Source organism: Petromyzon marinus, chromosome 5, assembly GCF_048934315.1.
Source record: "Petromyzon marinus isolate PM22_M1 ecotype Great Lakes invasive population chromosome 5, UKy_Petmar_22M1.pri1.0, whole genome shotgun sequence".
Lineage (NCBI taxonomy): Eukaryota > Metazoa > Chordata > Hyperoartia > Petromyzontiformes > Petromyzontidae > Petromyzon > Petromyzon marinus.
In genome coordinates this window covers 8,396,862-8,467,574 of record NC_133671.1, presented here as the reverse complement: position 1 = coordinate 8,467,574, position 70,713 = coordinate 8,396,862, and the positions used below count along the sequence as shown (strand labels likewise).

The following is a 70,713-nucleotide window of genomic DNA, read 5'->3' as shown; positions in this document are numbered from 1 at the left end:
TCAGAGTGTGGTGTGAATGGAGTTTACTCAGAGTGTGGTGTGAATGGAGTTTACTCAGAGTGTGGTGTGAGTGGGGTTTACTCAGAGTGTGGTGTGAATGGAGTTTACTCAGTGTGTGGTGTGAGTGGAGTCTACTCAGAGTGTGGTGTGTGTGGAGTTTACTCAGTGTGTGGTGTGAGTGGAGTTTACTCAGCGTGTGGTGTGAATGGAGTTTACTCCGAGGGTGGTGTGAGTGGAGTTTACTCAGAGTGTGGTGTGAATGGAGTTTACTCAGAGTGTGGTGTGAGTGGAGTTTACTCAGAGTGTGGTGTGAATAGAGTTTACTCAGAGTGTGGTGTGTGTGGAGTTTACTCAGTGTGTGGTGTGAGTGGAGTTTACTCAGAGTGTGGTGTGAATGGAGTTTACTCCGAGGGTGGTGTGAGTGGAGTTTACTCAGAGTGTGGTGTGAATGGAGTTTACTCAGAGTGTGGTGTGAGTGGAGTTTACTCAGAGTGTGGTGTGAATGGAGTTTACTCAGAGTGTGGTGTGAGTGAAGTTTACTCAGAGTGTGGTGTGAATGGAGTTTACTCAGTGTGTGGTGTGAATGGAGTTTACTCAGAGTGCGGTGTGAGTGGAGTTTACTCAGTGTGTGGTGTGAGTGGAGTTTACTCAGTGTGTGGTGTGAGTGGAGTTTACTCAGAGTGTGGTGTGAGTGGAGTTTACTCAGTGTGTGGTGTGAGTGGAGTTTACTCAGTGTGTGGTCTGAGTGGAGTTTACTCAGAGTGTTGTGTGAATGGAGTTTACTCAGAGTGTGGTGTGAGTGAAGTTTACTCAGAGTGTGGTGTGAATGGAGTTTACTCAGTGTGTGGTGTGAATGGAGTTTACTCAGAGTGTGGTGTGAGTGGAGTTTACTCAGTGTGTGGTGTGAATGGAGTTTACTCAGTGTGTGGTGTGAGTGGAGTTTACTCAGTGTGTGGTGTGAGTGGAGTTTACTCAGTGTGTGGTGTGAGTGGAGTTTACTCAGTGTGTGTTGTGAGTGGAGTTTACTCAGAGTGTGGTGAATGGAGTTTACTCAGTGTGTGTTGTGATTGGAGTTTACTCAGAGTGTGGTGTGAATGGAGTTTACTCAGAGTGTGGTGTGAGTGGAGTTTACTCAGAGTGTGGTGTGAGTGGAGTTTACTCAGTGTGTGTTGTGATTGGAGTTTACTCAGAGTGTGGTGTGAATGGAGTTTACTCAGAGTGTGGTGTGAGTGGAGTTTACTCAGTGTGTGTTGTGAGTGGAGTTTACTCAGAGTGTGGTGTGAGTAGAGTTTACTCAGAGTGTGGTGTGAATGGAGTTTACTCAGAGTGTGGTGTGAGTGGAGTTTACTCAGAGTGTGGTGTGAGTCGAGTTTACTCAGTGTACTCAGTGTGTGGTGTGTGTAGAGTTTACTCAGAGTGTGATGTGAATGGAGTTTACTCAGTGTGTGGTGTGTGTAGAGTTTACTCAGAGTGTGGTGTGAGTGGAGTTTACTCAGTGTACTCAGTGTGTGGTGTGTGTAGAGTTTACTCAGAGTGTGATGTGAATGGAGTTTACTCAGAGTGTGGTGTGAGTGGAGTTTACTCAGAGTGTGGTGTGAATGGAGTTTACTCAGTGTGTGGTGTGAATGGAGTTTACTCAGTGTGTGGTGTGAATGGAGTTTACTCAGTGCGTGGTGTGAATGGAGTTTACTCAGAGTGTGGTGTGAGTAGAGTTTACTCAGAGTGTGGTGTGAATGGAGTTTACTCAGAGTGTGGTGTGAATGGAGTTTACTCAGAGTGTGGTGTGAATGGAGTTTACTCAGAGTGTGGTGTGAGTGGGGTTTACTCAGAGTGTGGTGTGAATGGAGTTTACTCAGTGTGTGGTGTGAGTGGAGTCTACTCAGAGTGTGGTGTGTGTGGAGTTTACTCAGTGTGTGGTGTGAGTGGAGTTTACTCAGAGTGTGGTGTGAATGGAGTTTACTCCGAGGGTGGTGTGAGTGGAGTTTACTCAGAGTGTGGTGTGAATGGAGTTTACTCAGAGTGTGGTGTGAGTGGAGTTTACTCAAAGTGTGGTGTGAATGGAGTTTACTCAGAGTGTGGTGTGAGTGAAGTTTACTCAGAGTGTGGTGTGAATGGAGTTTACTCAGTGTGTGGTGTGAATGGAGTTTACTCAGAGTGCGGTGTGAGTGGAGTTTACTCAATGTGTGGTGTGAGTGGAGTTTACTCAGTGTGTGGTGTGAGTGGAGTTTACTCAGAGTGTGGTGTGAGTGGAGTTTACTCAGTGTGTGGTGTGAGTGGAGTTTACTCAGTGTGTGGTGTGAGTGGAGTTTACTCAGAGTGTGGTGTGAATGGAGTTTACTCAGAGTGTGGTGTGAGTGAAGTTTACTCAGAGTGTGGTGTGAATGGAGTTTACTCAGTGTGTGGTGTGAATGGAGTTTACTCAGAGTGTGGTGTGAGTGGAGTTTACTCATTGTGTGGTGTGAATGGAGTTTACTCAGTGTGTGGTGTGAGTGGAGTTTACTCAGTGTGTGGTGTGAGTGGAGTTTACTCAGTGTGTGGTGTGAGTGGAGTTTACTCAGTGTGTGTTGTGAGTGGAGTTTACTCAGAGTGTGGTGAATGGAGTTTGCTCAGTGTGTGTTGTGATTGGAGTTTACTCAGAGTGTGGTGTGAATGGAGTTTACTCAGAGTGTGGTGTGAGTGGAGTTTACTCAGAGTGTGGTGTGAGTGGAGTTTACTCAGTGTGTGTTGTGATTGGAGTTTACTCAGAGTGTGGTGTGAATGGAGTTTACTCAGAGTGTGGTGTGAGTGGAGTTTACTCAGTGTGTGTTGTGAGTGGAGTTTACTCAGAGTGTGGTGTGAGTAGAGTTTACTCAGAGTGTGGTGTGAATGGAGTTTATTCAGAGTGTGGTGTGAGTGGAGTTTACTCAGAGTGTGGTGTGAGTCGAGTTTACTCAGTGTGTGGTGTGTGTAGAGTTTACTCAGAGTGTGGTGTGAATGTAGTTTACTCAGTGTGTGGTGTGAATGGAGTTTACTCAGTGTGTGGTGTGAGTGGAGTTTACTCAGTGTGTGGTGTTAGTGGAGTTTACTCAGTGTGTGGTGTGAATGGAGTTTACTCAGAGTGTGGTGTGAGTGGAGTTTACTCAGTGTGTGGTGTGAGTGGAGTTTACTCAGTGTGTGGTGTTAGTGGAGTTTACTCAGTGTGTGGTGTGAATGGAGTTTACTCAGAGTGTGGTGTGAGTGGAGTTTACTCAGTGTGTGGTGTGAGTGGAGTTTACTCAGAGTGTCGTGTGAGTGGAGTTTACTCAGTGTGTGGTGTGAGTGGAGTTTACTTAGTGTGTGGTGTGAGTGGAGTTTACTAAGAGTGTGGTGTGAGTGGAGTTTACTCAGTGTGTGGTGTGAGTGGAGTTTACTCAGAGTGTGGTGTGTGTGGAGTTTACTCAGTGTGTGGTGTGAGTGGAATTTACTCAGTGTGTGGTGTTAGTGGAGTCTACTCAGTGTGTGGTGTGAGTGGAGTTTACTCAGAGTGTGGTGTGAGTGGAGTTTACTCAGTGTGTGGTGTGAATGGAGTTTACTCAGTGTGTGGTGTGAATGGAGTTTACTCAGTGTGTGGTGTGAGTGGCGTTTACTCAGAGTGTGGTGTGAGTGGAGTTTACTCAGTGTGTGGTGTTAGTGGAGTTTACTCAGTGTGTGGTGTGAATGGAGTTTACTCAGAGTGTGGTGTGAGTGGAGTTTACTCAGTGTGTGGTGTGAGTGGAGTTTACTCAGTGTGTGGTGTTAGTGGAGTTTACTCAGTGTGTGGTGTGAATGGAGTTTACTCAGAGTGTGGTGTGAGTGGAGTTTACTCAGTGTGTGGTGTGAGTGGAGTTTACTCAGAGTGTCGTGTGAGTGGAGTTTACTCAGTGTGTGGTGTGAGTGGAGTTTACTTAGTGTGTGGTGTGAGTGGAGTTTACTAAGAGTGTGGTGTGAGTGGAGTTTACTCAGTGTGTGGTGTGAGTGGAGTTTACTCAGAGTGTGGTGTGTGTGGAGTTTACTCAGTGTGTGGTGTGAGTGGAATTTACTCAGTGTGTGGTGTTAGTGGAGTCTACTCAGTGTGTGGTGTGAGTGGAGTTTACTCAGAGTGTGGTGTGAGTGGAGTTTACTCAGTGTGTGGTGTGAATGGAGTTTACTCAGTGTGTGGTGTGAATGGAGTTTACTCAGTGTGTGGTGTGAGTGGCGTTTACTCAGAGTGTGGTGTGAATGGAGTTTACTCAGAGTGTTGTTTGTATAGAGTTTACTCAGTGTGTGGTGTGTGTAGAGTTTACTCAGTGTGTGGTGTGAGTGGAGTTTACTCAGTTTGTGGTGTGAGTGGAGTTTACTCAGAGTGTGGTGTGAGTGGAGTTTACTCAGTGTGTGGTGTGAATGGAGTTTACTCAGAGTGTGGTGAGAGTGGAGTTTACTCAGTGTACTCAGTGTGTGGTGTGTGTAGAGTTTACTCAGAGTGTGATGTGAATGGAGTTTACTCAGAGTGTGGTGTGAGTGAAGTTTACTCAGAGTGTGGTGTGAATGGAGTTTACTCAGTGTGTGGTGTGAATGGAGTTTACTCAGAGTGTGGTGTGAGTGGAGTTTACTCAGTGTGTGGTGTGAGTGGAGTTTACTCAGTGTGTGGTGTGAGTGGAGTTTACTCAGAGTGTGGTGTGAATGGAGTTTACTCAGTGTGTGGTGTGAATGGAGTTTACTCAGTGTGTGGTGTGAGTGGAGTTTACTCAGTGTGTGGTGTGAATGGAGTTTACTCAGAGTGTGGTGTGAGTGGAGTTTACTCAGTATACTCAGTGTGTGGTGTGTGTAGAGTTTACTCAGAGTGTGATGTGAATGGAGTTTACTCAGTGTGTGGTGTGTGTAGAGTTTACTCAGAGTGTGGTGTGAGTGGAGTTTACTCAGAGTGTGATGTGAATGGAGTTTACTCAGAGTGTGGTGTGAGTGAAGTTTACTCAGAGTGTGGTGTGAATGGAGTTTACTCAGAGTGTGGTGAATGGAGTTTACTCAGTGTGTGTTGTGAGTGGAGTTTACTCAGAGTGTGGTGTGAATGGAGTTTACTCACAGTGTGGTGTGAGTGGAGTTTACTCAGTGTGTGTTGTGAGTGGAGTTTACTCAGAGTGTTGTGTGAGTGGAGTTTACTCAGTGTGTGTTGTGAGTGGAGTTTACTCAGAGTGTGGTGTGAGTAGAGTTTACTCAGAGTGTGGTGTGAATGGAGTTTACTCAGAGTGTGGTGTGAGTGGAGTTTACTCAGAGTGTGGTGTGAGTAGAGTTTACTCAGTGTGTGGTGTGTGTAGAGTTTACTCAGAGTGTGGTGTGAATGGAGTTTACTCAGTGTGTGGTGTGAGTGGAGTTTACACAGTGTGTGGTGTTAGTGGAGTTTACTCAGTGTGTGGTGTGAGTGGAGTTTACTCAGTGTGTGGTGTGAGTGGAGTTTACTCAGTGTGTGGTGTGAGTGGAGTTTACTCAGAGGGTGGCGTGAGTGGAGTTTACTCAGTGTGTGGTGTGAATGGAGTTTACTCAGAGTGTGGTGTGAATGGAGTTTACTCAGAGTGTGGTGTGAGTGGAGTTTACTCAGTGTGTGGTGTGAGTGGAGTTTACTCAGAGTGTCGTGTGAGTGGAGTTTACTCAGTGTGTGGTGTGAGTGGAGTTTACTTAGTGTGTGGTGTGAGTGGAGTTTACTCAGAGTGTGGTGTGAGTGGAGTTTACTCAGTGTGTGGTGTGAGTGGAGTTTACTCAGTGTGTGGTGTGAGTGGAGTTTACTCACTGTGTGGTGTGAGTGGAGTTTACTCAGCGTGTCGTGTGAGTAGAGTTTACTCAGTGTGTGGTGTGAGTGGAGTTTACTCAGTGTGTGGTGTGTATAGAGTTTACTCAGAGTGTGGTGTGAGTGGAGTTTACTCAGTGTGTGGTGTGTATAGAGTTTACTCAGAGTGTGGTGTGAGTGGAGTTTACTCAGAGTGTGGTGTGAGTGGAGTTTACTCAGAGTGTGGTGTGAATGGAGTTTACTCAGAGTGTGGTGTGAATGGAGTTTACTCAGTGTGTGGTGTGTATAGAGTTTACTCAGAGTGTGGTGTGAGTGGAGTTTACTCAGTGTGTGGTCTGAGTGGAGTTTACTCAGAGTGTGGTGTGAATGGAGTTTACTCAGTGTGTGGTGTGAATGGAGTTTACTCAGAGTGTGGTGTGAGTGGAGTTTACTCAGTGTGTGGTGTGAATGGAGTTTACTCAGTGTGTGGTGTGAGTGGAGTTTACTCAGTGTGTGGTGTGAGTGGAGTTTACTCAGAGTGTGGTGTGAGTGAAGTTTACTCAGTGTGTGGTGTGAATGGAGTTTACTCAGAGCGTGGTGTGAGTAGAGTTTACTCAGAGTGTGGTGTGAGTGGAGTTTACTCAGAGTGTGGTGTGAGTGAAGTTTACTAAGTGTGTGGTGTGAATGGAGTTTACTCAGAGTGTGGTGTGAGTAGAGTTTACTCAGAGTGTGGTGTGAGTAGAGTTTACTCAGTGTGTGGTGTGAGTGGAGTTTACTCAGTGTGTGGTGTGAGTGGAGTTTACTCAAGTGTGGTGTGTGTAGAGTTTCCTCAGTGTGTGGTGTGAGTGGAGTTTACTCAGTGTGTGGTGTGAGTGGAGTTTACTCAGAGTGTGGTGTGAGTGGAGTTTACTCAGTGTGTGTTGTGAGTGGAGTTTACTCAGAGTGTGGTGAATGGAGTTTACTCAGAGTGTGGTGTGAATGGAGTTTACTCAGAGTGTGGTGTGAGTGGAGTTTACTCAGTGTGTGTTGTGAGTGGAGTTTACTCAGAGTGTGGTGAATGGAGTTTACTCAGTGTGTGTTGTGAGTGGAGTTTACTCAGAGTGTGGTGTGAATGGAGTTTACTCAGAGTGTGGTGTGAGTGGAGTTTATTCAGTGTGTGTTGTGAGTGGAGTTTACTCAGAGTGTGGTGTGAGTGGAGTTTACTCAGTGTGTGTTGTGAGTGGAGTTTACTCAGAGTGTGGTGTGAGTAGAGTTTACTCAGAGTGTGGTGTGAATGGAGTTTACTCAGTGTGGTGTGAGTGGAGTTTACTCAGAGTGTGGTGTGAGTAGAGTTTACTCAGTGTGTGGTGTGTGTAGAGTTTACTCAGAGTGTGGTGTGAATGGAGTTTACTCAGTGTGTGGTGTGAGTGGAGTTTACTCAGTTTGTGGTGTTAGTGGAGTTTACTCAGTGTGCGGTGTGAGTGGAGTTTACTCAGTGTGTGGTGTGAGTGGAGTTTACTCAGTGTGTGGTGTGAGTGGAGTTTACTCAGAGGGTGGTGTGAATGGAGTTTACTCAGTGTGTGGTGTGAGTGGAGTTTACTCAGTGTGTGGTGTGAGTGGAGTTTACTCAGAGTGTCGTGTGAGTGGAGTTTACTCAGTGTGTGGTGTGAGTGGAGTTTACTTAGTGTGTGGTGTGAGTGGAGTTTACTCAGAGTGTGGTGTGAATGGAGTTTACTCAGTGTGTGGTGTGAGTGGAGTTTACTCAGTGTGTGGTGTGAGTGGAGTTTACTCAGTGTGTGGTGTGAGTGGAGTTTACTCAGTGTGTGGTGTGAGTGGAGTTTACTCAGAGTGTGGTGTGAGTGGAGTTTACTCAGAGTGTGGTGTGAGTGGAGTTTACTCAGTGTGTGGTGTGAGTGGAGTTTACTCAGAGTGTGGTGTGAGTGGAGTTTACTCAGAGTGTGGTGTGTAGAGTTTACTCACTGTGTGGTGTGAGTGGAGTTTACTCAGAGTGTGGAGTGAGTGGAGTTTACTCAGTGTGTGGTGTGAGTGGAGTTTACTCAGTGTGTGGTCTGAGTGGAGTTTACTCAGAGTGTGGTGTGAGTAGAGTTTACTCAGAGTGTGGTGTGAATGGAGTTTACTCAGAGTGTGGTGTGAGTGGAGTTTACTCAGTGTGTGGTCTGAGTGGAGTTTACTCAGAGTGTGGTGTGAATGGAGTTTACTCAGTGTGTGGTGTGAATGGAGTTTACTCAGTGTGTGGTGTGAATGGAGTTTACTCAGTGTGTGGTGTGAGTGGAGTTTACTCAGTGTGTGGTGTGAGTGGAGTTTACTCAGAGTGTGGTTTGAGTGAAGTTTACTCAGTGTGTGGTGTGAATGGAGTTTACTCAGAGTGTGGTGTGAGTAGAGTTTACTCAGAGTGTGGTGTGAGTGGAGTTTACTCAGAGGGTGGTGTGAGTGAAGTTTACTCAGTGTGTGGTGTGAATGGAGTTTACTCAGAGTGTGGTGTGAGTAGAGTTTACTCAGAGTGTGGTGTGAGTAGAGTTTACTCAGTGTGTGGTGTGAGTGGAGTTTACTCAGAGTGTGGTGTGAGTTGAGTTTACTCAGTGTGTGGTGTGTGTAGAGTTTACTCAGAGTGTGGTGTGAATGTAGTTTACTCAGTGTGTGGTGTGAATGGAGTTTACTCAGTGTGTGTTGTGAGTGGAGTTTACTCAGAGTGTGGTGAATGGAGTTTACTCAGAGTGTGGTGTGAATGGAGTTTACTCAGAGTGTGGTGTGAGTGGAGTTTACTCAGTGTGTGTTGTGAGTGGAGTTTACTCAGAGTGTGGTGAATGGAGTTTACTCAGTGTGTGTTGTGAGTGGAGTTTACTCAGAGTGTGGTGTGAGTGGAGTTTATTCAGTGTGTGTTGTGAGTGGAGTTTACTCAGAGTGTGGTGTGAGTGGAGTTTACTCAGTGTGTGTTGTGAGTGGAGTTTACTCAGAGTGTGGTGTGAGTAGAGTTTACTCAGAGTGTGGTGTGAATGGAGTTACTCAGTGTGGTGTGAGTGGAGTTTACTCAGAGTGTGGTGTGAGTAGAGTTTACTCAGTGTGTGGTGTGTGTAGAGTTTACTCAGAGTGTGGTGTGAATGGAGTTTACTCAGTGTGTGGTGTGAGTGGAGTTTACTCAGTTTGTGGTGTTAGTGGAGTTTACTCAGTGTGCGGTGTGAGTGGAGTTTACTCAGTGTGTGGTGTGAGTGGAGTTTACTCAGTGTGTGGTGTGAGTGGAGTTTACTCAGAGGGTGGTGTGAATGGAGTTTACTCAGTGTGTGGTGTGAGTGGAGTTTACTCAGTGTGTGGTGTGAGTGGAGTTTACTCAGAGTGTCGTGTGAGTGGAGTTTACTCAGTGTGTGGTGTGAGTGGAGTTTACTTAGTGTGTGGTGTGAGTGGAGTTTACTCAGAGTGTGGTGTGAATGGAGTTTACTCAGTGTGTGGTGTGAGTGGAGTTTACTCAGTGTGTGGTGTGAGTGGAGTTTACTCAGTGTGTGGTGTGAGTGGAGTTTACTCAGTGTGTGGTGTGAGTGGAGTTTACTCAGAGTGTGGTGTGAGTGGAGTTTACTCAGAGTGTGGTGTGAGTGGAGTTTACTCAGTGTGTGGTGTGAGTGGAGTTTACTCAGAGTGTGGTGTGAGTGGAGTTTACTCAGAGTGTGGTGTGTAGAGTTTACTCACTGTGTGGTGTGAGTGGAGTTTACTCAGAGTGTGGAGTGAGTGGAGTTTACTCAGTGTGTGGTGTGAGTGGAGTTTACTCAGTGTGTGGTCTGAGTGGAGTTTACTCAGAGTGTGGTGTGAGTAGAGTTTACTCAGAGTGTGGTGTGAATGGAGTTTACTCAGAGTGTGGTGTGAGTGGAGTTTACTCAGTGTGTGGTCTGAGTGGAGTTTACTCAGAGTGTGGTGTGAATGGAGTTTACTCAGTGTGTGGTGTGAATGGAGTTTACTCAGTGTGTGGTGTGAATGGAGTTTACTCAGTGTGTGGTGTGAGTGGAGTTTACTCAGTGTGTGGTGTGAGTGGAGTTTACTCAGAGTGTGGTGTGAGTGAAGTTTACTCAGTGTGTGGTGTGAATGGAGTTTACTCAGAGTGTGGTGTGAGTAGAGTTTACTCAGAGTGTGGTGTGAGTGGAGTTTACTCAGAGGGTGGTGTGAGTGAAGTTTACTCAGTGTGTGGTGTGAATGGAGTTTACTCAGAGTGTGGTGTGAGTAGAGTTTACTCAGAGTGTGGTGTGAGTAGAGTTTACTCAGTGTGTGGTGTGAGTGGAGTTTACTCAGAGTGTGGTGTGAGTCGAGTTTACTCAGTGTGTGGTGTGTGTAGAGTTTACTCAGAGTGTGGTGTGAATGTAGTTTACTCAGTGTGTGGTGTGAATGGAGTTTACTCAGTGTGTGGTGTGAGTGGAGTTTACTCAGAGGGTGGTGTGAGTGAAGTTTACTCAGTGTGTGGTGTGAATGGAGTTTACTCAGAGTGTGGTGTGAGTAGAGTTTACTCAGAGTGTGGTGTGAGTAGAGTTTACTCAGTGTGTGGTGTGAGTGGAGTTTACTCAGAGTGTGGTGTGAGTCGAGTTTACTCAGAGTGTGGTGTGAGTAGAGTTTACTCAGTGTGTGGTGTGAGTGGAGTTTACTCAGAGTGTGGTGAATGGAGTTTACTCAGTGTGTGTTGTGATTGGAGTTTACTCAGAGTGTGGTGTGAATGGAGTTTACTCAGAGTGTGGTGTGAGTGGAGTTTACTCAGAGTGTGGTGTGAGTGGAGTTTACTCAGTGTGTGTTGTGATTGGAGTTTACTCAGAGTGTGGTGTGAATGGAGTTTACTCAGAGTGTGGTGTGAGTGGAGTTTACTCAGTGTGTGTTGTGAGTGGAGTTTACTCAGAGTGTGGTGTGAGTAGAGTTTACTCAGAGTGTGGTGTGAATGGAGTTTATTCAGAGTGTGGTGTGAGTGGAGTTTACTCAGAGTGTGGTGTGAGTCGAGTTTACTCAGTGTGTGGTGTGTGTAGAGTTTACTCAGAGTGTGGTGTGAATGTAGTTTACTCAGTGTGTGGTGTGAATGGAGTTTACTCAGTGTGTGGTGTGAGTGGAGTTTACTCAGTGTGTGGTGTTAGTGGAGTTTACTCAGTGTGTGGTGTGAATGGAGTTTACTCAGAGTGTGGTGTGAGTGGAGTTTACTCAGTGTGTGGTGTGAGTGGAGTTTACTCAGAGTGTCGTGTGAGTGGAGTTTACTCAGTGTGTGGTGTGAGTGGAGTTTACTTAGTGTGTGGTGTGAGTGGAGTTTACTAAGAGTGTGGTGTGAGTGGAGTTTACTCAGTGTGTGGTGTGAGTGGAGTTTACTCAGAGTGTGGTGTGTGTGGAGTTTACTCAGTGTGTGGTGTGAGTGGAATTTACTCAGTGTGTGGTGTTAGTGGAGTCTACTCAGTGTGTGGTGTGAGTGGAGTTTACTCAGAGTGTGGTGTGAGTGGAGTTTACTCAGTGTGTGGTGTGAATGGAGTTTACTCAGTGTGTGGTGTGAATGGAGTTTACTCAGTGTGTGGTGTGAGTGGCGTTTACTCAGAGTGTGGTGTGAATGGAGTTTACTCAGAGTGTTGTTTGTATAGAGTTTACTCAGTGTGTGGTGTGTGTAGAGTTTACTCAGTGTGTGGTGTGAGTGGAGTTTACTCAGTTTGTGGTGTGAGTGGAGTTTACTCAGAGTGTGGTGTGAGTGGAGTTTACTCAGTGTGTGGTGTGAATGGAGTTTACTCAGAGTGTGGTGAGAGTGGAGTTTACTCAGTGTACTCAGTGTGTGGTGTGTGTAGAGTTTACTCAGAGTGTGATGTGAATGGAGTTTACTCAGAGTGTGGTGTGAGTGAAGTTTACTCAGAGTGTGGTGTGAATGGAGTTTACTCAGTGTGTGGTGTGAATGGAGTTTACTCAGAGTGTGGTGTGAGTGGAGTTTACTCAGTGTGTGGTGTGAGTGGAGTTTACTCAGAGTGTGGTGTGAGTGGAGTTTACTCAGAGTGTGGTGTGAATGGAGTTTACTCAGTGTGTGGTGTGAATGGAGTTTACTCAGTGTGTGGTGTGAGTGGAGTTTACTCAGTGTGTGGTGTGAATGGAGTTTACTCAGAGTGTGGTGTGAGTGGAGTTTACTCAGTATACTCAGTGTGTGGTGTGTGTAGAGTTTACTCAGAGTGTGATGTGAATGGAGTTTACTCAGTGTGTGGTGTGTGTAGAGTTTACTCAGAGTGTGGTGTGAGTGGAGTTTACTCAGAGTGTGATGTGAATGGAGTTTACTCAGAGTGTGGTGTGAGTGAAGTTTACTCAGAGTGTGGTGTGAATGGAGTTTACTCAGAGTGTGGTGAATGGAGTTTACTCAGTGTGTGTTGTGAGTGGAGTTTACTCAGAGTGTGGTGTGAATGGAGTTTACTCACAGTGTGGTGTGAGTGGAGTTTACTCAGTGTGTGTTGTGAGTGGAGTTTACTCAGAGTGTTGTGTGAGTGGAGTTTACTCAGTGTGTGTTGTGAGTGGAGTTTACTCAGAGTGTGGTGTGAGTAGAGTTTACTCAGAGTGTGGTGTGAATGGAGTTTACTCAGAGTGTGGTGTTAGTGGAGTTTACTCAGAGTGTGGTGTGAGTAGAGTTTACTCAGTGTGTGGTGTGTGTAGAGTTTACTCAGAGTGTGGTGTGAATGGAGTTTACTCAGTGTGTGGTGTGAGTGGAGTTTACACAGTGTGTGGTGTTAGTGGAGTTTACTCAGTGTGTGGTGTGAGTGGAGTTTACTCAGTGTGTGGTGTGAGTGGAGTTTACTCAGTGTGTGGTGTGAGTGGAGTTTACTCAGAGGGTGGCGTGAGTGGAGTTTACTCAGTGTGTGGTGTGAATGGAGTTTACTCAGAGTGTGGTGTGAATGGAGTTTACTCAGAGTGTGGTGTGAGTGGAGTTTACTCAGTGTGTGGTGTGAGTGGAGTTTACTCAGAGTGTCGTGTGAGTGGAGTTTACTCAGTGTGTGGTGTGAGTGGAGTTTACTTAGTGTGTGGTGTGAGTGGAGTTTACTCAGAGTGTGGTGTGAGTGGAGTTTACTCAGTGTGTGGTGTGAGTGGAGTTTACTCAGTGTGTGGTGTGAGTGGAGTTTACTCACTGTGTGGTGTGAGTGGAGTTTACTCAGCGTGTCGTGTGAGTAGAGTTTACTCAGTGTGTGGTGTGAGTGGAGTTTACTCAGTGTGTGGTGTGTATAGAGTTTACTCAGAGTGTGGTGTGAGTGGAGTTTACTCAGTGTGTGGTGTGTATAGAGTTTACTCAGAGTGTGGTGTGAGTGGAGTTTACTCAGAGTGTGGTGTGAGTGGAGTTTACTCAGAGTGTGGTGTGAATGGAGTTTACTCAGAGTGTGGTGTGAATGGAGTTTACTCAGTGTGTGGTGTGTATAGAGTTTACTCAGAGTGTGGTGTGAGTGGAGTTTACTCAGTGTGTGGTCTGAGTGGAGTTTACTCAGAGTGTGGTGTGAATGGAGTTTACTCAGTGTGTGGTGTTAATGGAGTTTACTCAGAGTGTGGTGTGAGTGGAGTTTACTCAGTGTGTGGTGTGAATGGAGTTTACTCAGTGTGTGGTGTGAGTGGAGTTTACTCAGTGTGTGGTGTGAGTGGAGTTTACTCAGAGTGTGGTGTGAGTGAAGTTTACTCAGTGTGTGGTGTGAATGGAGTTTACTCAGAGTGTGGTGTGAGTAGAGTTTACTCAGAGTGTGGTGTGAGTGGAGTTTACTCAGAGTGTGGTGTGAGTGAAGTTTACTAAGTGTGTGGTGTGAATGGAGTTTACTCAGAGTGTGGTGTGAGTAGAGTTTACTCAGAGTGTGGTGTGAGTAGAGTTTACTCAGTGTGTGGTGTGAGTGGAGTTTACTCAGTGTGTGGTGTGAGTGGAGTTTACTCAAGTGTGGTGTGTGTAGAGTTTCCTCAGTGTGTGGTGTGAGTGGAGTTTACTCAGTGTGTGGTGTGAGTGGAGTTTACTCAGAGTGTGGTGTGAGTGGAGTTTACTCAGTGTGTGTTGTGAGTGGAGTTTACTCAGAGTGTCGTGAATGGAGTTTACTCAGAGTGTGGTGTGAATGGAGTTTACTCAGAGTGTGGTGTGAGTGGAGTTTACTCAGTGTGTGTTGTGAGTGGAGTTTACTCAGAGTGTGGTGAATGGAGTTTACTCAGTGTGTGTTGTGAGTGGAGTTTACTCAGAGTGTGGTGTGAATGGAGTTTACTCAGAGTGTGGTGTGAGTGGAGTTTATTCAGTGTGTGTTGTGAGTGGAGTTTACTCAGAGTGTGGTGTGAGTGGAGTTTACTCAGTGTGTGTTGTGAGTGGAGTTTACTCAGAGTGTGGTGTGAGTAGAGTTTACTCAGAGTGTGGTGTGAATGGAGTTTACTCAGTGTGGTGTGAGTGGAGTTTACTCAGAGTGTGGTGTGAGTAGAGTTTACTCAGTGTGTGGTGTGTGTAGAGTTTACTCAGAGTGTGGTGTGAATGGAGTTTACTCAGTGTGTGGTGTGAGTGGAGTTTACTCAGTTTGTGGTGTTAGTGGAGTTTACTCAGTGTGCGGTGTGAGTGGAGTTTACTCAGTGTGTGGTGTGAGTGGAGTTTACTCAGTGTGTGGTGTGAGTGGAGTTTACTCAGAGGGTGGTGTGAATGGAGTTTACTCAGTGTGTGGTGTGAGTGGAGTTTACTCAGTGTGTGGTGTGAGTGGAGTTTACTCAGAGTGTCGTGTGAGTGGAGTTTACTCAGTGTGTGGTGTGAGTGGAGTTTACTTAGTGTGTGGTGTGAGTGGAGTTTACTCAGAGTGTGGTGTGAATGGAGTTTACTCAGTGTGTGGTGTGAGTGGAGTTTACTCAGTGTGTGGTGTGAGTGGAGTTTACTCAGTGTGTGGTGTGAGTGGAGTTTACTCAGTGTGTGGTGTGAGTGGAGTTTACTCAGAGTGTGGTGTGAGTGGAGTTTACTCAGAGTGTGGTGTGAGTGGAGTTTACTCAGTGTGTGGTGTGAGTGGAGTTTACTCAGAGTGTGGTGTGAGTGGAGTTTACTCAGAGTGTGGTGTGTAGAGTTTACTCAATGTGTGGTGTGAGTGGAGTTTACTCAGAGTGTGGAGTGAGTGGAGTTTACTCAGTGTGTGGTGTGAGTGGAGTTTACTCAGTGTGTGGTCTGAGTGGAGTTTACTCAGAGTGTGGTGTGAGTAGAGTTTACTCAGAGTGTGGTGTGAATGGAGTTTACTCAGAGTGTGGTGTGAGTGGAGTTTACTCAGTGTGTGGTCTGAGTGGAGTTTACTCAGAGTGTGGTGTGAATGGAGTTTACTCAGTGTGTGGTGTGAATGGAGTTTACTCAGTGTGTGGTGTGAATGGAGTTTACTCAGTGTGTGGTGTGAGTGGAGTTTACTCAGTGTGTGGTGTGAGTGGAGTTTACTCAGAGTGTGGTGTGAGTGAAGTTTACTCAGTGTGTGGTGTGAATGGAGTTTACTCAGAGTGTGGTGTGAGTAGAGTTTACTCAGAGTGTGGTGTGAGTGGAGTTTACTCAGAGGGTGGTGTGAGTGAAGTTTACTCAGTGTGTGGTGTGAATGGAGTTTACTCAGAGTGTGGTGTGAGTAGAGTTTACTCAGAGTGTGGTGTGAGTAGAGTTTACTCAGTGTGTGGTGTGAGTGGAGTTTACTCAGTGTGTGGTGTGAGTGGAGTTTACTCAAGTGTGGTGTGTGTAGAGTTTCCTCAGTGTGTGGTGTGAGTGGAGTTTACTCAGTGTGTGTTGTGAGTGGAGTTTACTCAGAGTGTGGTGAATGGAGTTTACTCAGAGTGTGGTGAATGGAGTTTACTCAGAGTGTGGTGTGAATGGAGTTTACTCAGAGTGTGGTGTGAGTGGAGTTTACTCAGTGTGTGTTGTGAGTGGAGTTTACTCAGAGTGTGGTGAATGGAGTTTACTCAGTGTGTGTTGTGAGTGGAGTTTACTCAGAGTGTGGTGTGAATGGAGTTTACTCAGAGTGTGGTGTGAGTGGAGTTTATTCAGTGTGTGTTGTGAGTGGAGTTTACTCAGAGTGTGGTGTGAGTGGAGTTTACTCAGTGTGTGTTGTGAGTGGAGTTTACTCAGAGTGTGGTGTGAGTAGAGTTTACTCAGAGTGTGGTGTGAATGGAGTTTACTCAGAGTGTGGTGTGAGTGGAGTTTACTCAGAGTGTGGTGTGAGTAGAGTTTACTCAGTGTGTGGTGTGTGTAGAGTTTACTCATAGTGTGGTGTGAATGGAGTTTACTCAGTGTGTGGTGTGAGTGGAGTTTACTCAGTTTGTGGTGTTAGTGGAGTTTACTCAGTGTGCGGTGTGAGTGGAGTTTACTCAGTGTGTGGTGTGAGTGGAGTTTACTCAGTGTGTGGTGTGAGTGGAGTTTACTCAGAGGGTGGCGTGAATGGAGTTTACTCAGTGTGTGGTGTGAGTGGAGTTTACTCAGTGTGTGGTGTGAGTGGAGTTTACTCAGAGTGTCGTGTGAGTGGAGTTTACTCAGAGTGTGGTGTGAATGGAGTTTACTCAGTGTGTGGTGTGAGTGGAGTTTACTCAGTGTGTGGTGTGAGTGGAGTTTACTCAGTGTGTGGTGTGAGTGGCGTTTACTCAGTGTGTGGTGTGAGTGGAGTTTACTCAGAGTGTGGTGTGAGTGGAGTTTACTCAGAGTGTGGTGTGAGTGGAGTTTACTCAGTGTGTGGTGTGAGTGGAGTTTACTCAGTGTGTGGTCTGAGTGGAGTTTACTCAGAGTGTGGTGTGAGTAGAGTTTACTCAGAGTGTGGTGTGAATGGAGTTTACTCAGAGTGTGGTGTGAGTGGAGTTTACTCAGTGTGTGGTCTGAGTGGAGTTTACTCAGAGTGTGGTGTGAATGGAGTTTACTCAGTGTGTGGTGTGAATGGAGTTTACTCAGTGTGTGGTGTGAATGGAGTTTACTCAGTGTGTGGTGTGAGTGGAGTTTACTCAGTGTGTGGTGTGAGTGGAGTTTACTCAGAGTGTGGTGTGAGTGAAGTTTACTCAGTGTGTGGTGTGAATGGAGTTTACTCAGAGTGTGGTGTGAGTAGAGTTTACTCAGAGTGTGGTGTGAGTGGAGTTTACTCAGAGGGTGGTGTGAGTGAAGTTTACTCAGTGTGTGGTGTGAATGGAGTTTGCTCAGAGTGTGGTGTGAGTAGAGTTTACTCAGAGTGTGGTCGTGAGTAGAGTTTACTCAGTGTGTGGTGTGAGTGGAGTTTACTCAGTGTGTGGTGTGAGTGGAGTTTACTCAAGTGTGGTGTGTGTAGAGTTTCCTCAGTGTGTGGTGTGAGTGGAGTTTACTCAGTGTGTGTTGTGAGTGGAGTTTACTCAGAGTGTGGTGAATGGAGTTTACTCAGAGTGTGGTGAATGGAGTTTACTCAGAGTGTGGTGTGAATGGAGTTTACTCAGAGTGTGGTGTGAGTGGAGTTTACTCAGTGTGTGTTGTGAGTGGAGTTTACTCAGAGTGTGGTGAATGGAGTTTACTCAGTGTGTGTTGTGAGTGGAGTTTACTCAGAGTGTGGTGTGAATGGAGTTTACTCAGAGTGTGGTGTGAGTGGAGTTTATTCAGTGTGTGTTGTGAGTGGAGTTTACTCAGAGTGTGGTGTGAGTGGAGTTTACTCAGTGTGTGTTGTGAGTGGAGTTTACTCAGAGTGTGGTGTGAGTAGAGTTTACTCAGAGTGTGGTGTGAATGGAGTTTACTCAGAGTGTGGTGTGAGTGGAGTTTACTCAGAGTGTGGTGTGAGTAGAGTTTACTCAGTGTGTGGTGTGTGTAGAGTTTACTCATAGTGTGGTGTGAATGGAGTTTACTCAGTGTGTGGTGTGAGTGGAGTTTACTCAGTTTGTGGTGTTAGTGGAGTTTACTCAGTGTGCGGTGTGAGTGGAGTTTACTCAGTGTGTGGTGTGAGTGGAGTTTACTCAGTGTGTGGTGTGAGTGGAGTTTACTCAGAGGGTGGCGTGAATGGAGTTTACTCAGTGTGTGGTGTGAGTGGAGTTTACTCAGAGTGTCGTGTGAGTGGAGTTTACTCAGTGTGTGGTGTGAGTGGAGTTTACTTAGTGTGTGGTGTGAGTGGAGTTTACTCAGAGTGTGGTGTGAATGGAGTTTACTCAGTGTGTGGTGTGAGTGGAGTTTACTCAGTGTGTGGTGTGAGTGGAGTTTACTCAGTGTGTGGTGTGAGTGGAGTTTACTCAGTGTGTGGTGTGAGTGGAGTTTACTCAGAGTGTGGTGTGAGTGGAGTTTACTCAGAGTGTGGTGTGAGTGGAGTTTACTCAGTGTGTGGTGTGAGTGGAGTTTACTCAGAGTGTGGTGTGAGTGGAGTTTACTCAGAGTGTGGGGTGTAGAGTTTGCTCACTGTGTGGTGTGAGTGGAGTTTACTCAGTGTGTGGTGTGAGTGGAGTTTACTCAGTGTGTGGTCTGAGTGGAGTTTACTCAGAGTGTGGTGTGAGTAGAGTTTACTCAGAGTGTGGTGTGAATGGAGTTTACTCAGAGTGTGGTGTGAGTGGAGTTTACTCAGTGTGTGGTCTGAGTGGAGTTTACTCAGAGTGTGGTGTGAATGGAGTTTACTCAGTGTGTGGTGTGAATGGAGTTTACTCAGTGTGTGGTTTGAATGGAGTTTACTCAGTGTGTGGTGTGAGTGGAGTTTACTCAGTGTGTGGTGTGAGTGGAGTTTACTCAGAGTGTGGTGTGAGTGAAGTTTACTCAGTGTGTGGTGTGAATGGAGTTTACTCAGAGTGTGGTGTGAGTAGAGTTTACTCAGAGTGTGGTGTGAGTGGAGTTTACTCAGAGGGTGGTGTGAGTGAAGTTTACTCAGTGTGTGGTGTGAATGGAGTTTACTCAGAGTGTGGTGTGAGTAGAGTTTACTCAGAGTGTGGTGTGAGTAGAGTTTACTCAGTGTGTGGTGTGAGTGGAGTTTACTCAGTGTGTGGTGTGAGTGGAGTTTACTCAAGTGTGGTGTGTGTAGAGTTTCCTCAGTGTGTGGTGTGAGTGGAGTTTACTCAGTGTGTGTTGTGAGTGGAGTTTACTCAGAGTGTGGTGAATGGAGTTTACTCAGAGTGTGGTGTGAATGGAGTTTACTCAGAGAGTGGTGTGAGTGGAGTTTACTCAGTGTGTGTTGTGAGTGGAGTTTACTCAGAGTGTGGTGAATGGAGTTTACTCAGTGTGTGTTGTGAGTGGAGTTTACTCAGAGTGTGGTGTGAATGGAGTTTACTCAGAGTGTGGTGTGAGTGGAGTTTACTCAGTGTGTGTTGTGAGTGGAGTTTACTCAGAGTGTGGTGTGAGTGGAGTTTACTCAGTGTGTGTTGTGAGTGGAGTTTACTCAGAGTGTGGTGTGAGTAGAGTTTACTCAGAGTGTGGTGTGAATGGAGTTTACTCAGAGTGTGGTGTGAGTGGAGTTTACTCAGAGTGTGGTGTGAGTAGAGTTTACTCAGTGTGTGGTGTGTGTAGAGTTTACTCAGAGTGTGGTGTGAATGGAGTTTACTCAGTGTGTGGTGTGAGTGGAGTTTACTCAGTGTGTGGTGTGAGTGGAGTTTACTCAGAGTGTCGTGTGAGTGGAGTTTACTCAGTGTGTGGTGTGAGTGGAGTTTACTTAGTGTGTGGTGTGAGTGGAGTTTACTCAGTGTGCGGTGTGAGTGGAGTTTACTCAGAGGGTGGCGTGAATGGAGTTTACTCAGTGTGTGGTGTGAGTGGAGTTTACTCAGTGTGTGGTGTGAGTGGAGTTTACTCAGAGTGTCGTGTGAGTGGAGTTTACTCAGTGTGTGGTGTGAGTGGAGTTTACTTAGTGTGTGGTGTGAGTGGAGTTTACTCAGTGTGTGGTGTGAATGGAGTTTACTCAGTGTGTGGTGTGAGTGGAGTTTACTCAGTGTGTGGTGTGAGTGGAGTTTACTCAGTGTGTGGTGTGAGTGGAGTTTACTCAGTGTGTGGTGTGAGTGGAGTTTACTCAGAGTGTGGTGTGAGTGGAGTTTACTCAGAGTGTGGTGTGAGTGGAGTTTACTCAGTGTGTGGTGTGAGTGGAGTTTACTCAGAGTGTGGTGTGAGTGGAGTTTACTCAGAGTGTGGTGTGTAGAGTTTACTCACTGTGTGGTGTGAGTGGAGTTTACTCAGAGTGTGGTGTGAGTGGAGTTTACTCAGTGTGTGGTGTGAGTGGAGTTTACTCAGTGTGTGGTCTGAGTGGAGTTTACTCAGAGTGTGGTGTGAGTGGAGTTTACTCAGAGTGTGGTGTGAGTGGAGTTTACTCAGAGTGTGGTGTGTATAGAGTTCACTCAGTGTGTGGTCTGAGTGGAGTTTACTCAGAGTGTGGTGTGAGTGGAGTTTACTCAGTGTGTGGTTTGAGTGGAGTTTACTCAGTGTGTGGTGTGAGTGGAGTTTACTCAGAGTGTGGTGTGAGTGGAGTTTACTCAGTGTGTGGTGTGAGTGGAGTTTTCTCAGAGTGTGGTGTGAGTGGAGTTTCTATATTTGAAGCTTTCGTGACTGCAAGGATCGATACTCTTTGGCTCTATTCGGAAAAGTCACGTAGGTAAAAATAAAATAACAAAAATCACGACGTTTCAGCCACAACACAAGTGGCCTTCATCAGGTGAAGTGACCGGACTGTCCAGAAGAAAGCGTTGGAGTGAAGACAGCCAAGCCCAGGTCGCGTCCTTTAAGCTGTGTGGGAGGAAACAAAAAACGCCTTGACAAAGGAATTAGCATAAAATGATGTACTGGACCGGCACGGTGGGGGGGGGGGGGGGGGGGAGTTTACATAATGTTGGTGTGAAGAGAAATAAGCTGCTGTGAAAGTTTGGGATACCACTACTTGAAAAAATATACTGTACCATTGAAAATTAGTTTAATGTTTGGTTTGATTTAGAACATCTTTCCAATGATTGCTTAATTTGAAACCATCCTCTCGGTTGAAATTGTGTCTGTGTCTGTAAATCTGAATTGCCTCGTGGACAAATCTCTGATAAAAACCTGTGGGTTTGCAGAGAACCTTGGTATCGGAGAAAACTATATCGTGATTACCCACAGCGTTGTAACAGTGATCAGCTACGGCAGCAGAATTCGTTCTGCCGTGTTTCAAATGTGATTTGTGCTCGCGAATTCGGTCAGAGACATGTCATTTCGTCTCCCCGATATAGCAGTCACCACAGGTGCAGCTCAATTTGTAAACCCCGGGGTACTGTAAGTCAGGAACGACATCCTTCACGGATGGGATCAGGTCACGGATTTTGTGTACTGTATTGAACCGGACCAGGATCTTGTGTTTGTTTAGAATTTTGGAGATCTTTTTAGTAACGCCTGCTATATATGGTAGTGTGATGGTTTTGACCGGAGTATCAAGTGGTTGTTTCTGTATGGAGGGAGAAACAGCTTGGCAGATGGTACGGTCAGAGTATCCGTTTCTCTTGAGGGCCAGGTGTACATGTTTTAATTCACTGGTCAGGTAGTGTTGGTCCGAAATGCAATGTGCCCTGTGGTATAACGTTTTGATGAGATAATTCTTTTGAGCTGGGTGGTGGTGGGAATCAGGTTTCAAGTAGGAATCTGTGTGGGTGGGTGTCCTGTAGACAGAATGCCCCAGTGAGCCATCAGGTCTCCTCTCAAACAGAACATCCAAGAATGGTAGCTTGCCATCTTTCTCCACTTCCATGGTGAATTTGATGGTGGGATGTCTAGAATTGATGTGGTGTAGGAAAAGGTTCAAAGCTGGGAGGCCATGTGGCCAAATGACGAAAGTATCATCCACATATCTCTTCCACAGGGAAGGTCTGAGGGTGGAAGTCTGGATGGCGTCTGATTCAAATTTCTCCATGAAAACATTGGCTATCACTGGTGATAAGGGAGAACCCATGGGGGTACCCTGATTTTGTTTGTAGAAGGTGACATTCCAAGTAAAGTAGGTATTGGTGAGGCAGTGTCTAATCAGCGCAGGTGTAGCAGGGTCTAGTCCATGTTGTACCAAATTTTCAATTATTTCAATGGTATCAGGTGCCGGGACCTTGGTGAACAGGGAGACCACATTGAAGCTGACAAGGATATCGTCAGGGGACAGTACAACGTCTTTGACCATAGAGACCAAATGAGCTGAGTTAAGTACTGCTGAGGAGGTCTTGCCAGTGAAAGGTAGCAAGGTATCTGACAGAAAACGTGCTAGCTTATAGGTAGGGGAGTTGATCGTGGATACGATGGGTCGTAGTGGAGTGCCTTCTTTATGAATCTTGGGGAGACCATAGAATCTAGGGGGTCTTGCAGCAGAAGGTTTTAAGGAGGGACGTTTAGTTGGTTCGATTAGGGAGGTCGAACTCGTGATGATCTTGTTGGTTTTTATAGTTAGGCTATTAGTAGGGTCATTTTTAATTTTTGAGTAACTTCCATCATTGAGTAGGTTCTGGATTTTGTTGTAGTACGAATCTTTATCCATAATTACAGTAGCGTTGCCTTTGTCGGCTGAGAGGATGACTACATCACTTCTGTTTTTTTAAATTCGCGAGTTCAGAGCGTTCATTTTTGCTGATGTTGCAAATGGGTTTCATAGCATTCTTAAGAATAGTGGCTATTTCAGCTCTCACAACGTCTGCTTGGATGTGTCCTATGCCTTTAAGGGCCACATCGACCTGAGAGATGATATCATCTACAGGAATATGTTTCGGGGTGACAGCAAAATTTAGCCCTCTAGCCAGTGCTGTTTTCAGATTGTCCGAAATCGGGGTGCTACTCTGATTAATGACGATTTTGTTAACGTCTAGTTTTGTTATATGTGGGAATGGGTTTTTCTTCGATAGGTGGTTTAATTTAGAAATCAGGTTAGCTTTGTATTTGACTGAAAGTGAATCGGCAGAAGAAGCGGTCATGTTGTCTACGTGGTTCCAATCAGAAGGTGACATTTTTTGTGTTAACGTTAAATGAGCTTGTAGGAGAGTCCTGTCTAAAGTATCGAGTTCAAAACGGAGTAGTCTTATCCTCTCTGAGATTAAAGATAGGCTGGCCTTAAACAGAATCTGTTTAGAATTCGGTGAGGATACAGCAGCAGATGTGAGTGTGAAAGCGAAGGGTATTACCTTGTTGTCGCGGCATGTTTTGAGGAAGGTCAGCGTCTCGATGAGCTTTGACTTCTTGTCCCGTTGTCTGTTGAATGCTCTAACAGATAGGTGAAAGCCCTCCCCGTAGAGGTTATCAATTCTAGATTTGAAGCTTTCGTGACTGCAAGGATCCATACTCTTTGGCTCTATTCGGTAAAGTCACGTAGGTAAAAATGAAATAACAAAAATCACGACGTTTCGGCCACAACACAAGTGGCCTTCATCAGGTGAAGGGACCAGACTGTCCAGAGGACAGCGTTGGAGTGAAGACAGCCAAGCCCAGGTCGCGTCCTTTAAGCTGTGTGTGGTGTGAGTGGAGTTTACTCAGTGTGTGCTATGAGTGGAGTTTACTCAGTGTGCGGTGTGAGTGGAGTCTACTCAGTGTGTGGTGTGAGTGGAGTTTACTCAGTGTGCGGTGTGAGTGGAGTTTACTCAGAGTGTGGTGTGAGTGGAGTTTACTCAGATTGTGGTGTGAGTAGAGTTTACTCAGTGTGTGGTGTGTGTAGAGTTTACTCAGAGTGTGGTGTGAGTGGAGTTTACTCAGAGTGTGGTGTGAGTGGAGTTTACTCAGAGTGTGGTGTGTATAGAGTTCACTCAGTGTGTGGTCTGAGTGGAGTTTACTCAGAGTGTGGTGTGAGTGGAGTTTACTCAGTGTGTGGTTTGAGTGGAGTTTACTCAGTGTGTGGTGTGAGTGGAGTTTACTCAGAGTGTGGTGTGAGTGGAGTTTACTCAGTGTGTGGTGTGAGTGGAGTTTTCTCAGAGTGTGGTGTGAGTGGAGTTTCTATATTTGAAGCTTTCGTGACTGCAAGGATCGATACTCTTTGGCTCTATTCGGAAAAGTCACGTAGGTAAAAATAAAATAACAAAAATCACGACGTTTCAGCCACAACACAAGTGGCCTTCATCAGGTGAAGTGACCGGACTGTCCAGAAGAAAGCGTTGGAGTGAAGACAGCCAAGCCCAGGTCGCGTCCTTTAAGCTGTGTGGGAGGAAACAAAAAACGCCTTGACAAAGGAATTAGCATAAAATGATGTACTGGACCGGCACGGTGGGGGGGGGGGGGGGGGGGGGGGGAGTTTACATAATGTTGGTGTGAAGAGAAATAAGCTGCTGTGAAAGTTTGGGATACCACTACTTGAAAAAATATACTGTACCATTGAAAATTAGTTTAATGTTTGGTTTGATTTAGAACATCTTTCCAATGATTGCTTAATTTGAAACCATCCTCTCGGTTGAAATTGTGTCTGTGTCTGTAAATCTGAATTGCCTCGTGGACAAATCTCTGATAAAAACCTGTGGGTTTGCAGAGAACCTTGGTATCGGAGAAAACTATATCGTGATTACCCACAGCGTTGTAACAGTGATCAGCTACGGCAGCAGAATTCGTTCTGCCGTGTTTCAAATGTGATTTGTGCTCGCGAATTCGGTCAGAGACATGTCATTTCGTCTCCCCGATATAGCAGTCACCACAGGTGCAGCTCAATTTGTAAACCCCGGGGTACTGTAAGTCAGGAACGACATCCTTCACGGATGGGATCAGGTCACGGATTTTGTGTACTGTATTGAACCGGACCAGGATCTTGTGTTTGTTTAGAATTTTGGAGATCTTTTTAGTAACGCCTGCTATATATGGTAGTGTGATGGTTTTGACCGGAGTATCAAGTGGTTGTTTCTGTATGGAGGGAGAAACAGCTTGGCAGATGGTACGGTCAGAGTATCCGTTTCTCTTGAGGGCCAGGTGTACATGTTTTAATTCACTGGTCAGGTAGTGTTGGTCCGAAATGCAATGTGCCCTGTGGTATAACGTTTTGATGAGATAATTCTTTTGAGCTGGGTGGTGGTGGGAATCAGGTTTCAAGTAGGAATCTGTGTGGGTGGGTGTCCTGTAGACAGAATGCCCCAGTGAGCCATCAGGTCTCCTCTCAAACAGAACATCCAAGAATGGTAGCTTGCCATCTTTCTCCACTTCCATGGTGAATTTGATGGTGGGATGTCTAGAATTGATGTGGTGTAGGAAAAGGTTCAAAGCTGGGAGGCCATGTGGCCAAATGACGAAAGTATCATCCACATATCTCTTCCACAGGGAAGGTCTGAGGGTGGAAGTCTGGATGGCGTCTGATTCAAATTTCTCCATGAAAACATTGGCTATCACTGGTGATAAGGGAGAACCCATGGGGGTACCCTGATTTTGTTTGTAGAAGGTGACATTCCAAGTAAAGTAGGTATTGGTGAGGCAGTGTCTAATCAGCGCAGGTGTAGCAGGGTCTAGTCCATGTTGTACCAAATTTTCAATTATTTCAATGGTATCAGGTGCCGGGACCTTGGTGAACAGGGAGACCACATTGAAGCTGACAAGGATATCGTCAGGGGACAGTACAACGTCTTTGACCATAGAGACCAAATGAGCTGAGTTAAGTACTGCTGAGGAGGTCTTGCCAGTGAAAGGTAGCAAGGTATCTGACAGAAAACGTGCTAGCTTATAGGTAGGGGAGTTGATCGTGGATACGATGGGTCGTAGTGGAGTGCCTTCTTTATGAATCTTGGGGAGACCATAGAATCTAGGGGGTCTTGCAGCAGAAGGTTTTAAGGAGGGACGTTTAGTTGGTTCGATTAGGGAGGTCGAACTCGTGATGATCTTGTTGGTTTTTATAGTTAGGCTATTAGTAGGGTCATTTTTAATTTTTGAGTAACTTCCATCATTGAGTAGGTTCTGGATTTTGTTGTAGTACGAATCTTTATCCATAATTACAGTAGCGTTGCCTTTGTCGGCTGAGAGGATGACTACATCACTTCTGTTTTTTTAAATTCGCGAGTTCAGAGCGTTCATTTTTGCTGATGTTGCAAATGGGTTTCATAGCATTCTTAAGAATAGTGGCTATTTCAGCTCTCACAACGTCTGCTTGGATGTGTCCTATGCCTTTAAGGGCCACATCGACCTGAGAGATGATATCATCTACAGGAATATGTTTCGGGGTGACAGCAAAATTTAGCCCTCTAGCCAGTGCTGTTTTCAGATTGTCCGAAATCGGGGTGCTACTCTGATTAATGACGATTTTGTTAACGTCTAGTTTTGTTATATGTGGGAATGGGTTTTTCTTCGATAGGTGGTTTAATTTAGAAATCAGGTTAGCTTTGTATTTGACTGAAAGTGAATCGGCAGAAGAAGCGGTCATGTTGTCTACGTGGTTCCAATCAGAAGGTGACATTTTTTGTGTTAACGTTAAATGAGCTTGTAGGAGAGTCCTGTCTAAAGTATCGAGTTCAAAACGGAGTAGTCTTATCCTCTCTGAGATTAAAGATAGGCTGGCCTTAAACAGAATCTGTTTAGAATTCGGTGAGGATACAGCAGCAGATGTGAGTGTGAAAGCGAAGGGTATTACCTTGTTGTCGCGGCATGTTTTGAGGAAGGTCAGCGTCTCGATGAGCTTTGACTTCTTGTCCCGTTGTCTGTTGAATGCTCTAACAGATAGGTGAAAGCCCTCCCCGTAGAGGTTATCAATTCTAGATTTGAAGCTTTCGTGACTGCAAGGATCCATACTCTTTGGCTCTATTCGGTAAAGTCACGTAGGTAAAAATGAAATAACAAAAATCACGACGTTTCGGCCACAACACAAGTGGCCTTCATCAGGTGAAGGGACCAGACTGTCCAGAGGACAGCGTTGGAGTGAAGACAGCCAAGCCCAGGTCGCGTCCTTTAAGCTGTGTGTGGTGTGAGTGGAGTTTACTCAGTGTGTGCTATGAGTGGAGTTTACTCAGTGTGCGGTGTGAGTGGAGTCTACTCAGTGTGTGGTGTGAGTGGAGTTTACTCAGTGTGCGGTGTGAGTGGAGTTTACTCAGAGTGTGGTGTGAGTGGAGTTTACTCAGATTGTGGTGTGAGTAGAGTTTACTCAGTGTGTGGTGTGTGTAGAGTTTACTCAGAGTGTGGTGTGAGTGGAGTTTACTCAGAGTGTGGTGTGAGTGGAGTTTACTCAGAGTGTGGTGTGTATAGAGTTCACTCAGTGTGTGGTCTGAGTGGAGTTTACTCAGAGTGTGGTGTGAGTGGAGTTTACTCAGTGTGTGGTTTGAGTGGAGTTTACTCAGTGTGTGGTGTGAGTGGAGTTTACTCAGAGTGTGGTGTGAGTGGAGTTTACTCAGTGTGTGGTGTGAGTGGAGTTTTCTCAGAGTGTGGTGTGAGTGGAGTTTCTATATTTGAAGCTTTCGTGACTGCAAGGATCGATACTCTTTGGCTCTATTCGGAAAAGTCACGTAGGTAAAAATAAAATAACAAAAATCACGACGTTTCAGCCACAACACAAGTGGCCTTCATCAGGTGAAGTGACCGGACTGTCCAGAAGAAAGCGTTGGAGTGAAGACAGCCAAGCCCAGGTCGCGTCCTTTAAGCTGTGTGGGAGGAAACAAAAAACGCCTTGACAAAGGAATTAGCATAAAATGATGTACTGGACCGGCACGGTGGGGGGGGGGGGGGGGGGGGGGGGAGTTTACATAATGTTGGTGTGAAGAGAAATAAGCTGCTGTGAAAGTTTGGGATACCACTACTTGAAAAAATATACTGTACCATTGAAAATTAGTTTAATGTTTGGTTTGATTTAGAACATCTTTCCAATGATTGCTTAATTTGAAACCATCCTCTCGGTTGAAATTGTGTCTGTGTCTGTAAATCTGAATTGCCTCGTGGACAAATCTCTGATAAAAACCTGTGGGTTTGCAGAGAACCTTGGTATCGGAGAAAACTATATCGTGATTACCCACAGCGTTGTAACAGTGATCAGCTACGGCAGCAGAATTCGTTCTGCCGTGTTTCAAATGTGATTTGTGCTCGCGAATTCGGTCAGAGACATGTCATTTCGTCTCCCCGATATAGCAGTCACCACAGGTGCAGCTCAATTTGTAAACCCCGGGGTACTGTAAGTCAGGAACGACATCCTTCACGGATGGGATCAGGTCACGGATTTTGTGTACTGTATTGAACCGGACCAGGATCTTGTGTTTGTTTAGAATTTTGGAGATCTTTTTAGTAACGCCTGCTATATATGGTAGTGTGATGGTTTTGACCGGAGTATCAAGTGGTTGTTTCTGTATGGAGGGAGAAACAGCTTGGCAGATGGTACGGTCAGAGTATCCGTTTCTCTTGAGGGCCAGGTGTACATGTTTTAATTCACTGGTCAGGTAGTGTTGGTCCGAAATGCAATGTGCCCTGTGGTATAACGTTTTGATGAGATAATTCTTTTGAGCTGGGTGGTGGTGGGAATCAGGTTTCAAGTAGGAATCTGTGTGGGTGGGTGTCCTGTAGACAGAATGCCCCAGTGAGCCATCAGGTCTCCTCTCAAACAGAACATCCAAGAATGGTAGCTTGCCATCTTTCTCCACTTCCATGGTGAATTTGATGGTGGGATGTCTAGAATTGATGTGGTGTAGGAAAAGGTTCAAAGCTGGGAGGCCATGTGGCCAAATGACGAAAGTATCATCCACATATCTCTTCCACAGGGAAGGTCTGAGGGTGGAAGTCTGGATGGCGTCTGATTCAAATTTCTCCATGAAAACATTGGCTATCACTGGTGATAAGGGAGAACCCATGGGGGTACCCTGATTTTGTTTGTAGAAGGTGACATTCCAAGTAAAGTAGGTATTGGTGAGGCAGTGTCTAATCAGCGCAGGTGTAGCAGGGTCTAGTCCATGTTGTACCAAATTTTCAATTATTTCAATGGTATCAGGTGCCGGGACCTTGGTGAACAGGGAGACCACATTGAAGCTGACAAGGATATCGTCAGGGGACAGTACAACGTCTTTGACCATAGAGACCAAATGAGCTGAGTTAAGTACTGCTGAGGAGGTCTTGCCAGTGAAAGGTAGCAAGGTATCTGACAGAAAACGTGCTAGCTTATAGGTAGGGGAGTTGATCGTGGATACGATGGGTCGTAGTGGAGTGCCTTCTTTATGAATCTTGGGGAGACCATAGAATCTAGGGGGTCTTGCAGCAGAAGGTTTTAAGGAGGGACGTTTAGTTGGTTCGATTAGGGAGGTCGAACTCGTGATGATCTTGTTGGTTTTTATAGTTAGGCTATTAGTAGGGTCATTTTTAATTTTTGAGTAACTTCCATCATTGAGTAGGTTCTGGATTTTGTTGTAGTACGAATCTTTATCCATAATTACAGTAGCGTTGCCTTTGTCGGCTGAGAGGATGACTACATCACTTCTGTTTTTTTAAATTCGCGAGTTCAGAGCGTTCATTTTTGCTGATGTTGCAAATGGGTTTCATAGCATTCTTAAGAATAGTGGCTATTTCAGCTCTCACAACGTCTGCTTGGATGTGTCCTATGCCTTTAAGGGCCACATCGACCTGAGAGATGATATCATCTACAGGAATATGTTTCGGGGTGACAGCAAAATTTAGCCCTCTAGCCAGTGCTGTTTTCAGATTGTCCGAAATCGGGGTGCTACTCTGATTAATGACGATTTTGTTAACGTCTAGTTTTGTTATATGTGGGAATGGGTTTTTCTTCGATAGGTGGTTTAATTTAGAAATCAGGTTAGCTTTGTATTTGACTGAAAGTGAATCGGCAGAAGAAGCGGTCATGTTGTCTACGTGGTTCCAATCAGAAGGTGACATTTTTTGTGTTAACGTTAAATGAGCTTGTAGGAGAGTCCTGTCTAAAGTATCGAGTTCAAAACGGAGTAGTCTTATCCTCTCTGAGATTAAAGATAGGCTGGCCTTAAACAGAATCTGTTTAGAATTCGGTGAGGATACAGCAGCAGATGTGAGTGTGAAAGCGAAGGGTATTACCTTGTTGTCGCGGCATGTTTTGAGGAAGGTCAGCGTCTCGATGAGCTTTGACTTCTTGTCCCGTTGTCTGTTGAATGCTCTAACAGATAGGTGAAAGCCCTCCCCGTAGAGGTTATCAATTCTAGATTTGAAGCTTTCGTGACTGCAAGGATCCATACTCTTTGGCTCTATTCGGTAAAGTCACGTAGGTAAAAATGAAATAACAAAAATCACGACGTTTCGGCCACAACACAAGTGGCCTTCATCAGGTGAAGGGACCAGACTGTCCAGAGGACAGCGTTGGAGTGAAGACAGCCAAGCCCAGGTCGCGTCCTTTAAGCTGTGTGTGGTGTGAGTGGAGTTTACTCAGTGTGTGCTATGAGTGGAGTTTACTCAGTGTGCGGTGTGAGTGGAGTCTACTCAGTGTGTGGTGTGAGTGGAGTTTACTCAGTGTGCGGTGTGAGTGGAGTTTACTCAGAGTGTGGTGTGAGTGGAGTTTACTCAGATTGTGGTGTGAGTAGAGTTTACTCAGTGTGTGGTGTGTGTAGAGTTTACTCAGAGTGCAGTGTGAGTGGAGTTTGCTTAGTGTGTGGTGTGAGTGGAGTGTGGTTGAGTGCTGGATGTAAAATACTCTTCAATGTTAAATAAATCCCTTCACTCACAACCCATTTTCACCCCAATAATACGTTCACGTATTAACATTAACATTTCGATTTAAAGCTTTCGTGACTGCAATGATTCATCTTCTTTGGTTCTTTCGGTAAAGTCACGTAGAATGAGAATAAAATATTAAATTGATAAAATAAAATAACACAATAATATTCTCACGACGTTTCGGCCACAACACAAGCGGCTTTCATCAGGTGAAGGGACGAGACTGTCTGGTAGGACAGCGCTGAAGTGAAAGAGCCACGTTCAGATCACGACCTTTAAGCTGTGTGAGAGGAAACAAAGCGCCTTGACAAAGGAATTAGCATATAATTTAGCATTGAATTGGCTGAGTGATTAGCTTGTGACTGGTCACAGAAATAGCTATGTTAAAAGTTAAAGCATACACATCCGCAGAGGCACCCCTTGACAAAGGAATTAGCATAGAATTTAGCATTGAAATAGCTAAGTTAAAGCATACACATCCGCAGAGGCACCCCTTGACAAAGGAATTAGCATAGAATTTAGCATTGAAATAGCTGAGTGATTAGCTTGTAACTGGTCACAGAAATAGCTACGTTAAAGTCAGAGCATACACATTCACCGAGGCACTTAGTACAAATCAAACAGGAGAATTTAGCATTGAAATAACTAGGCAAATTTAGCATTGAAATAACTGAGTGATTAGCTAGTGACTGGTCACAGAAATGAGCTCAGATGTGTAGGTCTTGACTTCAACATAGTCATTTCTGTGACCAGTTACTAGCTAATCACTCAGTTATTTCAATGCTGAATTCGCCTAGTTATTTCAATGCTAAATTCTCCTGTTTGATTTGTACTAAGTGCCTCGGTGAATGTGTATGCTCTGACTTTAACGTAGCTATTTCCGTGACCAGTTACAAGCTAATCACTCAGCTATTTCAATGCTGAATTCTATGCTAATTCCTTTGTCAAGGGGTGCCTCTGCGGATGTGTATGCTTTAACTTAGCTATTTCAATGCTAAATTCTATGCTAATTCCTTTGTCAAGGGGTGCCTCTGCGGATGTGTATGCTTTAACTTTTAACATAGCTATTTCTGCGACCAGTCACAAGCTCATCACTCAGCCAATTCAATGCTAAATTATATGCTAATTCCTTTGTCAAGGCGCTTTGTTTCCTCTCACACAGCTTAAAGGTCGTGATCTGAACGTGGCTCTTTCACTCCAGTGCTGTCCTACCAGACAGTCTCGTCCCTTCACCTGATGAAGGCCGCCTGTGTTGTGGCCGAAACGTCGTGAGAATATTATTGTGTTATTTTATTTTATCAATTTATTATTTTATTCTCATTCTACGTGACTTTACCGAAAGAACCAAAGAAGAAAAAAACATTAACATTCATTATTAATAAAATAACGAAGCTTGGTGATAACTAAATTAATTACATTAATCGTTGACTAGCTTCTTTGCCCGTCCTAGGGGCCGTCCATAAATGACGTCACGCAATTTTGGACGATTTTTGACCCCCCCCTTCCCATCGACACACGACGTCACAAAAAGTCAGACCCCCCCCTCAAATATGACGTCACAAAGCTCTGCTCCCCCTCCTCCCCCCCCCCCAAAAAAAAAAAAACATGCTTCAAACCGTATTCTTAGCTCTTTCGGTAAAGTCACGTTTAAGGGAAACAATGAAATAATAAAATATATATAAAACAATAAAAATTCTCACGACGTTTCGACCATAACGCAAACGGTCATCATGATGATGACGTCACAAAGCTCTCTCAGCATGATGATGACCATTTGTGTTATGGTCGAAACGTCGTGAGAATTTTTATTGTTTTATATATTTTTTATTATTTTATTGTTTCCCTTCAACGTGACTTTACCGAAAGAGCTAAGAAATGCTTCAAACCGCTTTAAACTATTGTCATTGTAGTGCTTATTTAATGTGGCGCTGCACTCTGATGTTGTAGGAGAACACATTTATTAAAACGTCTATTTAATTAAGTAGAACGTGTTGTCTATATTTATTTAAAGTTGCGCATTTTGATGTGACGTCACATTTCTTAAACCTCCCCCCTCGTCACAAATCGTCACAAATGTCTGACCCCCCCACCCCCGCTAGGTGCGTGACGTCATTTATGGACGACCCCATAATGTAGAAGCATAAATTGTGTTGAAGAAATAAAGACACAAAATCCACTTTGTTGCTGCGTAGAATTATTTATTAGATTCACTTTCAATAAAAAGAAACGTGAAACTTCAAGCGAATTTGCGAAAAAAAATATTTCCGCTCGACCTTCTGCGTTGAGTGTAAAAATCCACCCTCCCATGAATATTCATGAGGGGGGGCGCGGCATGTGGAGTGACGTCACGCGCGTTACAAACAAACAGACATTATTGGCTCATCGCAGTAATGCTGCTTGCGTTGGCTAGTGGTGCGCATGCACAACTAACAAGAACGCTCAACTCATTCTTCACTAACACTGTGTGTCTGGCCTCTAAATATAACAAATCACATGCGACGTTTCGGGCAATGGCCCTTGGGGCAACAGCAACATTCAAGCCACGACACACGGTCGAGTGAGACAATCGATTCCCGAATCGAAATCGAACGGAACGGCGAGGTGGCTACGCATCGATTCCTCCATTCCTCGCCGTTGAGAATACATCGAGAATCGATTCGTTCGGCCGTGCCGACTTAATCGGAGTTTCGATTCCTTCACCTCAGCTGATCGTCGGTTATGGCTGCAACAGCGGGTAAGGTTTTGCGCGCAGAGAGCGCCACTGGGTCTAGCGTCGCTACGAATTTCGCTTCCCCTCCCCCCCTTTCCCTTTCAACAGAGGCGACGCTGTCACGCGCGTAAGCCTCGGCTTTGATTCACAGCGGCTGTGGAACGGGAATGCTTTGAACGAAAGAGGTTCGGGCTTTGGTCAGGGGCGCTGACTAGTCGACGGGCCTCTATAGGCCTCAATGGGGGGGCATGCGTAACCAGAGACGCGGAGGGAGACGAACGTGTTTTAGAGTTGTACGGATTTTACAAACTCGTGGTTTAACGCTGGCCTAACAACAGCCTGCCTACAGCGAAACGCGTGTCAAGTGTGTACGGCAAAGGCTCGGTGTGAGGAGTGTGTCTTAGAGCACAATATCTTGTAATGTGGTGGATACATATAAACACTGCGGAGCCGAGTCTAGATTTGAAGTTTTCGTGACTGCAGGGATCCCTGCTCTTTGGTTCTTTCGGTAAAGTCATCACGTAGTAGGTATAAAATAAATTAAATCACGACGTTTCTGGCCGCAACACAAGTAAGTGCCCGTCATGAGGTGGGACAATCACGGCAAGAAACTATTGCTGAAGTGGCTTGTAACAAGAGGCTTTATAATCACACACATACTGCAGAACTGGTGCGGCAATTGACAGATTACATAGCACGGCTCGTATAGCATGGTACAGCATCGGTGGTACACCATGGGACAGCTTAGCGTACAGAGTTGAGCTGATATAGCTTAGTGTGCACACTATAGCTGATGCAGCAAGGGGCAGCTTAGTATACACGCTATAGCTGATGCAGCATGAAACAGATTAGTGTACACGGTATTGCTAATACAACATTAGACAGCTTAGTGTACACGCTATAGCTCGTACATTAGACAGCTCAGTGTACACAGTATAGCTGGTACAGCTTAGTGTACACCCTATAGCTGGGCAGCATGGACCAGATTAGTGTACACACTATAGCTCGTACATTAGACAGCTTAGTGTACACGGTATAGCTGGTACAGCTTAGTGTACACACTATAGCTGATGCAGCATGAAACAGATTAGTGTACACGGTATTGCTAATACAACATTAGACAGCTTAGTGTACACGGTAAAGCTCGTACATTAGACAGCTTAGTGTACACGGTATAGCTGGTACAACTTAGTGTACACGCTATAGCTGATGCAGCATGAAACAGATTAGTGTACACGGTATTGCTAATACAAGATTAGACAGCTTAGTGTGCACGGTATAGCTCGTAGATTAGACAGCTTAGTGTACACACTATAGTTGGTACAGCTTAGTGTACACACTATAGCTGATGCAGCATGAAACAGATTAGTGTACACGGTATTGCTAATACAACATTAGACAGCTTAGTGTACACGCTATAGCGCGTACATTAGACAGCTTAGTGTACACAGTATAGCTGGTACAGCTTAGTGTACACGCTATAGCTGATGCAGCATGAAACAGATTAGTGTACACGGTATTGCTAATACAACATTAGACAGCTTAGTGTACACGATATATAGCTCGTACATTAGACAGCTTAGTGTACACAGTATAGCTGGTATAGCTCAGTGTACACAGTGTCGATGATAGGGCAGCTTAGCGTACACAGTTTAGCTGATACAGCATCGTACGTTGTAATTTACACGCTAGAATTCCTCATATGCCATAGTACAGCTTGATTTCTTCAGATAATTGTAAAGCACAGCATAGCACGTAGCAGTAAGATATAAAATATCTGTACACAGCATACCACACAGCATGGCATTTCCACTGCATGGTGGAGTATTAATATACAAGGCATTGGCCATACAGAATGGCACGTACAGCACAGCATAACTTACCCTACCACATTCAGCAGAGTATAGCACAATGATTCTGTACAGCATAGTGTAGCACATAGAGCATGGAACAAAAGGTACAGGACAGCACACATCATAGCATACACAGCTTAGAGCAATAAGGGAAGGTAGGCCATTAGACACGGCATCTTGTAATGTGATACGTTGAAAAGAGGCATACACGCAATTGGCTTGCATTACATATAACAGTCTTACAGTAGCTCTGACCTGAAGACGGTCGCTCGTGTTGCGATCGAAACGTCGTGATGTATTGTTTTTCTACCTACGTGACTTTACCGAAAGAACCAAAGAGAATATGGATTCCTGCAGTCACGAAAGCTTCAAATCAAGTATTACGTATATCCGATTATCATGATTGGCTCGGTGCGGTGCAAACGGTCTTACAGTAATTTATACTGGGAAGTATTTGTCAAGAATTTGTAAATGCAGCAATAAAAGTATATATTTTTATTCTAAACCCCTCTCTTAACCTCTTACAATTGAATTGCCGCTGGAGACACTGCTGTGTGTGACGCAGTGCGTAAGGGACAGTGTTGCGTTTGCATGACGGTGCATGACAATGCTGTTGTGTTCATACACTGCTGTGTGTGACACGACTGTGTGTCTGCGCACGCTTGTCACCCTGGCTCTTGTTTCAGAGCGCAGTGGGGAGCAGGATGGCCAAGACACCCACCTTCTCGAGGGCCACAAATTCATGGTGCCAAAGAGGGAGATCCTCGCAGTTCCAGACATGGGAAAGTGGAAACGCTCACAGGTAACATCGCAGTATCAGCCCAGTTGCTTTTATTTTGTGCTGTCAATAAATAGATCATCTTGCCGAGTGACCTCTATAGAGTTTTCGTCTTGCAATTTGAAGGTTGTGAGTTCAAATCGCAGTTGGAGATCGACGCTTTATTTTTCCAGGTTAGATATAAATACTGCTTTGTGGAAAGTCTGCAGTGGTTGTTCTGTGGAAAGTCTGGTCTCTGGCATATGAATGTGGATTTGTATTTATCAGCGTGGCCAATGGAAATGAATGTCTCCCCATTCGTTATTGAAAGGGGAAACATTTTTGGAATTACACAAATGTGTAGATCACCAATTCGGTGCTGTCACACGCACATTTCATGTGTGGCACGTGACATTGATCAACGTCGCATGCTCACACCAATATGCGGATGTCACACGCCTTTTGGGCGAGTGATGTCCGTCACTTTCCCCTTCCCTCGGCAAATAATGTGCAACGAAAATGCACACGCCACACGCGGATTGGCCCACAAGTTCACACCAGCACCTCCCACTCCTCCCCCACAGATCGCAGTCTAACTGTAATACAATTTACCGATTGCAACTCTTACGGGAACAAACCAGTAAATATCATGTATTAGCAATCCCACCGCTTGACAACCCTGCCTGTTGCATCTCACTCAAGATGTTGGAGTTTACGTCATCCAAATAAACATCCTGAACCCCATCGGACGAGCAGAGCCTTGTGTCTCGTCGAGAAACAGCCCTGTTGCCTGACGCCACGCTACGTCATCTGGATTCACTTCGATAGATCTACAAATACCTTATCCAGCAGTAGATGGTGCTCCTTCATGTTCTGTAAAGGGTGATTCTCTGTGTATCTTACAGTGTTATAAATTAATCACGTGTTACCATTAAGAGCTAGGATTAGCCAATTGAAATGATGAACCAAATACATGTTTTTTGTGCAAATAGTCGCTGATCTGTGACTCAGGTTTACTTAAATCTGCTTTTAGTGGCTGGAACTCAGATTCAAACTTATGATCTCATAAGCCCATTGCTGTGATGCTGCCATTTATAGCTCGACTGAACCAGGTGGCCACCATCATAATGTTTACATTTTTAATGAAACCTAAAACATATGTTGGTGCTTAATTATGACTGTCTCTTTTCTCCCTTGTATTCTCAGGCCTATGCCGATTACATGGGTTTCATTCTCACCCTTAACGAGGCTGTGAAGGGAAAAAAGCTCAGTTCTGAGTTCAAGGTTTCTGAGGTGAGCCTCATGTATGTGTTTGTAATCATGTGGGAGCGTGCAGGTGGGTTTGCATGGATGGGGATGTCCATATCGGCGTGTGTGGATGTTGTGTGCTTAGATCAGCTTGGTCAGTTGGTATGTGTGTGATTGAGTACCTGAGTCTATTTGGTTGGGTGTGTCTGTTAGGAGGTGGATGCCTTCGTAGGTGCTCACTAACAGCACTTGCCCCAACAGACTGTTAAGGCTATACAGGGGATCTTTGTCTTTGTTGTAGGGAGTGGTAGTGTACCGGTAAGCACGCTGCGCTATGAACCCGGCAACCCAAGTCTTTATTTCGGCTCACGGCCAACACCGGTGATGATTTTCTGAACTGGTCCTGGGCCTCCCCTAGGTCGACTAAGCCTCAAATTAGTACCTGGTGCGCTGTGTAAACATCGCTGCTAGGGAGATAAAGGCAGCCAGGCGTGATGCTGGTCGCCTACTCCCTCGTGTGCCGTTCCGGCCTTCATAGGTGCTCGCGAACAGCACTTGCCCCTACAGTCTGTTAAGGATATAGGGGGATCTCTGTATTTTGTGCATTAGAGCTGTTGAGGGAGGATGGTGTTTGTGTGAAGACTGCCCTATATGACATCATCACAGCTGTCTGAACCACAGGATGAGTTCTGTAGGATTGGAAGGAGGACCTGGTGGTCCCCCTCTTTAAGAAGGGGAACCGCACAGATTGTAACAACTATCGGAGCATCTCTCTCCTCAGTGTGCCGGGAAAGATGCTGGCAAGGATTATTTAACATCCCCTTGCCAGGCACGTTGTGGAGAGGCTTGCGGAGCTGCAATGTGGTTTCAGATCGGGGCGGTTCTGCACGGATGCATTATTCTCTGTCTGCTACAGCATAGGTGTAGGGAATTACAATGTGACCTACATCTCTGCTTTAGTGATTTGGTCAAGGCCTATGATACCATCAGTAGGCCAGGGCTCTGGGTTGTTCTTCGTGCTTTTGGAGTCCCTGGCTCTATGCTCACAATCATTAAGGACCTTCATGATGATGGGCAGCCCCGGGTAAACTTGCGTGGCCGGGAGTCTTCTGGATACAACATTATTTAACATCTTTGACCACGTAGTTGGACAGTTTTTCCATAGCTACAGTGAGGGAACATAGTATTTGATCCCCTGCTGATTTTGTACGTTTGCCCACTGGCAAATGATCAGTCTATAATTTTAATGCTAGGTTTATTTGAACAGTGAGAGACAGAATAACAACAACAAAATCCAGAAAAACGCATGTCAAAAATGTTATCACTTGATTTGCATTTTAATGAGGGAAATAAGTATTTGACCCCTCTGCAAAACATGACTTAGTACTTGGTGGCAAAACCCTTGTTGGCAATCACAGAGGTCAGACGTTTCTTGTAGTTGGCCACCAGGTTTGCACACATCTCAGGATGGATTTTGTCCTATTCCTCTTTGCAGATCTTCTCCAAGTCATTAAGGTTTCGAGGCTGACGTTTGGCAACTCGAACCTTCAGCTCCCTCCACAGATTTTCTATGGGATTAAGGTCAGGAGACTGGCTAGGCCACTCCAGGACTTTAATGTGCTTCTTCTTGTGCCACTCCTTTGTTGCCTTGGCTGTGTGTTTTGGGTCATTGTCATGCTGGAATACCCATCCACGACCCATTTTCAATGCCCTGGCTGAGGGAAGGAGGTTCTCACCCAAGATTTGACGGTACATGGCCCCGTCCATCGTCCCTTTGATGCGGTGAAGTTGTCCTGTCCCCTTAGCAGAAAAACACCCCCAAAGCATAATGTTTCCACCTCCATGTTTGACGGTGGGGATGGTGTTCTTGGGGTCATAGGCAGCATTCCTCCTCCTCCAAACACGGCGAGTTGAATTGATGCCAAAGAGCTCCATTTTTGTCTCATCTGACCACAACACTTTCACCCAGTTGTCCTCTGAATCATTTAGATGTTCATTGGCAAACTTTAGACGGGCATGTATATGTGCTTTCTTGAGCAGGGTGGACCTTGCGGGTGCTGCAGGATTTCAGTCCTTCACGGCATAGTGTGTTACCAATTGTCTTCTTGGTGACTATGGTCCCAGCTGCCTTGATCATTGACAAGATCCTCCCGTGTAGTTCTGGGCTGATTCCTCACGGTTCTCATGATCATTGCAACTCCACGAGGTGAGATCTTGCATGGATCCCCAGGCCGAGGGAAATTGACAGTTCTTTTGTGTTTCTTTCATTTGCGAATAATCGCACCAACTTTTGTCACCTTCTCACCAAGCTGCTTGGCAATGGTCTTGTGGCCCATTCCAGCCTTGTGTAGGTCTACAATCTTGTCCCTGACATCCTTGGAGAGCTCTTTGGTCTTGGCCATGGTAGAGAGTTTGGAATTTGATTACTTCTGTGAACAGGTGTCTTTTATACAGGCAACAAGCTGAGATTAGGAGCACTCCCTTTAAGAGTGTGCTCCTAATCTCAGCTCGTTACCTGTATCAAAGACACCTGGGAGCCAGAAATCTTTATGATTGAGACGGGGTCAAATACGTATTTCCCTCATTAAAATACAAATCAATTTATAACATTTTTGTTGTTATGCTGTCTCTCACTGTTCAAATAAACCTACCATTAAAATTATAGACTGATAATTTCTTTGTCAGTGGGCAAACGTACAAAATCAGCAGGGGATCAAATAATTTTTCCCTCACTGTATATCAGAGGAATTTCTGTCTAGGACAGATACAGTGGGAGGCTGATCGATGCCTGGTTGCTGTCAAGAGATGGCTTCTTATTGGTCAACTATGTTATGCACGCTCATGATCTGGTGGCTGTTGCTTACTCTGAGGTTCTGCTGCTGAACCTGGAACGTGGCACTTAGAGGTAGGGCATTATCATCAGCCCCACCAAAACTAAGCACCTACCTGGGTATTTTATAACATCCATTACTGCACCCCCTTAACTCAGCATGAGTGATGGGGCAGTTGTGGAGAGATTGGAAAAGTTTTGGACACATTACTATGGGTGAGTTCCTCCAGCAGGCAAGACTCCACTGCCTGGGTCATGTAACCCGCATGCTCAGCCATCGCATCCCCAACCAACTTCTGTTTGGCCATTTGAGGGGGATAAACGGGCGCAGCACAGGCCGGCGAAGAGATGGACTGAGGATGTGGAGCTGAGTGGGTTTGCCGAACAATGGTACCAGCGGTGTCAAGATCGGCCTCTTTGGAGGGGGCTTATGAAGGATGCTACTGGGCAGTTGTTGTCAGTCGCACTCCAACGGAGGGCAAAGGAGCCATGCTTATAACGAGTGGAGCACCGAGCGGCTAAAATGCAGCAAGTTGGCACAGTAGGGGGCACAGGTGATGCATCTGCCAGTCATCTCAGTCAAGTCAATCCTTGGCACCCGGGTCTGTCCTGCTACCTCCTATCAGCGAGCCTTCGACACTTCACATGACCTCGGAGTGCACCTGGCCTGGCACAAGCACCGTGGTGATGTCACCACCATTTCCTGACCAATGGTGGCTGTTGTGCATTAGAATGGTAGTATAGTGGTTAGAGCAGTAGTGGTTAGCGTGCTGCGCTACGAACCGAGCAACCTAAGTTAGATTCCCACTCACAGCCAACACCAGCGGTAATTATCTGAACCAGTTCTGGGCCTCCCCTAGGTCGACTCAGCCTCTAATTAGTACCTGGTGCAATCTGTAAACATCGCCACTCAGGAGACAAAGGCGGTATTGACGGCCATCCCCCTCGCGGTCCTTGCCGGCCTTCATAGAAGTTTGCTAACACCCCTTGCCCCCAACAGTCTGTTCATGCTATATGGGGTATCTTTGTCTTTGGTGTGTATTGGGGAAGCAGTGGTTCAGCGGTCGGCACACTGCCCTACGAACTCGGCGATCCGAGTTGGATTCCCGCTCACATCGGTGACAACTATTTGTACCAGTTTTGGGCCCTCCCCTAGTTTGATTCAGCCTCAAATAAGTACCTGGTATGGTTTATAAACGCCAGCATTGGGCTGCCTTCCCTCCCAGCCGCGCATTGTGCTGGCCACCCACCCTCTTGTGAGCCATAGGTGCTCGCTAACAGCACTTGCCCCGGCAGCCTGTCGCAAAGGCTATATGGGAGTGAGCGTGCACATGTGCTCAGCTTGAGTGTGCTGCCCTGCAGGCTGTGGAGCAGCTCGTGTGCCTGCTGGACATGATGGATCGCTGGATCGAAGAGGTTCCGCCTGTGGATCAGCCCCAACGCTTCGGCAACAAGGCCTTCCGCACCTGGTGCGCCCGGCTGGAGAAGGCACGCACACCTAGCTCACATCACACCAATACTAATACCCGCCATTCGCCACTAAGTAACGTTGACGTCTCTTACACCACATAGATGCACACACGCACGTCACACTATAGATTACACAATACACTATAGTGTATGTCACACAGGTACACACACGAGCACCACAGACCACATGGCACATGTACACACGATATAATACATATTGACGTTATAGCACAGGTACACTGCACACATGTACACGTACATCACACTATTTTACTAACAACGTGCACTTCATACATATGCAGTTTCAGTGAGTCGGAGACGAGGTTTGTAGAGGCACATTCTTTATTGAGCACACACGATCTCGCCTACACACTCTACAGTCGCTAGCCTATACACAACACTAGCCGTCTAACACCGACAGCACTGACGGAGACAGCCAACAACTATCTAGCAGTGCAATATCGAGCTAAGATGGCAGCGACGATGCCGACGAGGCTACAGCGACGACGAGACGATCCAATCCCAGAACCGGCAGCCTCGAGCTACCGCTCTCGGCCCCTTTTATGCTACTAGCGCGGCCTGGCTCCGCCCTGGCCGCGCCTCCCTTCTGGAACCCCATAGCAGGTTCCAGGGGCTTCCAGATGGGGCCCTCCATGACCCTTGCCCCAGTTCCTCCGTCCTGCTGACACACCCGCTCACATGCTCACCGGCGTGTGTACTGTTTGACCACCACAGTTGCCGCTGCTGGCCACCATTTGGCGCTATTACACTACACTACACATACACCACAACCATAAATAACATGCACACACACTACACAATACACTATATAATACTTTACAGGCTAAAATAACACACTTACACTCTGCACATACAATGCGTGCATGCATGCATACAGTGAGGGAAAAAAGTATTTGATCCCCTGCTGATTTTGTACATTTGCCCACTGACGAAGAAATGATCAGTCTATAATTTTAATGGTAGGTTTATTTGAACAGTGAGAGACAGAATAACAACAAGAAAATCCAGAAAAACGCATGTAAAAAATGTTATAAATTGATTTGCATTTTAATGAGGGAAATAAGTATTTGACCCCCTCTCAATCAGAAAGATTTCTGGCTCCCAGGTGTCTTTTATACAGGTAACGAGCTGAGATTAAGAGCACACTCTTAAAGGGAGTCCTCCTAATCTCAGCTTGTTACCTGAATAAAAGACACCTTTCCACAGAAGCAATCAATCAATCAGATTCCAAACTCTCCACCATGGCCAAGACCAAAGAGCTCTCAAAGGATGTCAGGGACAAGATTGTAGACCTACACAAGGCTGGAATTGGCTACAAGACCATTGCCAAGGAGCTTGGTGAGAATGTGACAACAATTGGTGCGATTATTCACAAATGGAAGAAACACAAAAAAACTGTCAATCTCCCTTGGCATGGGGCTCCATGCAAGATCTCACCTCGTGGAGTTGCAATGATCATGAGAACGTTGAGGAATCAGCCCAGAACTATACGGGAGGATCTTGTCAATGATCTCAAGACAGCTGGGACCATAGTCACCAAGAAAACAATTGGTAACACACTACACCATGAAGGACTGAAATCCAGCAGTGCCCGCAAGGTCCCCCTGCTCAAGAAAGCACATATACATGCCCGTCTGAAGTTTGCCAATGAACATCTGAATGATTCAGAGGACAACTGGGTGAAAGTGTTGTGGTCAGATGAGACCAAAATGGAGCTCTTTGGCATCAACTCAACTCGCCTAGTTTGGAGGAGGAGGAGGAATGCTGCCTATGACCCCAAGAACACCATCCCCACCGTCAAACATGGAGGTGGAAACATTATGCTTTGGGGGTGTTTTTCTGCTAAGGGGACAGGACAACTTCACCGCATCAAAGGGACGATGGACGGGGCCATGTACCGTCAAATCTTGGGTGAGAACCTCTTTCCCTCAGCCAGGGCATTGAAAATGGGTCGCGGATGGGAATTCCAGCATGACAATGACCCAAAACACACGGCCAAGGCAACAAAGGAGTGGCTCAAGAAGAAGCACATTAAGGTCCTGGAGTGGCCTAGCCAGTCTCCAGACCTTAATCCCATAGAAAATCTGTGGAGGGAGCTGAAGGTTCGAGTTGCCAAACGTCAGCCTCGAAACCTTAATGACTTGGAGAAGATCTGCAAAGAGGAGTGGGACAAAATCCCTCCTGAGATGTGTGCAAACCTGGTGGCCAACTACAAGAAACGTCTGACCTCTGTGATTGCCAACAAGGGTTTTGCCACCAAGTACTAAGTCATGTTTTGCAGAGGGGTCAAATACTTATTTCCCTCATTAAAATGCAAATCAATTTATAACATTTTTGACATGCGTTTTTCTGGATTTTGTTGTTATTCTGTCTCTCACTGTTCAAATAAACCTACCATTAAAATTATAGACTGATCATTTCGTTGTCAGTGGGCAAATGTACAAAATCAGCAGGGGATTAAATACTTTTTTCCCTCACTGTACAAATAACACACTACACGCACAACACTACACACGACATAATAGATGTACCAACTACACACACACATGCCACACATGTACACACATACACTATGTAGCACATTTACACACTGCACATAAACATCCCACAGGCACACATACCACACACACATTAAACGTGCATATGACAAACATACCACGTGCTTAATGACATGAGTGAAACGCATATTCAATCACAGACCATGGCCGATCGCAGTGAACATCATCGTAATATTAATAGTATTTTAACTCGGCCAGAAACCTCATCCAGGAGATTCGTGTTTGGGTTCAGAATCAGATTATTTTAACTTCCTGAAGAAGTCCAATGAGCTATGACACTCTGTATCACAAATGTCCAGTAGGGGCAGATCAGAATGTTACAACATCAAACAATATATTAAAAGTAAAAGACGATCGATATGACTATGATGCTCACTGCGATTGGCCAGTGTTTAGTTTGTGTTTAGTTTGTTGTCATTCCCCCATACCTCTAATTAGCACAGTTGGCTACGTACCGTGTGAAGAGTTCAACATACATTGGAGAGGAAAGCAAATCATGCGTCATTTTATTGCATCTGGGAAAAAATTTAAGTGCCCGGAGAAATCCCACACATGCGATGGTATAATGCTCAAAAGTCCGTGTGTGTGCGCGTGCCCCCGTGTGCTTCGGTGCAGGAGGCCCCGGCACTTGTGTCCCGAATGCTACCGGAGCGCCTGCACGAGGCAGCGCCCGAGGCCACTACGTACCTGCTGGAAAGCGTGGGCAATGCCACGCGCATTGACTACGGCACCGGTGCCCGCCCGCATTCACTCGCACATTTCGCTCCTGGTACTTGAATAAGTGGTACGTCTACGGACGAAAATAAAGGACGGTATATCTAATTGAATGTATCTCCTTAAAAGTAGTCTCCTCCTGATCGAACACGGTGATTCCAGCGGTCCCGATATTTGTCGAGGCATCTCTTTCGGGATGGCTTTCAGGTTCCGAGTTGCATTTGGATGATGTTTGGGCACATTCTGAAATATTCTTTCCTCTTCGGGTGCGTTTCAATCAAGGGAACAGGAAAAAAAGTTATTTGCCAAAATTGTATGTACAATTCATGACGCATAAGCGAATTTCCCCTTTGGGGTTGAGCTATGGTGCAGTAGTTAGAGCATGCCACTGTGAACCCTGAATTTGATTTCTGCCCACGGCTGACATCAGTGGCGGCCGACATCTGAACCGGTCCTTGGCCCCCACACAGACCAGCGTGAGGATGCTTGGTTAAATAACCCTTTATCACCGACACACAATGGCAAGGCCTTCATTCAACAGTGGCTTGACAAAAGGGCTGCATATTCAAATTCATTTACTTTTAGACTTGTGGACTAGAAAGAGACGACACAAGACAACGTGATTCAGGCAATACAAACGGGATCGTTCATAAACAAGACGAACAAAGATCGATTCTCGAAGCGTCATCACGAACCATGACGAGTCATGAAATCTCTGAGTGGGGGAAGGAGATTATGTTTGAGGCGAAATTGTAAGGGGATATAGTCCAGGGGTTCGGCAACCTGCAGCTCCAGAGCCGCACGCAGCTCTTTTAAGGACCACTTTGTGACGTTATTTATTAAGCACCCACCGTCTCGTATCCACATGCGTCGCGGTTCTTGAAATATTTGGGTTGTTAGCGAATTCGACAAAAGTGGCTCTTGTCATTTTGATTGCCGACTCGTGGTGAAATCAGCCTGTGTGGCTGACGGTGAAACATGTGCACGTGCGTTTGCAGGCCACGAGGTGGCGTTCGCCTCCTTCCTGTGCTGCCTGTGCAAGATTGGCTTCCTCGACGCTAATGACCAGGCGGCCATCGTTTTCAAGGTGTTTGAGAGGTGAAGAGGGCACGTTGAAAATCAAGCACAACATCCACCAATGATACTCGGGCCGCCATTGATAATGTAAACAAAAATAATTCTTATTTGCAGGTTTTCATTGGGTACTCCCAATTTCCTTCCACTAAAGCAACTGGCTAAAACATCCCAATGCAGGAACCGACTGAAGTGTAATTTTAAGACTTGATGGTAAATGCTCTGAGTTTAGGTTATGCTTAACCCTTTCCCATTCCGAGACGTCTGTAAGTTGCAGGGCGGGTTGTCCCTTTCACCGCTGAATCTCGGAACTCGCAAGCGGCTCGGCATTAATTTTATTTAGAGAATCATAGCGCCGTTGTTTTTCAAGACATTGTTACTCACTGCAGAGAACCGTAGCGACACGACCGCACTCTACGATAGCGGGCGCCAAACTGTGCCACACGCCCTCCCGCATGGCCTTGTGGGAGCCTCGGTACCGATTAAGATTTTTTATGTTAGTTTTTCTTCTGATTCCGTTCTGATGACATACGTGTACGAACGTGTACTTCATTGGAATGGGAGAGGGTTAATGTGTTTCATATTTATGTCAACTAGGACGCACTGTGATGAGAGCCATTCTTGTCAGTAGGTAATACGTTCAATTCCTGATTAGAGGATCCACACAGTGAAATGCATGTTCACACTTTGTGGAAAGTCAGCAGTGATTGTCACTTGGAGAACCTGCTATCCACTATAGGAATGTGGAATTTCTGCTCCTGGCATTACCCAATGCTCCTTTGGCCATGGAAATTATTTAACTCTTATTCAATATATTGTTAAAAGTATACACAGATGAATACATGAGTGAGTTTGAAGTGTATGTGTAAACATGTTTGTGTGCGAATGTGTGTGCGTCTGTTTAATCAAGCTAGATTGTCTGAGGAGCTCACATGTCCTTGAAAGATCTGGACAGAGTCTCATTGGTTAGCTCCTCCGGAAGGCAAGGCTGCATTGGCTGGGGCATGTAGCCTGCATGCCCAAAAACCGCATGCCCAAATAGCTTTTTTTTTGGCCGGCTAAACGTGTGTGGCATGAGATAGAGAAGAGATGGGCTGGTGTGGTACAGGAGGATATGGAGCTAAGTGGCCTTTCCGATGACTGGTACCAGTGGTGTCAAGATCGGGCTCTGTGGAAAATGCTTGTGAAGGATGCTACTGAGCAGTTGGCTGCAGTCGCCCTCCAGCAACAGCAGAGAGCAGATGGCAGCTAAAATGCAGCAAGTTGGCACGGGAGGGGAGGCACCGGTGGTGCATTTACCAGTCATCTCAGTCAACCCATGCCACCTGGGTCTGTCCTGTGACCTACCAGTGAACCTTCGACACTTCACGTGGCCTCAAGGTACACATAGCCTGGCACAAGCTCCGTGGTGATGTCACCGCCACTTGGTGGCGATTAGCGTTTTTTGTTGTTGTGGGTCTGTCAGAATCAGAATCTTTTTGTAGACTGGAGGAATCTGATGAGCTATGAAGCTCTTTTTTTCACAGATGCATATAAATGTGTGTGTAAGGAAAGTTTCCAGCGTTATTCCGGCGACCTGGGTATAGTTCTTGACAATGTGTAGCAACATTGTCAAGTGGTACTCGAAGCTTATATTGGTCTTTTACAAGGTCAACTTCGCTTTAAATGAAGTATATGATGCAGTCTGTAAACATCAGCATTGGGGAGACAAAGGTGGTGGGGCACAATGCTGACCAAACTACCCACTTGCGTACAACGGCAGCCCTAATAGGCCCTTGATAACGTGACTTTGCCCCATTAATCTATAAGCATATGCAAAGCCCTTTGCCTTTCATGTACTTGACTGCCTAAGCCTGACCTCTGCCGACTTGCAAGTTTTAAAAGGGACTAAATGGATGACTGACCCCCTGCACTCTCGCGCGCCCGCCGCTCAGATTACGTTTTAATATTGCCGGGGAGCTCTGCACCTGGGCAAACACGGCTACCCAGCACAGCAGCTCTGCATTAAATATTTACCATGAGAGGCATCGCTTTAATGGAAAAAAAAACCCCTCCCTCTTAAGTTTAATGAGGTCGCTGATATACACGGAACAAAAGAGTGCTTATGACTTGCGTGACTTGCAGGCTCGAAGCACCACTTAAACTAACAATTGCCACGTTACTGTATGTGCATGAGGAGTCCGTAACATCGCCGAGTGTTGTTGTTGCCTCATATTTTACTTGTCACCTTTCCGTTGTCGTGCTGCTGTGCTTGTGGCCTCCTGCTTTCCCAGGGCTCTTTTGTGAATGGTGGCATTCATGTCTCGCAAGATATGAAATGGTTCGTAATTACGTAATTGTCAAAACAAAAATGTGTTTATAGTGACAGCTTTTCTTATTATTATGTGTGTATGGCATGGAGCTAATTATGTTATAATGGTGGTAATTATGGTTGTGGTGATGATTATATTAGAGTCATTGTGGCACTGATGATCATTATATTATGACAACGAGTTATATTGTCAGTGATCCTTTTCATGATGATAATTGCAATAGTGGAGGTGGTAATGATGTAGAACAGTGTTTATGATATTAATCATGGTCGTGTTCACTATGTTGGTGGTTATGCTGATTATTTTATGATAATAACAATGGTGGTAATATGATGAGTTGATTGTTTACCCTCTGTCAAACCACTGCTGAATGAAGGCCCACCCAAAGCCATGTTGGTCTTCGGGGGTAATTAAACTCAGCTTCACCACGCCAGTCTGTATGGATTGGTGAAGTGGGGGGGGGGGGGACAGGACCGGTTAAGATATCATTCGCTACTAACATTAGCCAGGAACTGAATTCGAATCACCAATCTCAACCCCTAACGGTGGGATATAAATGAAGATCGTGATCATTGTAATGCCATTTCTATGGTACCACCTCGTAACCACCTCATGCGTGTTTGAGAATCGAGCCACTTTGATGAGGCCGTTCGTGGTTATTGGTGATGGTGGTGGTAATGGCAATGCATTGGTGATGCGTACATTGATGTAAACCCCTGCTGTGTAGGTACCTTTGCGTGATGAGGCGGCTACAACAAACGTACCGCATGGAGCCGGCCGGCAGCCAGGGCGTGTGGGGCCTCGACGACTTCCAGTTCCTGCCCTTCCTGTGGGGCAGCGCTCAGCTTATAGGTGCTGACCGCACGCACGCCGCAACTCACACTCGGTAACCCCATGGTGGCGAGATGTTATCTACCTTGACAGGTATACAGGAGGTCATGGGTTCGATCCTGACCCTGACGCTGTCTGGGTCCATCCACTTTTCCCTCCACTTTTATAAATATTTGTTTAGAGTATAAATGCGATAAGCCACTTCGTTGAGCTATCTTTTGTGGCCATGTCGGTTCTTAAAAGAAGAGTTCTATAGATAAAAGTGGGCCTTACCTGGTAAAATAAAAGCAATTGTTGAGATTAAGACAGATCCCCTACATGGCCTTAAACTTTTGGGGCAAGTGCTGTTGGCGAGCACGTATGAAGGCCCGGCACGGCACACGAAGTGGTTGGTGTCTTAATACCACGCACGGCCACCATTTGTCTCCCCGGTGCTGATATTTTGACACCATGCCAGCTACTCATTTGAGGCCGAGTTCACCTAAAGAAGGCCCGCAATCAGTTCAATTGTTTGCCACTGTTCATTGGCCACGAGCGGGAATCGACCTCGGGTCGCCCGGATTCGTTGCGCAGCATGCCAAGCACTACGCTACCGCTCCCCACAGGAACACATGAACACACACGCGCGGAGAAACACACATGCACATATGGACATGCGTACGCATGCGAGAGCAACAACAGCAGCAGTCGCCATTAAGCAGTGATGACTGCACCAAGGTGCTTGTGGTGCACTTTGAGGCCTCTTGAGGTGGCGAAGGCTCGCTCGCTGGAGGTGGCACATGCGCATGCACACTCATGTAAGCACACGCAGCAATACTTCCAAGCTCACACGCACACCAACTTTTAGGGAAAGTGTTGTTAGAGATCACCTATTAAAGCGGGCATGGCGCACCAGGGGATGATGTGGCCAGCACTATATCAGGCCACCTTTGTCTCCCCATCGCTCATGTTTACACATCACATCCAGGTCCAGGCATACCTCTTATAGTGCTCAGGATGCGTTCCTGGTAAACGGAGCGCTATATACACAAAACAGCGCTAGCGCTATAGGAGGTCATTATAACATGGTTCCAAAGTAGAAGCGTACCAACAGCGCTTTTTTTTTAACCTATAAGTGATATATGAGGGCTTCATTTGGTTATCAGCTGTAATCATCAACACTGTGCACATGATAAATGTATTAAAGCATTTTATAAATTAAATTTGTGATAATTATGAAAAAATACAATGAGTTCCGTGCAATAAGTTCCGTGCTCACGAGTGAGAAAACTTCCCCACCAAGAGCACACACGAAACACAAAGAACACCTCGCACTCACAGGAACACACACGCATGCAAAAATACAGATGCAAGCGCCTGCATCGTTGCCAATGTATTCTTCCTTTAGTAGTACCCTCTGTTGGTGGGGTGTAACTATAATACCAGTAGGCATGGAAGTGTATTGCGATTAAGTCTTCTGTGTTGCTTACACTGGCCTGCAATGCGCTGTGCCGTTGAGTTGAAGCCCATGGCCCTGCTATCCGCAGACCACCCCCGCCTCGAGCCCAAGCACTTTGTGGACCCAGCGGTGGTGAACGAGCATCACAAGGACTACCTCTTCTTCCAGTGCATTCACTTCATTAACCAGGTAACTGGCGTGCACATGGCATCGACTCTACCGTACAGTGTCCTCAAGAATCGTGTTATCAAGCCGGGCGTGGCGGTGGTTGTAGTGGCGACGGTGGTGCACACCTGTAATCCAGTGCTGTGGAGGCAAGGGGTCAATCTCTCCATAGTATGACCGCCTTTAATTTCTCAGTGTCACTGATTGCATCAACTACAGAGGGATGATGATGATGATGGGCAAAGTTTACCCCAGACTGGTGACCTGATAGTAAATCGAACAATTTCGCCACAGTGCCATCCGACCATGTGTAAGACTAAAGTAAGTATACCCCACAGCGCCATTGCGGTCACCAATCTCAAACCATGGACCACATAGTAATACCACTAACTACTTGAATTATTCGCCAGCAACAACATTAATTCATATATGCACCGGGCTACTCCTGAAGCTGGATCAGCTGGCTCCACCCACCAACACGCATGTATTAAGTGTTGATAATTATCGACTCCCCCCCCCCCCCATCACACTAAAGAAGACGTGCAAGGAGGGATATAAACTAAACTATTAACTATTTTTATTTTACCAGGTAAGGCCAACTGAGCGACATAGCTCTTTTTCACAAGCGACCTGGCCACAAGTGATAGCTCAACGAAGTGGCTTATCATGTGGAAATGGATAGTAGCCAAATACTCTAAACGCATGTTTCTAAACGTTGAGGGAAAAACCGGAGGACCCGGATAAAAATACACGTGACCACAGGGAGAACAGACAACCTCCAAATATACAGGCGTCAGGGTCAGGATCGAGCCCACATCCTCTTGCATACCAGGCGAGCCAGGTAACATCTCGCTTAACATTTCGCCACCGCGTGTGCGTGTGGATATGCTCGTGCGTGTGCCTGTGCGCATATGCGTGTGCCATTCAGATGAAAACGGGCCCGTTCGCCGAGCACTCAAATCAGCTGTGGAACGTGAGCGCCGTGGTCTCCTGGAGTAAAGTCAACACGGGTCTCGTGCGCATGTACCGTGCTGAGGTGAGCGACTGCATCCCGTTGCTGCTGCTGCAACACAAAAAAAAAGAGATAACTCGGAAAGCAGTCGGCTCCTATCCCTTGAGAGAGCTCCAATCTCTCGCGCGCACGTGTAGCTGGGCTACGCATAGCATATCACATGGTCTCCCACGTGAGTTTGAAACTCCGTTAATGAATGGCAACGTCTGAAAAGTCACCGAAGTCCAACGCGTTGTTCTTCCGCCCTGTTGACATCATGGTGATGTGTAACCAGGGTATCAGATCTCACGCGATATTTTCCGCAACGCTGCTAGGCTGGCTTGGGGTAAGGCACCAAGGTATACCGATCCATCGTTATTCTAGGCTATTATACCCTATTGGCCTATAATCCTACAAGCAGGTTTATAAGAATATAGGGTACAAAGAGCACAAAGTAAGGCAACATGGATGTGGCATGCTCAAATAATTTCTGGAACAGCGTTCTGAAATCAAGTGCCAGATGTAACTCCCATACACGTTTAGTACACCGTCGGTGCACCTCCGATTAGCATGGTTGGCTACGTACGTTGCGAAAAAAGTTAAACATGCATACAATGCAGCGATGTGCACACAAATGTCCTTTTTAAAGTTTAATTTACGCGCGTTGTAAATTTCTGAATGAATTAAGGATGCCATTCGGTTGCTACGACACAGCCCATGACCGTGAATTTTTCACTCCTACTTTTTAGGGATGTAGTTTGAGTAGCAAATCGTTATTCGATATCCAAATTTGTCATCAAATTGATGGCTCGAGGGTGCAATGGCCATCTGACGCTCGCACCTCCTAAAATGCTCGTGTAAACGAGTTTGAAGGTTGATGAATGGCGTCAATGGGGACTCGTGTTGAAAAGCCTGGGATTACGCAGCCCGAGTACAGATCTAGGAGATACAAGATAAGAGCTGTTCGTCTTTCGGATATTGTCCGCACCGTGCCAAAACCCTGAATTCATGTTGCACAGACACACGGGGACTTGAGAGCAAAGAATAATGCGTGGTAGCTGCACTGCAGCTGTTATGTCCGCCATCTCTGGCCAACATAATTGTGCCGATTGAAACACTCGCTGGAGTTTTTGAATGTAATTAGGTGGCACGCGGCTGTAATCCACCGTTTTGGAGGCAAGCGTTTTGTGGATCATAGAGATCTGAGAGACTTTGCAGATGATCAAGAGGTGACGGAGCACCAAGTTGGTGCATTAAGGTTCAGGTTTTCTTTGATAAATAACATCATTACATTGCAGTGGTGGGCCATACGATGCCAATGCTACACAATACAGATAGTCCCCGAGTTACGATGGTCCGACTTACGATATTTCGATCTTACGATGGCGATAGCGATACGATACGACAAAATTGTAAAATATTTAAAATTTCGCGCGGCAGGCAATCGCAGCGGCGTACGAGGTACGATACTGTACGTTGGGACGCTGCCGGGATGTACGCATCTCCCGCCTTGTGTGGTGATGCCTCACTCTCACCCAGCGGTCGACGGAGTTAAGTTGTCTCGGTGTTAGCGCGTGTATTTTTTTCTGTTTTTTTTTGTTTCCTGAAAAAACTTTCTATTAAATTGCAGTTCATATAGGTAGGCTAAGAATTTACCTTGTTTTTTTTTACTTTACATTTTACTGTGCAATACAGTATTGTAATTAATAAATACATACAGTATATAGTTTATACAGTACGGTACTGTAAATTGCTCTTTTTTGCTAAATTATCACCATTCTTTTAAGACTCCTGGGTAGGCTAGGCCATCTTCGACTTGCGATATTTTTGACTTACGATGGGGTCGTCGTAACGCATCTCCATCGTAAGTAGAGGACTACCTGTATACGGCTGTACTGTTCCTCCCGGCTGTGCTCCCCACGTTCGCTAACCTACAACAACCAGCATGAGGAAGTATGGTCAAATAACCCTGACGACCCGGAAGGGTATGGGGGAGGCCCTCGTCCAGTGGTGTTATTCACAAAATGTGCTCCACATTGAGTGCACATTTAAACGGTTAAAATTCAACTCGGTGTCTCCTGCTGAGCGAAGCAATGTTACATCACTCATTCATCACGGTAGGCAGCTCCGAATCGGCAGTGGGAAATGCCACCACTGATCGTGCTGACCAGTGTTTTCCAAGAAACCAGGCACCGTCAAAAATACATCTTCTCTCTAATTTTGTGCCATCATTACTGCTGATTTCACCAAGATAAAAATGTAAATTGGGTTACATTTGATGAATACAAATGTTAAATCAGGCCACCAAGCGACACAACCAAATTCGTAAGGTTTGTCACGTAAACAAAACGTGCCAATTAGTTACTACTTCAGCACACCATTGTGTTGGAAAGTAAACCCACAACATTTTCATTCCAGAAAGTACGCTTGCCTCCTAATCGATTATTTAAACTCGCATTTAACTGCTAGGGTTACACGCCTAGTTGTTTACTGTTTTGCACCCGTATTTAGTATGAATATTGGGCTTGGTGGCACTGTGTAAGAAGAGCACAGCGGGTAGACAGCCTTTATTTTGATGCTTCTAATCCGTTGTGTTTTTCTGCGGCCACAATCCTCTTGCCTATTCCCCCTCCTGTCCACAGTGTCTGGAAAAGTTCCCGGTCATCCAGCATTTCAAGTTTGGAAGTTTACTCTCAATACAGCCGGTCGCCAAGTAACAACCGGCATTCGCTCGCTCACTCGCTCGCTCGCCCACCCGCACGCACCACCTCGCCCCCATGGAACACATGCCTGACTATTTTTGGAAAGTCACATCAAAGGGACTAAAGTGAACTATTATGTAAGACAGAGGAGACAGCAGTCCATGAAAATGAGCCTTCACATTTGAAATTTAATTGTACTTTAAGGATTGAATTTCATATTGGAGTTGAGCACTGTGTGGAATGCCCAAGGGATTCGCTTCTCAGCCTGCATGTCAGGTTTGTGAAAATTATTTTTAGCACAGTGCCGAAGTGTAAGGAACTGCAGGGTCGTGAGTGATTCAAATGCATATGCCGCGTATTACGTCACGCATGGTAATATCATTAACCACCACATCAAGCATATGCCAAGTAGGAGTGCGAGGGCAGTTTTGTTCTTACATGGACCCCTCAGTGTAGCTCAAAAAGAATCCACTTTTATCCAGAAGGCACTTATGTGAGCAGACTATCTGGCAAACCTAACTTTGGCAGCTATGATATTGAATGCTTAGATAACTCTCAATCATTGAGCGTTTTAACCGGGTGAGCGCATTAAGGCTGTAGTTTTACTCGAAAGGGGGATAATGTTTTGATTTAAAGCTTTCGTGACTGCAGGGATTAATATTCTTGGTTCTTTCGGTAAAGTCACCACGTAGAAGGGAAACAATAAAATAAAAAAATATATTTTTATTGTTTCCCTTCTACGTGACTTTACCGAAAGAACCAAGAATATGGGGATAATGTTGTCCAAGCAAACATACAAATGCACTCGGCAGCCCAACCCCATATCAGATATTTAAGTACACAATGTAGCAAGCAGGCTACTGGATGACACATGTTGGCAAGGGCCTCGTCTCATCATGTAGTTAATCTACTTCAAGTTATGAAGCCATCATTTCATCGTACATTGGTGATATCGATTCCTTTCGCCATATTCTGCAAAATATACTTGGGCCACCTAACCTGCAGAGGCGGGGGGAAAATCCACGAATGGAATTGGTTAAATGGACGTATGCAACTTATTTTATGTGTGGCTTTCAAAATGTGAAGGCCCATTTTGAAACGTTTAACCTCATTAGTCCCAGCAGCCAAGCAGGCATGTAAACGTTTATATTTTTTTGCAACAAAAAAAACATCCCGCATTTCCCTGTGGTAAGTTTTTGATTTCCTCCATGAAGCACACTGGGTTTCAAGGAACACCCCGAGGGAATTGTATGAGGGCAGTGTATCAAGTTCACGGAGGAAGATATGCTGAAAATGCAACGCACGTGTAAATCCCAATGCGGTGATCATTAAAATCAATGGACCTGAAGTCGGGCGGTGGATTGAAATGTGAGCCAATTGTAAATTGATGTTGTGATTGTCTTGTCTTTGGTGCTGCTGTGTACACGTGTGTGAGGCTATTGAACATGCTCAGGTTTACTATTGCGACGACGCTATTGGGTGTGAGGAGCGGGCGGTATTGTGGTGAGCACACCGCACCACGAACCAGGAAACCTGAGTTTGATATGTGGGCCGCAGGTTATATCAGTGGTGATGATCAAAACCGGTCATGGGTTTCCTCTAGGCCGACTAGGCCTTAGTACCTAATGTGGTGTGTAAACATCAAGACTCGAAAGAAAAGGTGTCTAGGTATGGTCCCGGCCACACCACCTCGTGCACTGTGCTATCTTTCATAGGTGCTCGCTAACGGAACTTGCCCCAACACCTTGAGTAGGCTACATGGGAGGGGAGGGGGGGGGAGTTCTTTTTGTGGGTATCGGTAGAGTTTAGTCTTTTGGTGGTTGGTTAATGGTTGGCACACTGCGACAATCGCAGTGGCTTAGATTTCATTCCTGGCCCTGCACAAATCAGTGGCACGTGGCATGTCCTGGGCCTTTCTTAGGTTGACTCAGCCAGTAACCTCTGGTTCCGCGTACAGTACTCCCCTTTGTACCATCGGATATGCCGCTCCTGTATGTGCCATGAAGATAGCAGCAATTGCCCTAACAGTCTGTATGGCTAAACAATAAATGTCTGCATTTGTAAGGATGTGTTTACAGTACTTTGGACCTTCACCAGGTATCTAAAGTCAAGGTGTTCTGATTAAATTCCCCACACCTTCACTGCAGCAAACAAAACCCATGGTGTCTGTAACACTACCTGACCCCACATGGGCTTCACAGGACTCACCTTACAAAAACAGTGCAGAGCACATGTGGCGCATAGGCAAGTCGCCACGGTGGTGAGATGTTAACTACCTTGCCTGGTATACAGGACGTCGTGGGTTCGTTCCCGACCCGAACGCCTGCTGCTGTATATTTGGAGTTTGCGTGTCTCTCTCAGTGGTCGCGTGGATTTTTCTCCAGGTCCTCCGATTTTCCCCTCCACATTTAGAAACATGCGATAAGAGTGTTTGGCTGCTATACATTTTCACACGATGATGAGCCACTTTCGTTGAGCTATAATTTGTGATGGCCAGGTCGCTTGAGAAAAAAAAGCTTCACAGCTCAGTGGGGCCTTACCTGGTGAAATATAAAGTCACCCAGGTCTGTTAAACCTTAACACCTGGGTCTGGCCCATGACCTCCTGATACTGAGCTTTTATGGCTATACATCTACAGTCCATTTGTCATTTCACTGCCGGATGGAAGCCTCTCACCCAGGTCTGTTAAACCTTAACACCTGGGTCTGGCCCATGACCTCCTGATACTGAGCTTTTATGGCTATACATCTACAGTCCATTTGTCCATTGTCATTTCAATTTGTCATTTCACTGCCGGATGGAAGCCTCTCCACGCCGTGTGAGCCATACGTGTATTTGACCATACTTCACACTGCATTGGTGAATGTGGGGGGGGGGGGGGGGGGGAGTCAAGAACGTAGGATACACTGCCCTCTAATGCCCACAATGCCTAATTTAATTATGCGTTGTGGTCACCCATCCAAGTATGATCCAGGCTTAGATCTGTTTAGCTTCTGAGGTCTTTGAGGTCTGTCGGCATGAGGTGCATCCCGGGTGAATTTCTCATCGATTGTGTTACTCCGCGCGGCCTCGGACTGCATATTGCATGGCACAGGTGCGAAGTTGCCGTTACCGCCACGAGGTGGCGATTGATGGTGGGGAGATTTGGGAGCGGCGAGATGTTTACATACCTCGCTTGGTGTGCAAGAGGTCGTGGGTTTCATCCCGACCCTGACGTCTGTTGTGAATTTGGAGTTTGCATGTATGTTTGTGGTTGCGTGGATTTTCTCCGGGTTCTCCGGTGTTTTCATATTTAGAATCCACACGCGTTTAAGAGTATTCGGCTGCAATACGTGTCCACGTGATAATAAGCCACTGCGTGGAGTTATCAAGTGTGGCCACGTCGCTTCTGAAAGAATTGCTATACAGACGAATGGGCCTTACCTGGTAAAGTAAGTTTATTTTAATTTTGTGAGTGGCGGTTTGGTGATCTGTGCACTGCGTTATGATCCTGGCGAACTACGTGTTCGATTGTTGGCCTTGCAACACGACTGCCAATTTTCAATCTGAACTTGACCTGGACCTCCCCATGTTCACCTCGACCGATAATGACGACGTGTTGCAGTGTGTACGCACCATCGCTGAGGGAGACGAACACGACCAGGCATGTGGTTGCGGTCTGACCACGTGTGAGTATGTGTTTACAGTACGTACTATGGACCTTGACCAAGTCACTGAAGCGAAGTCTGACCCCCACCTCCTTGTGTGCCATGCTGGCTTTAATAGGTGCTCGCTAAAAGCACTTTCCCCGGCAGTTTGTGAGGCTAAATGGGGCGGGATATTTTTTTACATGTGCAATTCTGATTTAGTGCTGTTGACGATGGGAAAGTTTGGACAGCATGAACAGTTCAATTCCTTAACTCGTAATACTTGTTCGTAAACATCTACGGTGTGTTATTGACCAGAGCGTTGCCGGATTTAGTCAGGTGGCTGTTAAACAGACCAGGTGAGAACCCGTGAGACCGAGATACTCTTTTATTTACGAGAGTGACCTCTGGCAATATTAGTCTCTCAGTAGGGGGCGGTGATCGATGATATTTATAATCCCAATTGAAATATTTTAAGGTAATTTTCACATTTTGACCCCGACATCAGCACGCAATGGCCTACTCTTGCGAATGACCTTAGGAGATCTTTGGCATGCACTGTGAAATAGACGGCGGGTATTATTAGAACTACGGTTCATACACGCGCAGTAAAAGTGCTTGCCACAAATGAACCGCAAATACTCTTGCTGATATCGTTGAGCGTAAACCATCACGCAAACGCCGGTCATCCTCGCAGCGACTTTTGGTTAACCTTTGAAAAAAAGATGGTAACTGCGTCGTGCGCTTTCAGATGCACTTCTGCGGCCGTCTGGAATGCGCTTCTGATATTAGGAAGCCACTAGAGCTCTGCCCTTTTAAATCTAAATTAAAAAAATAATTTTAAAATTGCTTTTTGTGTTTAGTTTGTCCTTTCCCCCGCACCTCCGATTAGCACGGTTGGTTACATACGGTGGGAAAGAAGTTCACCATACATACAATCAGGGCGGCTGCTGGTTTTGAACCGCCAATCTCTGCAACGAGTGCCGAAAGCACTACAGCGAGAGGCCTTGTTACTGCCCACCGTGATGACAACATTTGTAATAGTAGTCCGTATACTTGAGCCCAAATTACAGATCTGAAAAAGCCATAAGAACAACTCTGGTTTGACACTGGTTGGAGTTCTCAACTCATCAGGAAGGTTGAGCGTTAAAATTCTAGTCGAGCATCGGCTCACCACTTTCATCCTGCCAGAGTTGATTTAAAAAAGTGAGTTCCACTTTGCAGAAAGGCTGCAGTTGTCATCCTTTGGAAATACTGTTCCTTGCCACGAGAATGTAGATATTACAGCAGTGGCTCAGGGTTTGCCAACAGATATGAGCAATGCTTCGTTGATCATTAGACCAGGGATACAATGACTGCTGAGGCAACCAATATAGCACTTATCTAATCAAGTTAATAACTTACCATGAATGACTAATGTCACAGTATCCCATCTAAAGTAAGATCGTTCATCTTGGCCAACTGTCACCTCTTGGCTTAAATGCCTGCGAGTACCCGTCCAGAATTGGTGACCTGCTCAGTCATGTGTCTGCCTTGTTTATTGTGCGTCTGCTGTGTTGACAGTTTTGCATTTTCGCCTTCCCTCTTTGTGACCGTTATACATTTCCAGTAAACGACTTAATTTAAAACCTTGAAATACACTGCCTGTCTGAAAATGCGTTCAGCTCTCGGGATAATTTAATGCATCGGCGTGAAGTGACATCTCGACTGGACCAGGAAGACCGACGCTGTGAGCTGAGGTCATAGCCTCATGGATCTTAGTTTAGTGATTTTGGTCCCTGAGTTCAGGTTGCAGACGTGAGTTCTTTTTTTTTACATTAATTTTGTGATCCTACCAGGTGGTGTGTTCATGAACTTCTCTGGTTAGTGGATTTTATTTACGGAGTGCTGTCACAATGGTAAGCGCGGTTGTGATCTCGCTCCAGTTTCACCAAACGTGCACAAGTGATGAGCGCATATTTGCTGAAAGTAGGCACGTTAATAAATAACATGAGGTGGCCTACGTCAAACACCAGCAGCAGCGGCTGACAACTTTATGTCATCGAGCGAGAAGGTGAACTGCTCCGTCGACTTTCCGAAGAAGCTCCCAGCACGTGGGGTGAAACGACGGACATCGTGCCGGGCAGCACACGGCGCAACCTGAAAACGTGGTTGCGAGATGTTATCTCCCTCGCCTGGTTTGCAGGAGGTCGTGGGTTCGATCCCCACCCTGACGATGCCTTTTGTATATTTGGAGTTTGGTCGCACGGATTTTTTTCTCCGGGTCCTCCGGTTTTTCCCTCCATATTCGGAAACATGCATTTGATGATGATGATATAAGTCACTTAGACGAACTATCATGTGTGACCAGATCTCTTCTGGAAAATGGCTAATAGCTCAGTGGGCCTTACGTGGCAATTGAAATAGTTTAACAGACATGAAAAAAATTCATGTTTAACATTTTCTGCCAAATGTCTTAACACAGAGCAATGCATTTGTCCATCTTAAGTCCCCCAACAGCAGCTGAACCAAACACTGTGCTGAGAACAGCCCTAGAAAGCAAGTCATAACAGGGTTGTCTATCCTCTTGAGAGGCAAGAATAACATGTGGGATGGTATTTAGGGCGATGACCATCTTCCAGGGAATTTAGAATATGCAGTCCGTCAATGTGTGTGCTGCGAACGAGCGTTTGCCTCTGCTCATCTGTTGGCAGCCCTAAAGCATATTTTGACATTCCACGTTTCTGTGACAGGGCCAAGCACAACTACCGTTGACATCCTACAGTGGCACTCGTTAAGTCAAACGTAGTTTGGCTTCTGTGAAGAAGGTCTATTGCCTGAAACTTCCTATTACAAGGCAGCGTTAATAGTCGATGTTATTCGTAGCATGAGTCCTTATTTCACCAGCTAAGAACTCGTTTGGAGACATCAAGGATGGCCTGGAATAATGCATTTATTTCAGTCCTTAAGCTCACCATACATGCATCGAATAACGTAGATCGCGTTTTTCAAGTTGTACACGTAAAGCTTCACAGTGAATTCAAGGATCGCGCTACATTCGCTTGTGTTGCATAACTATTTGGTTCATTATCTGAATTGCGATCCTGAATCAGAACAATTCATCCGATCGCCAGATAAGTGACTCATTTAGTTACACCTCTAAAAAAATAAATGTGTCGTTAAACCCGCCACCACCTGACACTGCCAATTAGTAAGGTTTGTCACGTAAACAAATGCCAGTTCGTAACAATATTCATACTCTCAGCTCTTTCGGTAAAGTCACGTTGAAGGGAAACAATAAAATAATAAAATATATAAAAAAAATTCTCACGACGTTTCGACCATTACACAAACGGTCATCATCAGGTTTTATATATATTTTATTATTTTATTGTTTCCCTTCAACGTGACTTTACCGAAAGAGCTAAGAATATGAATTACTGCAGTCACGAAAGCTTTAAATCAAAATTTAGTTCGTAACTAGTTCAGCACATCGGTGTGTTGGAGAGTAAATCCACAACATTTACAACTCGTTTACCGTGACCTTTCGCCACCAGTAATTACAACCAGCCTCATCAATCGTGGAGAAATTATCCCGTTGCTGCACGATCCCAATTGTGCAGTACACACACTATGTCATTTATCAATATATTTCAAGTTCATTGAGTTAAAATATGATTTGCAACAGTTTTTTTGTTTTAATTCACCACGTCCTCTTACAAGGCAGTTCCATTCTCACACACCCTGCCATAGGAATGTGGCATTTCCACCGCTGGCCCAGGGTCACGAAGGCAGTTGACCCCCCCCCCCCCCACCCATGCTCGTTCCGTGCAGCTTGTAAATTAAACACGGCTCCGTGGAGTCGGGCTCTCTGTTGTGCACAAGAACAATGATCCCCTCTGATATTTATATTCTTCCCTCCCCATAGCCTAAAGTTGTGTTCACACTGCCTCTCTGGCTTACGTTAAGTGAAAGCCACGTGCCTGACATTGTGAGATGTGTTCACACCACCACAGAGTGCAACCAAAACCATTATCCACTCCTTCACCGGAGGAGGAACAGCAAAACTACACTGACCCTCCCCCTGAAGTTGTCGTCGTGGCGAGCATGCATGTACCGTATGTTGTATGTGGGGGAGTGGTAGTTGTAAGCGGTTCGTGCTTTGTGCTACGAACCCGGCGACCCAAGTTCGATTCCTGCTCACGGCCAACATCGCTGACGAATATCTGAACTGGTACTGGACTTCCCCTAGGTCGACTCGGCCTCAAACGAGAACCTGGCGTGGTGTGTAAACATCACCACTGGGGAGATAAAGGCGGCCGGGCGTGGTGCTGGTCATCCAACCCCATGCGTACCGTTTCGGCCTTCATAGGTGCTCGCTAACAGCACTTACCCCAACAGTCTGTTAAGGCTATACGGGGGGTCTTTGTATGTTTCTTTAAATTCTTTCGCACCATACATAGCCAACCGTTCTAATCGGAGGTGCGGGGAAAGGACAACAAACGAAACACAAAAAATAGTTCTAAAGAAATTAGTTTTCAATCTATATGATGATTTAAAAGTGGATAGCACCAGTGGCTTCCTAATATCGGAATGGATCATCTAAAAGCGCACGATGTAGTGACTGTCTTTGTTCGATGGTTAGCAGACCTCGACATTGGCATTTAGCTCCTGAACATATTTCTGCCAAATGAAAGATTTAGTCACCAATGTGGAATTCAACATTCGCGTCATGTGGAATGTGAAAAATTGAGTGGAGCCCTTTGGCTCTGCCCCTTTACGTCTATTCTGATTGGCTACCTAAAGTCTAGATTTGAAGTTTTCCTGACTGCAAGGATCTTTCGGTAAAGTTACGTAGGTGAAAAAATAAAATATAAAATAAATACATTAAATCACGACGTTTCTGGTGCAACACAAGCGCCCGTCATCAGGTGGGACATCCACAGCAAGAAAACAATTGCTGAAATGGTCAAGAGAGCTGCTAAAAAAACAAGAGGTTATACATAACTTCTTGTTGTTCCACCTGATGACAGGGGCTTGTGTTTTTTTCGCAAATTCGCTTGAAGTTTCACGTTTCTTTATTGAAAGTGAATCTAATAAATAATTCTACACACAGCTTAAAGGTCGCAGTCTGAGCTTAGCTCTGTTTCACTCCAGCGCAGTCTTCGAGACAGGCTGGTCCCTTCACCTGATGAAGGCCGCTTGTGTTGTGGCCGAAAAGTCGTGATTTTTGTTGTTTTATTTTTTACCTACGTGACTTTACCGAAAGAACCAAAGAGTATGGCTACCTAAACTTCCAATACAGTAACATGCAGTCATCTACTTACGAACACTCGCAACTTACGAACCAGCTTCCATGACATTTTTTTGTTTAAATTACATCCGACTTAAAACGCGAACTCGCACTTTTAAACTGAACCGCAGGACTAACAACAAAAGTAGCGGCACATCAACCGTTACGTCTGCGACATCGCCGAAGTGGGTCTTACATATAGAGCTGGGATATCTTGATTATGTAGGCAATCGATGGCTCTTCTAGCAGTGCAATTATCGGACTCGTCGGATGACACGACAATTTAAAGGCTCACCTCGGCCCTCAAGTGTGCCGCTGGATGGGAGGTGATAGGCGGGGCTTGGCTTATGCCATGAACATTAGAGCCCGTGTCACGGTGTCCGTCGCTGGTCGGGAGTTTCCTGCCTCCGCGAGACAGGATGTGTGGTGGGGACAGGGGCTGGCATTTCAAGTAGATTTACTATTAGTCGATTAATCTACTTAAAAAGCATGCCAGCTCTAACTATGTACATGAAGTTGATCCGGCGTGAATCCACCTTCGAGTTGCCTTGCTGTGTGGGCCCCATGTGATCGGCAGGGTTTAAAGGCTGCCCATATGTTCGCCCCGAGATGCTCATTGTTAGCGGGGGTTGAAGGCCCCCCCTTTGTTTGCTGGCTAGGAAGCTTTGACGGGGTACTTGTTATTGGTGTTGTGGCCGAGTGACGGCAGAGATTCGTCGGCTAAAAGTGATACTTATGCTCACGAAGAGTGCATCTCTTGTCTTAAGAATCGTATTACTTTCAATTCGTACACTGTATATATATGCTGAAATGAGGTCTCTCTCTTGTCCCCTGCAGGCATTAGGGGCCACTGCAAGCGAAGCGAAAAAACCCAGATTGAATGAAATCGCACCTCCTAATGCTAACGTTTGATCCAATCGTGAAAAGAGATGGGCCAGACAATCAATTGCAAGCCTAGCTATGAGTATATAAATGAAACCATTTGAAAACTCTACACATAAATGTGATTTCCACCATGTGAGAAATAACACGAATACAGTGCTGCACAGGAAGCTGACTCATTTTCCTGTAACTGCCAGTAATTTTTCGATGTTTGGAATTCGGTCACGATCACAAAACGCCAGCCTGTCCTTCACAAGAAGTGACGTCGGGAATTTTGACCACCACACATTACTTGGTAGACAGCATACTTTTGTGTGCTTTGCCAGTTACCTACCGTACCATTTTGTATGTTAAGGCTCTTATATGTGACTGCATCTCAGAATGCTGTGCTATGGCGACTTTTATATAAAGACTTCCTGTATATCTGGTATTGACTGCATTTTCAAATGTATCAACCGAAAGTAGCCACAGCCTGGGTTTAAACTCCTAGAACCTTCTGGGAGCCACCTATAAAAAATATAAAAACTGGATTCAATGTTTTCCACTTGGCACATTAGAGCAGAGCCATCACTCGCTATAGGGTGTTTTTTTCAATTGCTCTTTGCTCTGCTGTACAATAACCAAACCGGGAAACTGTCCTCACACGACTGCGAGGACACGGCACGACCGGGTCATCTACATGCGTCTTGACTTTCATTGCTTGTGCCGTCAGTGACATGGCTCGGTTTGTGCAGTGGAAAAAAACGGCAATGCGTCTTGAGCCATGCCGAGCTGGTTGAGGCACTGCCCAATATGCAGCCTCGGTTTGTGAAGTATAAGACGCCACTGCGGTTTCACTGTGACTCGGGTACATAAACACCTCTACATTGAGCCACACATGTAGCTACCAAGGGTTGTTCTTATAGTTGCAGTACAACTATCGGCGATTCTCACTAATAAATCATGCAGTTTTTTTAAGAATACATCTCTTACAAGAGGCTGTTCATTCTAATCATGGATCCATATTTTACTCACCCTCAAGCATAAACATGTTATTGGCTATTAAAAAAAAACCTGTTTTAAGTTGTTGGCAAGGTTTTACACCAATAATACAAGAGGAGAGTTCATGCTGATAAGATCAGCGTTCACCAGCATCGAATCAAGCACGCGAGTCAAAACTTTCAGTTGGCTCGTCTTGAAGCAATGCTGCTGAAATGTTGGCCCTCCCAGGCCATGCGGCTGATGGCTTGTGTAATACACATGTAGGTAGGTACACAGGTATGCGAAGGATATGTATTGCCTGCTTATTTTGAAATGGCATGTTCCGTTTCAGAGCTCCCACCTTAACCAGTGCCATTAACTCATCATTCTCTTCGTACCCATGATGGCAATATCTTCTGGAGCTGAATGGCAGTCGACGTATGATCGGCACGAGAGGGCTTCTGAAGTGTCCGTGCAGCTTTTCTATGCCTCTTCCGTTGAATGAGTGCAAGACTACAGTTGCGTTTACGAAATGGTCCATAGTTTTGGGTTACATGGCCACAGACTGCGGCTTGTTAATCATTAATTTAAAAAAAGAGGAAGCGAAAGAGATAAAAAAATAGAATAACCTTTATTCAGACCCCTCCTCCAACCGTGGCCAGACAGGAAAATTTAACACAAACGCGATGAACAAAGGAATAAGTTACCAACAGCAGGCAGCGAGCTTTCCCCACAATTGACAGTAATCAATAACGTGATTAAAAACCAATCCCCTTCCCGTACATCGGACAGTCTTATCAATTATAGAAAATGTATCACTAACTTTATAGTTTTTGTAGGTTCAATTCAAAGCAAGCACTCATAAAAATTTCAATCAAGTAGTTCGTCTACTTTAAATACACCAAAAATGTTAAAAGTCAACACAGTATGCCACTCGAATTCAAAATGCCGCCCCCCCCCCCCCCTGTTTTCTCAAGAATCACAACGTAAAAACAATGAGCTGCTGTCCACTCGACATTCAGGCTGGATCGAAGGAACGTTGTTTTTTACGTGGATGAGACCGTTTCAAGGCTACACAACTTTTGACAAAGCGGCACATAAGAGGGTTACGTTCAGTTTTAAGTACTGTACATGGCCACATTAATATTAAGACACCCAGGTATTTGGAACTGCCTTAAACATAAGACAACCAGAGTCAAGGCATGATCATCAGGCAGGCCGGACTGCGTTCTAACACATTGCCACAGTCCAAACTGCCCAAGGCCTGGCAATCGAGGGCAGTCTATACCATCACCATGATCTACATGGGAGGGGGGATAGAGCCGTCAAAACGAGCCACGGTCAATCCACTGCTGGAGAAAGACAGCGATTCAACTCGGTCTTATACAGAGGGCTAACTGAATTATGATGCACATTCACACCAGGTTGGGAGTATAGTTCTCATATCGTCACCATCAACTGCCCTGCAGTATTCGGGACGAGGCCAATTTGCCGCCACTGCTTTAACAACTTATTATTCTGTTCATTACAATTAACGATATCCGTGTGCCGTTGGGTACACTGCAGATGTAACCACTGATCGTGCTGTCGAGGCCTCCGCCGCCTCTACTCCACACTTCCATATACTTAGAGGAAGAGGCCTTTTGTCAATCCACTGCTGGATGAGGACCTCCCTGCGCTGTGCAGGTTATGGGGGGGGGGGGGGAAAGAGGGATTATTTGACCAGATTTAACCACACAATTGCATAAATGCCGCGAAACCTTTTTATAATCTCAGACCTCCCGATTTCCTTCCACCAACAAGCGTGACATTTCACACCGCCACCCTTCCACGTATCAAATATATTCGCGCGAGGAATCTTAAGCGCCCCCTTGGGCTCCTCCGCCTGTGCATCGTTTTCCACAAAAGAGTTTGGGGGGGGCGGGGGTAACCCCGACTTTTAAATCCAGAGCCATTCGGTGGACATTCCACATTCCCCTGGCGGCTACAGGATGATTAGCATGGTTGCCTCATCTGTTAAGAGGTGCTCGTTTTTATCGACCGCGAAGGATAGGGGATGATGTGCCCGAAATGTGACCTCTGTCAGCAGATCGAACAGTCAAGGTAACTTTGTTAACACTTGGGTTAAGCAGTTAGGCGATATAAGGCAATGGTTCTCACCAAATAATGGATACACACGCTAAAGTTACTGGTGCTCGGCTGATAAAGCCACTTGAAACGAGAATGCAACTTTAATGGCTATCAATTCTTTAAAAAATAAAAACCCCTCTACGAAGAGTAATCATTGCAACCATCTCTGAACAGCGCCGAAAGGTGGTGGGGGTGTTGGGTAAAATGACAACTCCGTGTCGCACTGCCAGGACATGCTGGCGTGTGTGTCTAGGCCCTGACACTGGCGAACAAGCCAGCGAAGTGAATCATCACCCGGGCAAAAAGACGGAACTGGCCAAAGGCTTGGGAGACACGAGACGACCCTTGTGGCTTCACCGCATCCTAACACCAGAAACAGCACTTTTAGGATACATCTTTCGAACAGTAATAATCATATCCCAGCCCCTCCCCCCTCCCACTCAAAGCGGGCCTCATCATCAGCAAGCTTCAGCAACCAATTGAATCGTAAATAGCTTGAGAATAGTTTGGTTTCCTTTGACAAGACACCACCTCACCTGCTGACCATTATCATCAAAAACCCTTGATGTGGAGAGAAAGGGGGGCGATACAGGCGCTTACTTTAATATTATACACTCTCCACCGTCAAGTGTGGAATATTTTAAACGTTTTGCTTACAAAAAAAAACACATTTCAAGTTGTTTTACAACTACGGTAAAAAGATCGGTATGGCGTGTCCCGTGTGTAACGTTTATCGTCCCTGTCGAATTTTATAACCTAAAGATACACACACACACATAAGCCGCGATGATTGTGCTACTGGAATCGCGTGATGACCGGGAGGTTGTCGCGAAGACCCCGTGTCTGTCCGTCTCCACGTGCTATGAGCGTCACCCCCCCCCCCTCCGACAACTCTCACAATAATCAATTTGGCCGATAACGCGCCTTCATTTTTTATAGAATAAAGAGGACCGCAGAGCTTGGGAAATTATTGGTAGCGAAGGCTTCTCTCATCCGCGTGGCTGGTGCCGTCTTCCCGTTCGTGTTCTGTGGTTCATCCAGCTCCCCACCCCCACCTGCCCCCAATCTCTCTCGAGCTCTCGTTACAAGTTGAAATAATTAAACTCCCGCTTATTTAACTTGACGAAACAAAAATGGGGGACAACAACCAACCCCCCCCCCGCCACTCCTCCGTCTTCACTCGTTGTTCGCTTTGGGTGGTGGTGGGGGTTAAGGCTTTTAGTGTTGAGGTTAGAATCGAGGGATTGAGGAGAGCGAAGGAACGACGGGCGAGTCGAGAGCACTCCCAAAGTCAGGCGGAATTCTTCATCACGCGTTCGTGGGGGGCAGTAAAGGCGACTCCCCTCGCCACCACTAGGGGGGGGTCCACTAGGGGGTCCCCCCCCCACATACATACCGGGCGGCTGAGTGCCACCAAACACCACCTCCCCCCGCCGCGTGTAACCAGATATTTTTTTTACTCCGGCATAACAGGGCTAGGCTGCATTGTCATTTAACAATAATACAAAAATCCCACAACGCGCACGTCGTAGACGTTTTGTTTGCAATCATTTGTAACGGGAATGGTCCTCTCCCTCCCTCTCTCTGCCCGGCTCCTCTCAGTGGCTCCCTAGCCCCTGACACGGCAATTGAGAGCCTCGAGAGAGCCTCGAGAGGCAATCTCCCTCCAGGGCCCACCACCACCCGCTGGATGGGGCCGTGGTGCCCGCGTGTGAATTTAAAATCCGCGCCTCCATTCACAGTTCAGAGCCACGCGGCCACCCCCGTCACGTCTCTCCCTGCCCCCCACCACTGCTGCTGGGATTCATGCCGCCCCCCACCCCCTTCTCCTACAGCTTACCCTGGCGGTGTACAGCACGGTCTATGCGCAGGCGTGGGGAGGAGATGAGACCCCCACCGCGAACAGAGTTCGACTCCCACCCAACCACCCACCACCCCCCGTCCAACAGTTCCCATCGCTGGGAACCAAATCTTCCCATCGTCTTGGGACCGACCCCTCGCGGTGTGCACGCCAGTCTCGGGGGGTGGGGGGGGAGAGACAAAGACGGCCGGGCAAGCGCGGAACTGCCCGGCACGGCCACCCCCGGAGGCGGCGGGAGGAACGGGGTTATTCAAACCCCTCCTCCTGTCGGATTCGCGAGGCTGCACGGGGAGACGATGGGATGAGCAGCAGCAGCAGCCGGCAGGCCTCGCGTCACAGTCAGAAGGCCGCGATGGGGGTCTGCCACGCGGCGTCCAGGGCACCGCCGCCGCCGCCCGACGTCCGCGTGGGCGCCGCGCAGAGCCCCGCGAGCCCCGACTCGAGCCCCGTGAGCGCCGCCGATGCCGCCGACGCCGCCGCGTCCCCCGCCTCCCCCGCGCTCCGCCGGGGTCGCTTGGCACCACCCTCCTCATTCTCTTCTTCATCCTCCTCAGCAGCATCTCCTCCTCCTCCTCGCCGCCGCTGCTGCTGCCTCTCCTCCCGCAGCCCCGCCTCACCATCTCCCACCCCCGCCGCATCATCCTCCTCCTCCTTCACCACCTCCTCCACCTCCTCGTCGTGCGCGCTCGGCGCGGGCCGCGTTCGCCGCGTCCGCATCGGGCAGCAGTTGCGACGCTTGCGGCGAGCGGCGCCGCGCTGCTGCTGCTGCGTGGCGGCCACCACGTTCGCGTCCAAGTCCCACACAACGCGACACTCGCTCGCGCTCTCCGCCTCCTCCACGTCCCCGTCGCAATCTCCACAGCCCCCTCCTCCATCGTCGTCGACAGCTCCCGCCCACGTGCCCGCCTCCTCCTCCTCGTCATGCCCGCCCACTGTGACGTAGCCCCCCTTGGCACCACGCCCCGTGGGCGGCGTGCCGATTACGTCACGGCCGGACTCGTCCAACGCGCCGTGCGGGACCGAGTGGGGGTGGTGGTGGTGATGGTGGTAGCTCCCGCACAGGGTGGCGGCGATGGCGGCCACGGCGCTCAGCGTCTCGGCGTCAGAGCCGTCGCCGCTCTCGGGCGGCGTCGGAGGCAGCGGCGGCGAGAGCTGCGGCGGAGGTAGCGGCGGCTGCTGCTGCTCCTGCTGCTGCTGCTGAGAGAAGAGCGCGGCGTGTGCTCGCTGCGCCGCGACGAGGCGCGGCTCCTCGTCGAAGTAGGCGCGCTGGGCGCTACGCAGCACGTACGAGACGAGGAGGCTGCGGTGGAGGCTGAGTCCGCCCCGCGGGCTGCAGTGCATCTTGCCCAGGGAGAGCGCGATCAGGCGCTCCGCCTCCATGGCCAAGCAGTCGTCCGTCCTTCCTTTCTCCCTCCCCCCCCCCAACTCTACTCTAACCCTTCCCTTCTCTCTACGCCGCCGTGCCGGGGTCGTGCGTTCGAGGAGGCTACACCGAGCATACAAGCACACACCGCCGCGTTCCTTAATATGTAATGTAACGGATCGTATAAATAGTAGATTTAAACCGTCTTGAAGAGGTCCTCTCGTTTCTCTGGTGCGTTTAAAGCGGTTGTCGTGTGGTTGCGTGGTGTGTGGGGGGGATATGTCACAAAGTCGGGGCGCGAAACCCGGGATAACGCATCACGATCCTCGAACCAATGACTGAGCCAACTGCCGCACCGGTGCTTATGTACCCCGGTAGTACGTGACGTCACCCGTTGCCACCTACTTCTCCGTCGCCAGCCAATCGCATCGAGGCGCGCGAGACTTGGCTCCGCCCATCATTGGAAGGCAGCCAATCGGAGCGCGACCCCGCGGTTTGAATGGAATGCTGCCTCAGGCCCGGGGTCTTGCGCAACATCCAACGTGGGGGAGGGGAAGGGGTGACAGGGGAGCCGACTGAACCAACTGGGAAGTGCCACCGAGAGGGGGGGGGGGAGAATTCATTGAGACCGGCTCCAATTACCCCGCGCGTTTCGTAGTTTACCTCGCGGCCGATTCACTGCCCGTTCCACTCCTTATCATCTAAAAGCATCAACATTTAACGATGTAGAGAAGTGGCTTAAGTATTCTCTCACCCTCCCCCCACATCTCCCCCCCACCCT

At 46.5% G+C, this 70,713-nt stretch overlaps 2 protein-coding genes across 2 annotated transcripts; one reads left to right on the top strand and one right to left on the bottom strand.

Moving 5' to 3' along the window:
- Positions 1-32,499: 32,499 nt before the first annotated feature.
- Positions 32,500-59,100, top strand: PTPA (protein phosphatase 2 phosphatase activator). The gene is made up of 10 exons (XM_076061153.1): positions 32,500-32,898; positions 35,414-35,529; positions 36,691-36,777; positions 40,925-41,050; positions 44,227-44,344; positions 45,324-45,423; positions 48,439-48,563; positions 50,069-50,169; positions 51,074-51,181; positions 53,779-59,100. The coding sequence occupies exons 1-10, from the start codon at positions 32,883-32,885 to the stop codon at positions 53,851-53,853; spliced, it is 972 nt and encodes a 323-aa protein (XP_075917268.1). The 5' UTR covers positions 32,500-32,882; the 3' UTR covers positions 53,854-59,100.
- Positions 59,101-65,190: 6,090 nt separating this feature from the next.
- LOC142914928 (uncharacterized) lies at positions 65,191-70,496 on the bottom strand. Its single transcript, XM_076061152.1, has one exon. The coding sequence runs from the start codon at positions 69,947-69,949 to the stop codon at positions 68,909-68,911; it is 1,041 nt and encodes a 346-aa protein (XP_075917267.1). The 5' UTR covers positions 69,950-70,496; the 3' UTR covers positions 65,191-68,908.
- Positions 70,497-70,713: the final 217 nt, after the last annotated feature.

Excerpts from the sequence above, each read along its gene's own strand:
- PTPA (XM_076061153.1), top strand. Across the intron at positions 36,778-40,924 it reads CTGAGTTCAAGGTTTCTGAG|GCTGTGGAGCAGCTCGTGTG; the intron begins GTGAGCCTCATG and ends GCTGCCCTGCAG. Across the intron at positions 45,424-48,438 it reads GTTTTCAAGGTGTTTGAGAG|GTACCTTTGCGTGATGAGGC; the intron begins GTGAAGAGGGCA and ends CCTGCTGTGTAG.
- LOC142914928 (XM_076061152.1), bottom strand. The coding sequence starts at position 69,949 with ATGGAGGCGGAGCGCCTGATCGCGCTCTCCCTGGGCAAGATGCACTGC.